The sequence below is a fragment of the Dermacentor andersoni genome, chromosome 4 (genome assembly GCF_023375885.2).
Source record: "Dermacentor andersoni chromosome 4, qqDerAnde1_hic_scaffold, whole genome shotgun sequence".
Classification (NCBI taxonomy): Eukaryota; Metazoa; Arthropoda; class Arachnida; order Ixodida; family Ixodidae; genus Dermacentor; species Dermacentor andersoni.
The window spans coordinates 95,844,236-95,916,324 of NC_092817.1; the positions used below are offsets into that span (position 1 = coordinate 95,844,236).

The 72,089-nt window shown below is 45.6% G+C and overlaps 1 protein-coding gene across 1 annotated transcript; it reads left to right on the forward strand.

Annotated features, from left to right (window-relative positions):
• The first annotated feature begins 13,856 nt into the window (after positions 1-13,856).
• Positions 13,857-27,736, forward strand: LOC126536817 (uncharacterized). Its single transcript, XM_055074181.1, has 6 exons — positions 13,857-13,929; positions 14,062-14,255; positions 16,260-16,452; positions 20,631-20,763; positions 24,259-24,535; positions 27,536-27,736. Exons 1-6 carry the CDS (start codon positions 13,857-13,859, stop codon positions 27,734-27,736), a joined length of 1,071 nt encoding a protein of 356 aa, XP_054930156.1.
• The last annotated feature ends 44,353 nt before the right edge of the window (positions 27,737-72,089 follow it).

Genomic DNA, 72,089 nt, shown 5'->3' on the forward strand with positions numbered 1-72,089 from the left:
CCAGATGACCCCATGTGATTTTCGGGAATGACTAGGAGGCGTTCGGGAATGACTAGGAGAGACAAAGCGCCGTTAGCATAGGAAGTATTTTTGTAAAGCAGGCCATTACATAGCGAGAATGGTGTGGGCTGACCTGATATGCGGGCAGTCTCCCATATGGGTATCAGTGTAGGATCGCGACGTTGTTCGCATTTAAAGGTACTGACGTCAGGAAACGCGGTAATGCTGGCAACATAATCGTCGAAGTTGTCGTCGTAAGCGTTGTATTGGGGTGAAGGAAGACGATACAAACAACCTGCGTCAGTATGACAATGAACACTCTTGTGGGCGAAATATAGGTTCTATTCTTGAAGGCGTAGGCCCCAGAAGGATCCCGCAATTCAACGAGCCAGCAAAGGAAATGATGATCCGTCACTGAAATGGCGACCGTACAGATATGGCCAAAATTTCTGGATGGCGACGACTACTGCAAGACATTCCAATTAGATGATAGTATAATTTTGCTCTCTCTCGTCAGTGTTCGACTTGCGAACGCAAGACAGCTGTCGCCCATGGTGAAATTGAACGCGGACGGCTGTAACGTCCACACCACTAGCGTCAGTGTGTTACTCAATCATGGCTTCAAGAACGAAATGGCGCAAGACTAGCGCAAGACTGGCAAGACTGGAGAAAATACTTCAGCTGACAGAAAGCGTCCACGCGCTCTGCAGTTCATGCATACTTATTGTCTTTGCGAAGCAGGCACGTGAGTGGGTGAGCAAGTCTGGCGAAGTTCTTAATTAACCGGCGGAAATCCGAACACAGGCCTAGATAACTTCGGAGGTCTTTCGCTGCTTTCGTTTGGCTAAAAACGGTCACAGCAGCAATCTTCTCAAGTTCACATCGTATTGCCGCGAGACAGAAGTAGTCTGTCGCATCAGGCCAGCATCGATGAAAAGGTAGAGGTGCCTCCTCGCCATATTGGCTGCTGCGACTCCTGTGGTGCTCGCCTTACTTGTAAATATTTGTAAATATACGTTTTTTGTGCAACATTTCTGGTGGAGGTGTGGGTACGCTGCCGGTTCATCACCATCATCCCAGCGCTGAACTCGGAAGTGGCTGCCGCGTTTTTCCCTCGGCGATGGCCACTGAAGCACCCACCGCGGCGGAACTTGCAGCGCTGCAACCGTCCCCACCGTCTGTCATGTTATCGCTCCCAAAAGTTCCAGGCACCTTTTGTGGAACAGATGACGGGGACCTTGAAGATTGAATTTCATGGTACGAGCGTGTCAGCAAACAGAACAGGTGGGACGATACCCTTCAGCTGGCAAATGTGGTATTTTATCCTAAGGGAACTGCACGCGTCTGGTACAAGACGCATGAGCAACATTTCACCAGCGGGGACCTATGCAAAGAAAAACTGAACGACTTGTTCGGCAAGCCTTTGGGTCGTCAGCTAGCCGCTAAAAAAGAACTTGGCTCTCGCGTGCAGTCATCTACTGAATCATACATTTCGTATATTCAAGATATTCTAGCGCTTTGCCGCAAAGTTGACGGCGACATGTCCGAAGCGGACAAGATCGGGCGCATACTGCAAGGTATCGCCGACGACCCATTCAACCTCTTGGTATTCAGGAACTGTGCTACCGTGAATGCCATCGTGAAAGAGTGTCGGCGATTCGAACAAGCGAAATCCCGCCGTATTGCCCAGCAATTCACCAGGCTCCCCAATACTACCGCATCGTCATCATGCGAAGAACCGCCACAGATTTTACAATCGCCTGCTTCGGACACTTTGGCACGTATCGTTCGTCGTGAAATAGAAGCAATGTGACCAGTCCCTCTCGTGCCCGATGTCTCGACTGCTAACCAGCCTATGGTTTCCTTGATTCAAGCCATGATTCGACAGGAGGTCGCTAATTCGGGACTCTCCTCTGTCTGCACCGTGCGCGTTCCACCAGCCACACCATCAGTTGCACCAGTTGCACCAGCCCTTTTATTCGCGATACTGCAGTCCCGCCGAGCGGAGGATGCCAAATGATCGCACAACATGTTTCGCGTGTTCTCGAGTTGGGTATATTGCGTGGCACTGCTGGAGCCGTCCGACATCGCCGACTGGCTGGAGCACGCAGAACCTTCGTCCTGAAGGCTATTCCCGTACAGCATCGTCGCGCTCTCTACCGACTGACACGCCCGATATCGACATTCACACCAAAGTGCATAACAGGTCACCACCACCGCGCGACCGCCAATCTCGCTCGCCGCAAGCTCGCCGTTTCCCTTCGCCTGCCAACCCCGGTCGCCATGGACCGGAAAACTAACGAGCGCAGCGCCCAGAGGTAACGCTGAATTCTTGACCCGGCTTCGAAATTCTCGTCTTACTGTCTTTATCCGCTCTAATTTACTTGAAGTCCAAGTCGACGGTGCTACTGTTACGGCCCTTATTGACACCGGTGCACAAATCACGGTCAGGAGCTCTAGTCTTCGTGAGAAGGTGAAAAAAGTCCTGCCACCTGCCGTGCAACGGGAAGGAAGAGTCGTCGCCGATGGAAGCACACCTACCGTTGTTGGAACATGCACTGCCCGCGTCACTATATCTGGCCATCGGACAAGTGCTATGTCTCTTGCGCTAAAGCAGTGCCCATACGACGTGATCTTGGGTATTGACTTTTTATCCACACATTCAGCCCTTGTCGACTGTGGCGCCGGTGTCCTTCAACTTGAACTCCTTTCTGTCCCCGAGACTATTCCTGCTCGGCCTACGCAACTGTGTACTGTTGAGTTTGTGCGACTGCCACCGCAATCGACTACTTAGGTTCTTTAGACGCCCTCTCCTTCTGTCGCTGACGGGGATTACGTTATATCCAATATTATTGACGTTGCCTTGGCACACAATGTGACCCTACCACACATGGTTGTCGAAATTGTCAACAATGAAGCTTATCTCACTGTGCTCTACTTCGGCTTATCCGCCCATGTTCTACCTTCCGGAATTTCGCTTGCAACGTTGTCATCCCTAAACGACTTTCAGATTTCCACGCTAACACCTGAAGCCCATTCACGTCCAACGAGCGCAGCAGGATCCATCAGCTTGCCCACCAGTGAATTCGATAAAATGATCGCGGCGGACCTTTCACCTGCCCACGCTGCTGAACGTTGCCGTGTGTTAGCGTCGTATTGGGATGTTTTTGACTTGGACAAGCGCCCGCTAATCCTGACAACAGTTGCCATGCATTGAATCGACAGCGGCTACGCAAACCCTATTCATCGTCGTCCGTATCGTGTTTTTGTTACTGAGTGGACGACTATACAAAAACAAGTCTACAAGATGACAGACAAAGACATTATAGAACCTTCGAGTGGCCCATGGACATCTCCAGTCATGCTCGTCATGAAAAAAGAGGGTACCTGACGTTTCTGCGTGGATTACAGAAACCTAAACAAGATCACTAAGAAGGACGTAAATCCGTTGCCTCGTATAGATGACGCCCTCGACAGCCTCCACGGAGTGAGTTATTTTTCGTCCATCGATCTGCGGTGTGGCTACCGGCAAGTTGCCGTAGATCCTATGGACCGCGAGAAGACCGCATTTGTAACACCTGACGGGCTGTACCAACTTAAGGTTATGGCCTTCGGTCTGTGCAGTGCGACAGCCCCATTTGAGCGCATGATGGTTTCGCTCCTTCGAGGCTTCAAATGGTCGACCTGCGTATGCTACCTGGATGACGTTATTGTTTTTTCAACGATATTTTCCAGCCATATTCAGCTCCTGTCGGCCATTCTCCAAGAGTTCCACAGCGTCAGTATTCAGCTCAACTCATCAAAGTGCCACTTTGGTCGCCGCGAAAAAGCAGTGCTCGGACACCTTGGTAATGGCCTAGGAATCCGACCTGACCTTGAAAAATTTCGCGCCATGCAGCATTTCCCCGTACCTTCCTCTACCAAAGACGTTCGCTCCCTCATTGGCTTATGTTCTTACTTCCGTCGCTTTGTCAAAGATTTCGCTGACATAGCCCGCCAACTCACTGCACTTCTCAAGAAAGATACACCTTCCTGATGAGACCGTAGCGAAGCCCATGCATTCTCAGCGCTTATACGCCTTCTCACGACTTCTTTGTTGGCACACTTCGATCGTTCTGCTCCTACGGAAGTTCGGACGGACGCCAGTGGATACGGAATCGGAGCCGTCCTTGCCCAGCACCAGCATGGTCGTGACTGCGTCATAGCATACGCTAGCCGCCTGCTATCTGCCCCAGAGCGCAATTATTCAATTACCGAGCGTGAATGTCTTGCCCTTGTTCGGGCCGTATCCAAATTTCAGCCGTACCTCCTTAGGCCGGCCCTTTACGGTAGGGACTGACCACCATGCGCTCTGCTGGGTTTCATTGCTGAAAGATCCAACAGACAGACCTGGACGCTGGGCTTTGCGGTTACAAGAGTACTCGTTTTCCGTCGTGCACAAGTCTGGCCAATTACATCAGGACGCGGTCTGCCTGTACTGATATCTCGTTGATCCTCCCGACACCAACCCTGACACCTATGCTTGTGTTCTCTCTATCTCGAACTTTCTTCATGTCGGCGATGAACAACGGCGTGATCCGGCGTTATGTTCCATCATCGACCGTCTCAGCTCCGGGGCTTCTGACGAGTCGCTCCGGATGTTTGCCTTACATAGTGGAACTTCATACCGCCACAATGTATACGCCGAAGGCCCTGAGCACTTGCTGGTGGTGCTCAGGGTCTTCGTTCCACTGTGCTCTAGCACACGCGTTCCACTGTGCTCCAGCAGCTTCCCGACGAAACCACAGCAGGTCAGCTTGGTGTAACGCGTACTTATGATCGTGTGCGGCGTCGTTTCTTTTGGCCTGGGCTTTATCGCTCCGTGCAGAAGTATGTTGGTCGCTGGGAGCTTTGTCAACGACGCAAGAGGCCACCGACGCTTCCTGCCGGCCTTCTTCAGCCTATTGATGTCCCAGTAGAGCCGTTCTTGCGCGTCGGCCTCGATCTGATCGGACCTTTCCCTACATCAGCACCAGGGAAGAAATGGGTCGCCGTCGAGACAGACTATGACACGCGCTACCCTATTACACGTGCGCTTCCAACCAGCTGTGTTACCGATATTGCCGACTTCCTTCTTCGCGATGTGATTCTGCATCACGGAGCTCCTCGTCAGCTGCTCACCGATCGCGGTCCTTACTTCTTGTCCCGCGTCATCGATGACCTCCTCCGCTCATGTTCCACAAAACACAAGGCCCCCACCGCCTATCACCCTCAGACAAACGGTCTCACTGAACGACTGAATCTCACCATAACCGACATGCTCTTCATGTACGTTGGCACCGACCACCGCGACTAGGATGTTACATTACCCTTTGTTAAATTCGCCTATAATACATCACGCCACGATACTTCAGGTTGTTTCCCCGTTTTATCTTCTTTTTGGCCGTGAACCGACATTCTCCATGGCTACATTACTCCCATCCGCTCCACAACAACCACCGGTGTACGAACAAGATGCCATCGCAAGGGCGTACGCTGCACGTCATATCGCGCGTGACCGCCCTATGATGCCGCAGGCATCACAGAAGTTGCGTTACGACTGTCGTCATAAGGATGTATATTATGTTCCAGGATCCTTAGTGCTCCTCTGGTCGCCAACTCGACGAGTTGGTCTATCAGCGAAGCTTCTACCACGCTACCACGGTCCTTATCGCGTTCTACGCCAAGTTACCGACGTGACGTCTGAGATCGCACCAGCAAAGCCAATGCTGCCTTCTACGCCATTTCAGACTGATGTAGTTTACGTTGTTCAGCTAAAGCTGTATAAACCGTCCGTTGATGCTGCACTCTAGCCTACACGGATGGTGCGAGCATTTTCCCACGGGGGGTCATGCCGCGAGACAGAAGAAGTCTGTCGCATTAGGCCAGCATCGATGAAGAAGACGTAGAAGTGGCTCCTCGCCATATTGGCTGCTGTGAGTCTTGTGTTGCTCGCCTTACTTGTAAATATTTGTAGATGTATGTTTTCTGTGCAACAGTATGCTATCTCTGTCGACATAAAAAAAAAAAAAAAAACGAGCACGAGAGCCTGGCGCTCACCAAAATGACATTCCTTTGAGTTTAAAACCAGTCCAGCGTTTTGTATGCGGTCCAGTAGGACCCCAAATCTATGATTGGGCACCTCAGGTTAATTTTTATTAAATTATGGGGTTTTACGTGCCAAAACCACTTTCTGATTATGATACACGCCGTAGTGGTGGACTCCGCAAATTTCGACCACTTGGGGTTCTTTAACGTGCACCTAAATCTAAGTACACGGGTGTTTTCGCCCCCATCGAAATGCGGCCGCCGTGGTCGGGATTCGATCCCGCGACCTCGTGCTCAGCAGCCCAACACCATAGCCACTGAGCAACCACGGCGCGTAAAAATGTGTAGCCAGAGGCGAAACACATTTTACGAACTGTATGACTCTGCTCGGAAAACTCCCGGTGCTAATGTTGCATCTTTTCCTCTATGCAGACTGCTGTTGCAGGTGAGAAAGCTACTTCTCGGTACTTTTGTTATATTTATGCATGTGATCTGTAAGTATAATTTTCACTGGTTTTTGGAAATTTTCCATAACTTCTTGTCTATCCTTGTGGCAGCTAAAGTATCAAGCAATGTTTCTGAAATGTCGCAAAATTATGACTAACCACCAAGAATTTGTGAATTAGCGTGTCACATTTGCCTATTAGTAAATAGTTTAGGCTAAATTGGGATCTAAATAGCCTTCTTTTACACAGAATAATGAATTTAATATTCTTTAATCTGATGGTGCCAATATTATAAGGACGTACGCATCTTTTATTATGAGGTTATGAAATTATGCTGGATTATTTCATTTTCTTGGGAGCTTTCATCTGCCACAAAATTATATAATGTAGAATTCTCACTCTTATGTGTAGTTTTGTTTACAGCACACTTAAGAGAAAGCTTTATATCAGGGCTTCTTTCTAACTACGTGACAACCAAGTAATAACGTTTTGGCAACCATACCAAAAAATTTCATAAGGAGCTGCATATAAAAGATGAAATGAAAAGCTAGTAAACACAGCAAGTACATTTTAATTTGTGTCATAATTTTTTAGACATACTCTTACATACTTCAAGGGAAAAAGAAGGGTGCATCGTGTCTACAACTCCACAACAAAACCATAAAAAAACATGTGACAATTTTGTAAACTGCACTTATTCATATATCAAAAGCGGGCTAAATTTATATACTATATAGCACCCTGCAATATACAACTAGTTTGTGAGTAGGAATTTCGCAATGAGCTCATAAATGTCGCAGCGATATTATGTAGGCTGTACGCTTCAATCAATATTTTCCGCTTAAGATGCATTAACACATACACTTTAGAGAACTGCGATATTCGTTTTGGTGAAAAGTTACGGATTTGTAAACTTCGTGCATAAATTTTTCAAACCAATTTCTAGCAATTTCTCCGAAAATTTGGGTCTGAATCAAAATTCTGTTTAGTACAGTTACTATAACTTAATTACCTGCTCTCTCATATGCAATAACTTCATTGAAATTGGTTCAGTGGTTGTTTATCAAAAGTATCAGTATTTTAATAGGGAAATTGGAGTTAACTTCCGAGCTGAAGCTTCCCTTTAACTGATGCAGCATATGATACTGCCTTAGGTGTCAACTCTTATTTTGTTACGACAGCAATTATATGGCGCTCGAGGCACGTTTTCACTGTTGCCGTTGCCGTCATTGCCATCGTGCTGCGAAGGCGCGTGTATGGTCTGCGCGCTGGTTGTTAGAACGTTTTCACAGACACAAACGACAAGCCGTGCGCTTTGCTGTGAGAACAACATATAAGACAAGCATCAAATTCATGCATCTGTAATCTCCAAATTGCACACCATGTCACCCCAGAACCAAAACAAGCATTCCTTCTGTGCAACTGTCAACATACAGGGGTCTGAGAGGAACAGGTAGCAAATGTTAAACTGCTTACGCCGACGGTTTCCTTTGTTGCGTTCTCGTGTTCAATAAAGATGGGATGCTTACAACGCCGCTGACGGTGCTGCTGATCACGTCAGCGCTATGGGGCACATGGTAGGTATACATGGCAGGGAGAAAACGAAATTTTACAAGACAAGCTTTCTTGGCCTCAGTAGTTACAACGGTGTGAAAAAAAGGAGTAGCTATGCGACAGTAAGGCACAGGCAGAGGGAGTGGCTATATCCCACCACGGCGGCAGTCCCTCCGTCGGCGATCCGTACAACGCAGCACTCGGCAGGTCTGAGCTCTTCTTTTACCCGCATTCGGAGATCAGCGCTCATGACGGAGATGTGTGCATCGGTGTCGATCAAGGCAGTGACTGGTAGGGCGCCTACTTCAACGGCGAGTAGGTTTTGGCGCACCGGAAGTGCAAGAAGAGGATTTACAAGTCGGCGGTCCAATGCAGCGTCACCTCCAGCAGCTGCATTAGTCAGTCTTCCAGGGTTGAGCGTCTAGAAAGGTGTGGCGACGAAGAGCAGTGGAGTAGAGGTAAGCAGGAGCGATGATCACGTGGCGACGGCGAAGGAACGGAGCACCTAGTCTATATGCAGGAGCTTCACCGCTAGTCCATCGACGGCAGCAGAGCTCGCAGCGCTCTTTACTGCCCTTCATCACATTGGTGATGAACCGCCACACAAATGGACAATATTCTGCGATTCGAAGGCGGCCCTGCAGTCTCTACTGTCACCTTTACGACGCGGACCGCACGAACAGCTAATATTCCATATTACAGAGACGTTACACCATATAAGTGATGCAGGCCATGAAGTAACCTTCCAGTGGCTTCCAAGTCACTGCGGGATTATCGGCAATGAACGAGCGGATCACGCTGCCCGCTCAGCCCATACTGAGGAGCGCCACGTCCCAATTCCTGTTTCTAGAACTGACGCGGCACGGAAGCTCCGCCTACTTGCTCGGCAGTGCACCGCATCACAATGGAATGAGCCACATTTAAGAAATACGCGACTGTACTCACTTGATCCAACATTAAGTCTTCGAGCGCCATCACAGCTTCGCCGTAGAGACGCCACGCTTTTATATCGACTTTGGTTGGGCGTTGCCTTTACTAAAGCCTATGCCTTCCGCATAGGGATGACCGACACACCAACCTGTGACCACTGCGGCCAGGAAGAATCAATTGGCCATATTTTGTGCGCCTGCCCGCAGTACAGTCCACAGAGGGCATGCCTTAGCCACGAACTTGACCGACTGGACGACCAACCGCTATCCGAAAAAAGAATTCTAAAACATCGAAAGGACCTACCTTCACAGAAGAAGGCCGTGCAAGCGCTTTTGCGCTTCTTGCGATCTACCGGCCTGTGTGAACGACTTTAACTGGAACGCCTTTTGTGTATGTGTCTCCATGTGTGCGCGTTCCCTTTTTTTTTATTATTATTCTTTCTTTTTTTTTTCGTTTTCCTCTCTGTCATCTTTCTAACCCCTATCCCCCATCCCCAGTGTAGGGTAGCAAACCGGAGACTCATGTCTGGTTAACCTCCCTGCCTTTCGTCTTCATTCTCTCTCTCTCTTCACCGCTAGTCGGGGCATTTCGAGTGGCAAATGGCAAAGTTCGATTATCGTTACAGCGGTAGCAAAAGCTGAAGCGAGGGAACGAGAAGTGACGATAACGACAATAACGGGCAATGTGTCCCATGCCTCTTCAGTGAAAGCCGATTGGCTTATCGACCGGCGTTCCCCATTGGGCTGAATTTGGAAAGCGCCGAAATGCCGCTGGTGATCCAGGAGGCGGGGATAATCCAAGGGCGACATACGGAAAACATTGCTAGGAGGCCGGCATTTGCGAATTCGTAGACGACAGCTTGAATCAAGGAGGTGGTCGGTCGGGAATTCTCAGAAGGGCGCTACTTTAACACAAGTACTGCTTATCATTTAGAAGCGCTATTTAGAAGCCAGTCCTCATGTGGATAAGTTCACGTAGCCTTCGGAAGAATGTTTGATCATAAAGGGGGGTACGCTCAGAAATAGCCATTCGCGTCTTGCGCCAAGCTAGACGCCTCCGGAATAGCCCGGTTGAACAACCGCGCTTTCCGTCGTAGGGGACTTTCGTGCAGATCTTACTACGTTCGTCATTGGCCTGAGGCTGTTCTTCCGCACTTGCACTCCTTTATCTAGCGGCTCTTCGCGGCTGCGAAGTGCAACGTTGCCTGTCTCGCAATGGCTAAGCTTAGCAGCAGTACCTACACTGGCCGTACAGGCGCCACTCGCAACAAGTGGGTCCTGAGCTTTCACATGCTCGAAAACCTCCTTGCTTTTCCATGCGTTGGTGTCTTATTTCACTCCTTCCACCTCTTTGTCTACTGCGGTTGAGGAAACTTGGGAAGAACGCACGGCCACTCAAGCATTGATTGTGGCTCGCTACTGCACGCGGATGGCGCCTCTGGTTCGCTGCTAGTCGCTACGGCAGTCGGTGGTTAGCGGGTAACTTTCTCCACCTCATCAGCTAAGGAGCTATGCCTCTACATGTGCAAGTCTCTGCATCGTGACCAACGTCGTATTTTGCATTCACGTCGTACATGGCCAGTGCCGCAGAAACTCAAGTCCTGCGTTGGGCGTCACATCCCACCTTTGTCTGGTGAGGCAGGTCATCTACTTTCATGCCACCCATGAGCTTGAGGATCACCAATGGCGCTGCTGAGTCCGTTTTGATCACACCTTGCCCTCTCCAACGCTCGCTCGTGACCACACCAATATTGATCCACACATCCTCGCAGAGCACACCATGTCGAAGCCAGTCAAGTTTAAGCCGAACCGGATGGCCTTGTTGGTCGATAGCTAAATACTGGTAAGGGGAGTTCGAAGACAGAACAAAAGAAAGAGGCAGAAGCACAGCACAAGCGCTAGCATTTAAGTATTTTAAGAAAAACTGCCTGAGCAGCTGCTGCCAGGTGCCCTTCTCATTTACAATGCTCTTAAAAGGCATATCAAATATATGTGTTTAACGCTAAAAATAGGGAAACTAACGAAAACTTAGATTTACATTACAATGTTGTTGGTCGATTATCATAAATTTCTATTCCTTCAATTTCAGCTCTTCCATAGTAGCCACCGGATCCGTTGCCCCCGCGCTGTTCAAAGTCGCGACCCAGACATACTTGCAAAGGGGCGGCTTGCGCGAGCATTTAATAACGAAAATAATTATTTTAATAGTGTTTTAAACGTTCTCTAGAATGATGAACCTTCGTGCCTAGACTACAGAAACCAGGAGCCCCCAACTTTACCCACCTGGTCTTAGCTCGGCAGACGCTTCGTAGACCAGTGGTGCGACATATCAATCAAAAAAGCGAATAAAAATTAGGTCAGAAACCTCCCCATTGACGAATTGTGAAACAGTGCGTAGCAAACCTTGCAATCATTACTTATATAGCCTGTGCTCTACCCTTGAAACCAAGACTGCCCGATTAATCCCAAGGCATTATATACCCCATTATGAGAAAATGCGTCGGCGTTGTCGGGGTGACCAAAAGATGGCACCAAAAATGGCCGACGGCAGCCATGCCTTTTATCACCGCCTGCCATGCTATGTATCTTAAAAAATCTGAGTCTTAAATAATAGATGTCAGAAACAATAGCAGAGCTCACACCTGAAAATGACGCAATTTTATTGGCGTGGCCATGCAATACCTCCGGAATGGGCCCAAAAAAAGAGGCTTGAAACATACGCCACACGGCAAAGGGGTAGTAAAGTTGCTAAGAAAGAAGCTGGCTTTAATTATTAAACATCAATGAAATTGCCCAAAGGCAGGATACAAAGAGAGGACCTCTAGAACAACAGCTCGTTGTTAGTCAGCTTACGTTTACTTCAATTCATACTGCCACTACAGCTGCGAGTCTTACACCCCTGTCACACTGGACGTTTAAATGTCATTCGAATGGAATAGCATTAGCATCGAATTGCATTATTCGGTCGCTACACAGCAATATTTAATGCCCTTAGGATCGAATAACTTTCGCAATCGAATGAGTTCGAGAAACTCATTCGGCTTCGCGCTCGGACGGAATGCATACTCTCCACCCCAGAGACAAGGCAATATATCACATTGAGCACTCGTAAGTTCAGAAGCACTCATGTAAAGAGATAATTAATTTGCATGGTTTAAGCAATCTGTGATTTTAGCAAGAGAAAAGCTGTATGCAGGTTGTCACAAAATGTTTTTACTCTCCACCTCTGTGACGTCTGGCGGTCGTCGCTTTATTAGTTGGTCATACTGTAAACAATCGGGTGCCTCTATGCACGTGTTTCCGGCTTCTCAAATGGCATTTGCATGTATCTGACGATCGAGCCTCTTACTCTGATTATTACGCTTTGCTCGCGATGCAAGCACGCATCCACAAACCGCTTTCCCTACTGCAACTGAGCGTGGTCGTTCAGCGTTGCCACGTCAGTCATATTGTTTGTCTGCAATTTATCAGCTATGGCTACTAAAGCTGGCTAAGCCTTGTTTTAGCCTATAGTGGCAAGACATTCTGGTTAAGCCTTGTTTTGGCTTCTAGTGATCAGACATTCCGGAATTCGAAATTTTATATGCGTGTTATTTCTGTATAGCCATGCCCCATATTTATATTAAAAGAAAGATAGTTTGGCTTTTCAGCTACTCTACACATGCCTCGTTCTATTTTTCTCCCCACTTTCATTCAATAATGGCCATTGATACCGTGACCAAATGACATTAATTTTTCCTGTGTAGCACCCCCACGGGTCGAATGGAATTCGTTGCATCGAATGTCATTCGAATCTAGTGACATTAAAAAGTGCAATGTGGCAAGGGTGTGGCACTTCGTGTAATATTCTATCGTGGTGCTATCGCATCTATAGCTTCGCCTTTTGGAGAAACTGCTATGTTCTTTTTTTTGTTATGACCCGTTCTTGCAATCCGTCTCATGCAAATAAGCTTCCAAAGATTCCACCTAGGTGAGCGCGCGCCAGCTTGATTGAGTCTGTCCGGGAAATCTGCGACACTACAGGACCTCACACGTACATCACCCTGCAAACACAAGGTACCGTTAACAAGACTTCCTGTGGGCAGATGTAGAATGACCTGGTAGCAACAGTTTTCGCTTGTAGCATGGGGCGCATTAACGAGGTAGCCTACACTCCCGTGTCCGCCAGCAACATAAGGAGGTGTCTGGAGGCGCAGATGTGATGCGAGTCAGAGAACAGCAGTTACTATGTCGAGACCGCAAGAAGGCCCAGGTCTAAAAATGATGTGCGGGGAGAAGCCCCTGCCTTGAAGAAAGCGCGGCAGAAGCAAAAGAGGTGCGCAATTGCCTCGGCCTCTGCGCACGCTGAGCAGGACGGGTATTGACCCAAGCCCTTTCTGTAGTTATGGGATGCCGTCCAGGAGCCAGCCAATCCGTAGGCGCAGCAAGATAGAGATCACTCCTTCCATGTGAGGCCGCGATCAGGGAGGGGATGTGGGTGGGGTCGATTGCTGTTGACGCCGAGATACGTGTGGACAGCAGCAAGCTGCTGCTACAACATGTGCCTCGCATAGTCGAAAGCCGTTGCAGTGGGGCTGACGGGTGCTGTGGTGTGGTGTGCTGCTTTTACCAAGGCCTCTGTCTCGTCGTGACCCTGGGCGCCGACGTGAGAGGGGAGCCACTAAAGGGACCGCTCCAAGCAACTGAAAACAAGAGCGCAAAGCTTTTCTGACAGCAGTGCGACGTCAAGACTGCTGGTCTCCGGATATTGAAGAGCTTGGAGCTGGAGGTAGGGGAGGGGGGGTCGTGGGTCGCGGCGCCCTACACCAGAGCGCACAACGGTCGGGATTCTGCAGGATGCTGTGGCAGATCAAAAGTTGATATGGACTCAGCCATCCGTGTGGATGTGCCGGCGTTCATCCAGCCGGTCCTGCAGCGGGGACCCAGAACGCCTGGTAAGAGATGCGGGATGGCGACCAGAATTTCGGGAAGCCCTATAGCGTGGTGCTCACCTCCACTGGCTGATGATGTGGAGTAGGTGGCGGAATGGCTAGCCTGAGAGGATGACCGACAACCTTCTCGTATAGCTGGCACAGGCTGCTCATATACAAGTGCTGTCGGCTCTCCAACCTTCAGAGAAGAGCCGCGCTACCTGGGGCCCACGGTGGAGCCGGTCAACGTGATGGTGGCCACGCTGCAGCAGCAACAACGACAGCGGCAATTCGCCTCGGTGAAAGTGGCACCGGTGTGTGAGCTCCTTGGCAGCCCAAGCATCATCTGGGTGGGTTTCCGGTGCTGCCGCTCTAGGTGGTCCAGGCGAATTCGTGGTTGGGTCAACAAGGGAGCGCATGAAGTAGCCTCGGCGTAACCACGGTGCCGTATAGGCGGAGACACCACTTTGCCGCGCATCCTGTGCCACAGAAAAACCCATGACCAAACGTCTTTTAGACTTTGAGCAGTTGGCCTATGCGTGCATTTACCGCTGGCCCGGCAAATTCACTAATACACTAAATATGACTGCTATTAATAGACTGCTAAACTACCGATAGTTTAAGTAGTCTCAGGTCCGATAGCTGCTGGGCCGGTTGTGTGTTCATCCGGATGGTGGCCGCCACTGCGCTCGCTCGCTCGCTTAAAGTACCCGCAGGAAGTCCTCGCTGCAATTGAGAGAGAGAATCCTCCGGAAGGTTTCCTGATGAATAAATATGCAATGTCCTGACCCGGGGTTGCGAGCCGACAAGGGCTTCAGTTGTATGGGAAGGTTGTCGGATCCCCAGTCAGAAGCCGCGACCCAGTTGTAGGAATATAATTTTCAGTGATGCTCAGTTTGATTGCCGAGCTCACCTTGTGGGCAACACGGCCCACGCAATTTCCCTCCCCTGTGCTTATTATGACAAGGCCGGCCTGAAGTGTAGCAGTTACCAGAGCGTTGCCACAGCTGTTGCAGCTGCGACTGCCCCAGGCCGTAGGATGCGCGCTGAAGCCGGTCACCCCTAGTTCGCATGGTGTCTACAGTGTTTTCGAATATCGCCGGGAGGCTGCCTGGCCGACGATGCGAATCGCGTGCTATATTACATAGCAAAATAAAGTTGGCGTTGCACATAGTTCGTTTCCCAGCACTCTGGAGTCGGCAGTCGAGCCCTAATGGTGAGCATATCCTTTCAACGCGTCGCGTGCGTCTGGTTGATTGTGGCATATTCGCTGCCAATGTCACCAGGTCGTTTTATCAAGAACTCCGTGTCGGTGGCGTAGCCAATGGGGTGGCACATACCCTGCTTCCCGCTTCCTGTACCCAGTCATGTGGCTCAAAAAAAAAAAAAAACAATTTCTGGCTCCCTCAATGCTCTATGGTAATGGCTTTTCCAGTCGAGATATGTTACAGTCTTTTATTTTGTAAAGCTTGATGCCCTGGTGCGAGATAAACAATGATTAGAAAATCACAACGCGAAAATTTTAGGAGCAGGAAAGCTAGCAAGACACGTTTACGTGGAGCTTCGTTGGTTACCTGGATTGCAATGAATGCTTGCTGCGGCACACCGCATTGCAAGCGGAGATACCTGTCATTGTTGTCATCTGAGTGACACCGAAACAGAGTTCAAGGCTAGACAAACAATAATAACACGTTGCACGTATGTTACGTATCGACAATGTTCAGACTTTACTCGCCTCCAATTTAGATGGTGGGCGGAGCTCTGTGAGCACCTCTAGCTCCGTCGCCGTTCGATACTGCGGCTACATCTAACCTCAAAACTTAGTAACGATCTGCTAAAACGTTTCGCGACCAAAAATAATTCTTGAGACATCTCAAGAAAGCGCGAAAACTTGCCACTCGTCGTCACCAGAACGTTCATTGTGTGCCCTCAAGCACGATACCACTTACCAGCATGGCGCCAGACAATACATGACGCAGTGGTCGCAAAATGGCGGCACCCTCGATAAAACAATTTATACAATACCTTTATTTCGGTCAGAGATCGTCAAGCAGCATATACAACTTTGTATTGAAAGGACAAAAAATATTTTATAGTGATTGCTTCTGTCCAGAGTAAATTAAAGCTAGTCAACGTTGGTACCATAAGGACACCCCACAGGTGTTATGTGTTCAAGAGTACGCAAACTAGCCCAAAAAAGAGCTTCACTACAGTTAAACGCAACACATAAATGACAAGCAATCGTTTTTGACAGAAAGCACCATATAGAATTGTCTGTTCTGCTATCGCATAGAATTATGACATTCGAGACAGTAAACTTATTGAACATTCCCACGCAACCTATAACAAAAAAGAACATTTGTTACCTTTTGGTGGACTTTGGTGGGAGCAACTTTGGTGGACGGTGCTGGGTTATCGCTCTGGACAACGTTCTTCTACACATCCTCCGACGAAGCCGGCGCTTGCTCGGACTACCACCTGAAGACACGGACATGAACGAACCTCAAGCAGCTGACGGCAGCCAAGACACAAGCATGCAAGATGACAGTGAGCGCCCAAGGCAAGTCATCTGCTTGATCCCTCGGAAAGAACCACGCACCTTTTGACGCAAGGCTGATGAAGATGTCGACGACTGGCTCAAAAAAAAAAAAAAGCGGTCACAATGGGTGGAACGCAACGGCGCGACTTGCTAATGTCGTTTTCTTTCTCACCTGAACCGCACTTCTCTGGTTCAGTAACAACGAAAGCACGATGACAACGTGGGAAAGGTTCACTGCGGAAATCAAGAGTTGCTTCGGAGACTGACTTTCAAGAAGAAAAAAGGTTGACCATGCGCTTTTGCGTAGAGCACAGTTGCCCGTAGAAAGATGCACAACCCATATTGAAGAAATATTGAAACTGTGCAGAATTGTGAGAACCGGCATGTCGGATGAAGATAAGGTTGGACATCTTCTGAAGGGCATCACTGAAGGAGTCTACAATTTAGTTATATGAACAGAAGACCTGCGTACTCCGTCTTAATTAAGACGTCACTGCCGTGCTTTTGAGGCACTGAAGACACGTCGTGTATTGCCAAAGTTTGGTGGACTCGACAACGTGACCACGGTCGCAAGCGTGGACGTCTCCTCATCCAACGACACTGCCTTGCTAGTACAACTCGTTAAAGGAGAATTTGCGCACTTTCAACCACAAGGTGGAGGAAGAGACGCAGTACGGGAGTACCCCCAATGCACCCTTGACGCACACTGTTCTGAAGAGCCGCCGGTGCTTTGCCAACTGCAAACTAACAGCGAAATTCGGCCTTTGCATGGTAAACGCGCCCGCGTCGACTCGGCGGAGTTCCGGCATCCTTCACGTATCTTCGAACGTCGTCAGACCGCACCACCCCAACGGCTTGCACCCGGCACCTCCACCAAAGTTTTTACGGATGAGATGGATTTATTTACAAAGTGATCGAGGGGGATAGAGACGAGATCGCAGGCAGTCGGGCTTTTTCTTCAACGCGCGCAGTTCTTCTATCTCCTCTTCTTCCGCTCCGCCGCGCAACGTAACAATACATAAAAATTTGGCAGAAGCCCTCTCAGTATAACTGCCGACAGTGATGCGTGAACAATGAACCCATTACCGGCATAACGTACTGCCCCCGTCGAAACGAGTTGTGTATGAGGCGTGTACTGCCGTGGGATTCCTCTTTCGCGCTCCCTAGGAACACTAGACACCATAAGCCGCCGCGAAACCTGCACATGGCGTCTGATATGAATGGCGCGCCGCTGCGCGCAAATGCTGATAAACGCGTCATGCGGCAACCGGACTCTTCTCTAACACTTCTTTCTCGACACGCTGTGCCATCTAGTGGCACTCCCCGAAAAGTCCGCGCGTGGCCTCACAGATAAGAAGCGTGGCGCGTTCGTACCTGCGAACGCTTAGGATTCTTCCCTCGTTTGCCGCACATCCAGCGGCACATAAACAGTAACCCAATTTGGCGAGAGGTTCATTGAAGAGCGACACATACCTAGTGCACCCATGGCGCAGCTCGCTAAAGCGTTGACGTAAAACACGTTCAATGAAAAGCGCCACACACCCAGTGCATTTGCGGTACCGCCTGCTAAAGTGTTGTGCTGCTGTCCTTGAGGAACCCTTGTGACGCTGGTTGGCTTCCACCCAGCACCGGATAAATTTAAAGGATCTTTTTGTCATTGTACAGTGGCACATTCCTAGTGGCACATAGGCCTACCTAGTAACCCAACCGGCGTCAATGACGCTCATTGAAGAGCGCCAAACACCTGCTCGCACGTACCCATTGACGCAAGTAGGCATCAAGAAGGCTCAATGAAGACCACCACAGACCGAGTGAAACATGGCCGGTGCTCCAAGTCGGCGTCAAAGAGTTTCATCGAACAGCGGTATCTGCCCTGCCCAGCGTCTACAGTAACCTAGGTCCGCTTGAAAGAGGTTCGTTGAATAGAGGCACATACGTACACATTACCACATACTCAGTGACCCAATTAATGTTGCTCTGACAGTTGGCTTCGAACCCTATTCCGTCAACACAGCTTCCCCATGCACGCTGCATTTGATCAAGGACTACCCAGTGACACAGATAGGAGGGAAGATGATAAAATACAAACAAATATAGATAGATAAATAGTTGGCTCCCGGGAAGGGCGTGAATGGCCCTAAGAATGTTCATGCATTAATACCGTAATCAGCAGAAAATTATTTCCTTTTTTTTCTGAGATTATCATTGGTTACATGTCAACAATTATTGCAACGAGTCTTTAAATCCTTTTGTTTTTCATTCTGCAATAGAACAACGTGCTTATAACAAAGAATCAAGACTAAATATCTTGATACGTCCTTACGCAGCTGTTATATAACCGCAAAAAAAGCAGTAAAAGGGGAGTGTCAAAAGCTCAAATGAGTTTGCTAGTAAAGCCCGCACTGCGAGTATTTTCAACCATAGAACGTACTTCGCATAAAATTTTACATTTCTCACGTTTGCCAGAATACCGCCATTATAAAGTTTTGGTTTGCGCGTCTCGAAAGCAGTTTAACAGAGTGCTCGTAAAGCATAGTTTAGAAGAAGCATACAAGTTTCACAGAAATCGGCATGGTGTTGAAATTTCATTAGATGGAATGTTTTCCGCTCAAAAATTGCACAAAAGCACAAATGAGACACACAGGTCGGGATAACGTAGAACTATTTTAATCTATTTTTATTCCAAATACGCCATTACCCCTCCGTTATTGGTCACAATGAGTTGGAGTTCCACCCATATGGGCTGCCATTGTAACTTATCAGTGAAGGCTGATGGTGGATTTGGAATAAAAACAAATAAGTTCTACCTTATTCAGGCCAGAGTCTCGCCCACAGAAAGCTACATAGCAAATATACGTGTTTGCATAAGGAACTTGGACGAGCTTTCTTTGTAGCTGTGTGCTACTTTTTGGTAGCTGACAGTCGTTTTCATGGAAGCATGTAAGATGAGATACAATAAGGAGCGATGCGATTGTCAGCAGACACTACGAGCTAATATTTTCCGAACAATTAGCATAGACCCAAATCTGTAACGCCATTCTGTGGCAGTTATTTTTTGCAGGAGCTGATGGAATTAGCGAACACCGAGGAGGCTCGCCCAGCATGTTCTTATCGCATGCGGGGCGCCCAGACCCCTGGGGCCATGTCGACAGATGGGGCCTGGTGTCTAGATTAAGTGCGCTTGCTCTAAACGAAGGTTCGAGATTAAAATATTCAGGTCTACATAGATGAAAGCAATTGGCCTTCATTTGTGTTTCTCGACACTTTTGGATGAACGGTATGTATAAGCCCGCTGCTACACAGAAACATTCCGTACAATTTCTACCTAATAACACTCGGCATATCAAAGTATAGTAACTTGAATATAGTACTGCATGGGAAAAAGTACCTTCACCGGCATCCTGTTCTAACGATGAGGTGTCAAAAACGAGACGTTCTAAATTCGGCATATCTTTATAACTGTTTTGAGAGTCTTATTGTAATCACTTAAAAATTATGCATTATATCAATTACCAAGCGTGAACATACAAGAGCTAGATGAAAAGGAATACAAGATAGGCCAACAGATTGAATAATCAAAATCCATTATCTGCAAGTAACGCGTCGAAAACCAGAATACAATGTGAGTGTGGAGGAACGCCTAGGTTTTGTGGTATGACTGACATGCATTACGTGTTTTCTGCATTGGTGTCTACTCTTCATTTGTTGCTATCTTTTGACAAACATGGATATTGCTGTTTCCTCTAAAAGAAAATCACTAACAGAATCCCATTTTTCTGCAAATCCTTCACGCCTCTTCTTGCACATGTTCTCGACGACGACTGTAATTTTTGTTGAATAATGATTATGAAATGTGTTCTAAAGAATTAGGCTTAAAAGTCATAACCATAATATTTATGCATAAATATGCAGATTTTATTTATGCATATCAGGGAACCTATATTTTTTGGACCTTCTACTTATGCTAAATCCTGTCGCTTTAGAGATGAGCGTAGATAAATTATTCTTCAAAATATACGAGCCTGGCTTTCGTTCAAGACGTGCCGTATTGGTATCACAACTATATATCAAAACTTAAGGATGTTCGTGAGCCAGTTGCGGCGAAATTCACTACGCTCGTCAAGCGCGCGTTATTACAGAAGTGGTACATCCACCATTTCATGCTGTAATATTTTTTATATGCCAGGTACCCAGATGGTGAACTTAACAGAAGAAGCAAAGCAATATGTTGAGAAGCAAAATACATCAGGAAAAATTGATAGCTGGGGGTTAAGCGGTTATTACGAATACTGGATACAACAAGAGCAGGAGAGAAAAGGGTACGTATAGCTTTTCTTTGCGTAATATTGTGCTAAATACCTACACTTACTGGCGCGATCGAACATCTAAGCCTGTTATCTCCAGATATCTAACTTAAAGAGACCCTTGATAAACCTTTGCCATTGTGAAAAATTACTTAACAAATACCCATCAGGAAGAATTCTCAATCCCCAGATTGCGTCACGCCGCTACCGCCAGAAAGTTTCTGGCGGGCGGCCCCAACCTCGCAGCTTATGTCGTGTTGTCCACTGCTTCCCATGTTATGTTTCTGCTTGCTTTGCGTTTATGTGTGTGCGGAAAACACAAACGTAGGGATACAGATGCTCTGTAAAGTAAAATATAAGCGCAGGTAATTATTAATAATTCTCACAGTAACATTATTACTTCTGCTAAGAAACCATAGAAACTGCAAAGTCACAACCCGCTTCATTTTATCGCCATCAGCTTGTTTTATATCTATGCAAGACTAAGGCGGTTTTCAGATGTTTCCAATTACCCCTGTTTTACGTAAGCTGACACCATCGTATGCCTGCAAACTTTTTATTTCTTCCTACCATATACTTTGTGGACCAGCACCAATTCTGTAACTCTACTAGACCACTTGTCATATGGGCCGTGAAGCCTATCGCTTATACGGGACGACGACGCTTCCTTTCCGTGTGCCACCGTCAAAGATGCAGACGCATTGTGAAGCCGATGCGTGAAGCCGTGGCCGCTCACTTCACCGTGGTCAGCTGGAACGGTTCTTTCGCTCGAAGCACGGCCGAAGAGCGCTGGAATATGGTAGCGCATGAGCGCAGCCAGGTGGTTTTATTTCATATTTCGTGGGCTTTCTTCAAACACCGGAAAAGACCACCATGCAGCTTGTACGTTGCTACAAAAAATTGGATTGGTCCTTTCCGAATGCCCTCTACAACGTAATGAAACGCGCTTGGCCTTAAAGTGAATATTAAAGCAAGACACAATCAACTAATGAACTAATTGCAATATAAAATATACCCTAAAGAGCACCACATGAAGGCAAACCATATGTAGTTGGTGTCAGTCAGTTGCGCTAAACCACTTTTTCTTAATCATTGGTCCAAGTTCACACATATATATATATATATATATATATATATATGGGTGTCCGTGTCTGCGCGTTACGATTGAATAACGATATGGCGGGAGTTCCACAAGTCACATTATCATATCATGGGAAGCCGTTCACTGTTGTATAGGGTCATTCTGCACTCCACTGGTGAAGAATGCAAACAATACTCGATGTCACCTTTCAAGGAGTCGTTAAAGTTGTCAATACACAAGGTGAACTATAAACACCAAGAGGGCATAACTAACGTTCTAGAGCTGCAGTAGTTCAGCTTCTCTCGCCCAGCAAACAACAGGAATATAACAGCAAGCGCACCGAAGGAACATAGTCGCTAGAAGATGACATACTCATCGTGAAAAAGAACGGACTTAAGAATATATACCTGCGTTATGGACTGCGTCCAACTACTCTCAAGAACGCTCATCAACATTTTGGGCATAACGGCGTAAAGAAGATATGACTCCTGACACCACAATGTTATTGGACTGATATAGTAAACGATGTTTCCAACTACACTCAACATTGTGACACATGCAAGGTCACACCCGACCATAATGCTAATCAACGTCATTTTCTATCTGGACGGAACCCTGTGCATTTGGTTCAAAACACATGACGAGGAACTCAATAGTGGGGAGCTGTTCGAACAGAATTGGTCTGACCTTTTAGCAATCTGTACGGTCGACAGCAAGCCGCCAGAAAGCAGCTCGCTACCCGCGTCCAGCTGCTACTGAGTCACACATCTCCTAAATCCAAGATGTCCTCGCCCTTTATCACCAAATCGATTGTTGATGACAGAGTCTGTCAAGTAAAACATATCCTCAGTGGCATTGCGGATGACGCTTTCAATCTCCTGATCTTCAACATCTCCACTGTCGCCCCTTTCATAAAGGAATGCCGCCGTTTCTAGCTATCGAAGAACTGCCATGTCGCTTATCAGTTTTCACGCCTCCAGAGTACCACCGCGACATCATCCTGCATCGACCAAGACCGCCCACGAGCCACATGCTACTACGTGACTCGTGTTGTGCTGAATAGGGCAAAGTATTCAACAAATTCGCTGATTGACTTCATTTAATTTTTTTATTTGACCTTGGGTATGGGCTCATTCTTCGATACTCTATGGAATGCTTATGTGCCATTGTGACAGACGAAGTAAAGAATCTATAAATGTATTTAATTATGGATTATACTTATTTCGGGATACATCTGCCACCACTATAGTTCCCTCAGCAAGCATCTTACATCGCCTTCGTACTCTCGACATCGAAGACGTCTCATGTCTCATACTGCGCATACGTCTTATTTGGTGTTTGCATTTTGCATACCTTATCAACGGTGTACTGCACCAATGCTTATAAAAAAATTCGTCAGCGCTTCCACTCTGTGAAGGACGAGCTGCGAAGCTCAATCGACGCATCTGTGTATATATAGGTATATTATTATTATTATTATTATTATTATTATTATTATTATTATTATTATTATTATTATTATTATTGAAAGACACACACAACGAATAATCTTTTGACTGTGGAGTGATTTTTATTCTCTTATGAAGTAGTGAAGTGTGCAAGTATACCGCCGCATGGCAGACGGGAATTCTACAATATTTACAACTTCACTATGAACTACCCAATTCAGAAAAGTAGATGAAACTCCTAGTAATGCTAGAGTTGTCATCGCACCTAATTGTCATTTAATTTTTTTCGGTAGAGTTTTCGTAAAACAAGAGTTACAGCCGTTTTCTGTAACCGTACTCGCTCCGGAGACGGCTATGTATTGACATCAGACAGCAATTCTGTAAAGTTTACCACTTCACCTTGAACTAACTATTTATGACTAGTATTTGAAACTCAGGGTAACGATAGCGTCGTTTTAGAGGCCAATTTCAGTATATTTCTTTCCAAGATACCTACATTAGATTGAGAGCTACAGAGCACTCGCGAGAAACTGGAGCCGGAAATTTTTTTGTGTCGATGCGACGCATAGACGGACGGACATCGACCACCGCCGGAGGGTAGCTATATACAGCTTCGCTTTAAATTGCACGAGAATACAGTTGTGACTTTGTCTGTGCGTAATCGGAAGCATTGTATGATGTTACCTGTTGCATAAGTTGAAACTACACAAAATTTATGTATCTTTAATCGTTAGTTAGAATTTCATTAACTACTTGAATAAAGCTTCGCTTCACATAGCTTCGACATGCGTTTTGGATCAGCGTTTTCTTTACGTTCCAGCCAGCTAGCGGTACATACTGGAATACGTACCACTACCGGGATATATCGCTGACGTGAAGTCACGCGACTTAATGAATCATCCTGTTTTACCGGAGAAATCTAATGTCAGTTTATATTATATGTAATTCGGCAACTAACATTTGTGCGTCATATATTCGCAGGCACTATATCTTCGCAACGACGGAGAGCCTGAAATGTGTTCCGGAGGCCAATGCGGAAGGGCTGCAATTTGGCAAAGATATTCGCAGCTGCACGGAAGAGTTCAGCTTGTTTATTACGGAAGGCATGACGTCTCCATTCCGCGCAATAACAGAAGTTAACTTTCCCCTAATGGGAAAAGCATGGGCGGGAGTAAAAAAACCTGTACGAGTAGACTTAAACAACCAAACTCAAATATTCGAAACGATCCGCGAAGTACCATACAGACGATCTGAGATGGTGAGTGAGCGGAGGCTATTATTCAATATCTCTTACTGTACCAATAAGTAATGTCGCAAGAAACCAAGTAAGAGTGATCGTAACATCATGCCGTAGTGTAATAATCAATGCACACTATTTAACCTCTGTCATATGGACACACCGCGGGAGATCTGGAAATATAATGTGCCATATGACAGAAAAGAAGTGAACATGAGTACTACAAGAGTTCAATGTTGCATGTCAATTAGAATTGTCCTAAATATTTAGAAAAATTCGCTGACTGAAGACGGCATTATGCACGGCAGTTGAAATGCGGCGTAAAGCCAAGGTGAGATTGAACACCGAAATCCCGCAATCGGCGACATCATAGCTTGTAGAAGCTATGCAAGCGGCTCCTTTTGGTCACACAATACAGGTTTCAGCTGAGCCGGCGCTTCTATGTAACGTCTTGGGTGGCATATAAATGGGTGCCCCCCCCACTCCCCCAATCTCAGGAAATGCCCAATTCTGGGCGGTTCTTCGTCAAAGAAGACTATATGCGAGCTGGCTCGAATTCATTGTCTGCCTTCATGCGCATGCTAGCCTGCTCCTCGCTTTCCCTTTCCTGTGAAGTGTACATAGGTGTTCAAATCCAATAATAGCAATAATAATTCTAAAGAGGGTACTTCGTCAGCGGCTACACGAGAAAGTGCCACAACCGTTCTGAACAGTCAATGACTACAGGATCGAAAACGTGCATCTGTGAAAGTACGCATAACATTTTTGTTACGGGTAAGGCATACCATATTTTCAAAAAGCTGATTTCCTCAGAACAACGAAGCAGGAACAAAGAACCTGTTTTCCGCGTACAGAAAGTTCCTATCTGCGAATAACGAAAATGTGTGATTGTATCTTCTAATCTCTTGGATAACGTAAACTATACGTGCGATTGGCACTCCTTATCTGCACGATAAATACGCTCTGTAAGAAAAATTTAAGCAGTTGATTTAGGGAACAAATTGCCGTAACGGAACTGAGTACAGTAAGCGTGCAAGGAATGTGCCCCGTGTTCATTATTTAGTAACAACGCCGAGACTACGATAAGCTTTCAAGTTTATCCGAACTTGCTGTGAAATGCGTTAGCGTTGTATTAACTTTCATCGAGGGTAACGTTGTGCACTGCGGGACAGATCATTTCGAATATTGTTGCATTTTGTGAGATCTTGTGACGACGAATCCGCCGAACTGTGTGAAGTGTTAAGAAACCTGCTAAATAGAACGTATGTAACCCCGGAGCAGCTTTCACCTCGAAGCTCCAATTTTACCAGAGCCAAATAACAAGCGTTTGATTAACTTTAGTAAAATAAAACTGTAGCAGTGATTAACCGAAAATATTTCGTGTATTAAGTGGAAAGTTGCCGTAACTAGCGCGGCGTAGCTGCGGTAACTTCAAAAAATATTTAGAGCATTTTCGACTGGTTGTTTCAGAGCACGCCATTTGCTCTACAAAGAGAAAATATAATGAACCACAATATTCAAGGCTTATATGCAGTATATGTGTTATTTAAAATTAATTACGAGGCTACAATATAAATATTCTAATCGGGTTCAACCAGTAAGAAAGCTTAATCACTGTCTTTAATGGTCTTTGTAGCACTTCTCCACCGATCATACTAGTCAAATGCGACCCATTCACGTGTGAAGATGCCTTGTACACAAGTCGTGCACACATTGGAGCAATGATCTGATGTATAATACCTTTGCATCAATGTAACTATTCTTCTACAACTTTTAGTGATTGCGCTTCAAAGCAAATGCGGGGCTCTGCAGTACAGGCTGATTTGCTTTTCATTGACATTTGATACAGTGTAAGCCCCCTTAACAGCTTCACTATAAGAAGTTTCAGTTACGCCCAAAGGCCAATACGTTTAAAGCGATGGCACAGCGATGGCCTTGTCGATCTCCTAGGACCGCGTTTTACATACGCGCGGCGCCACACGTTCACGCGACGCGGCACGCAGAAAAACTGCTTCTCCGCATCAGAAACTGCGCCCTGCTAGATTCCAGGCGACCCATAACGCAGACGTGATGAGCAATGCAAGCAGCAGCGTTTCGGGCATCGTACCTTCATGGCGTACGAGGTGGCACCAATGAAAAAGTATCGACGTCCATAATCGCCAAATAAAAGGATTAGCTGGGTTTAACGTGAAGCTTACTGTCTCTTCCACTCGAACCACATTCGAGGCCACAACGGTGTAGGTTCGATTTACTTCGCCAAAATACTTTGGTGGCACCGCTGCAGATTCAACTGAGCGGAGCGTGGCAGTGCATCCACTTGGCTGCGTCCTTTTTCCAGCCAAAAGCGCTGCGCATCGCTCGCTTCCCTGCAGGCTTAACACTATGCTCGCGGGAAATGCATACTTCGTCTATACCGTTGCAGCACGACGGTGGGAATGCGACTCGAGTTCCTGCGTAATTGCTTTCAAAATCAAAAATACAATTTTCTTCATAGCATGTCACAATCAGAAGGTCGCAAAACCTGTTAAATGCTCACATTGTGCTATCCGTAATTTTTCAATGTTTTGCAATTACTCACTGTTCATTAATGATTGTTACCTAAGACACAAAGCAAATCATTGTATAATATCAACTACTCTATTTTTTATAAAGCGTTCGCTTAACATTAGTTGAATCTTCACTGAAACTTAGCCGAGCATTATCACAACAAAAAATTCGCTTAGTTTGTTCTCATCAGATGAGTTGAGAAACGGGTGCAAAGAACTATAAAAATCCGCTCTTGTCCTAAATTGACGCGTACAAAGCTCTCAAATCTATTCTATTTTGCCTTGGTGATGACCACCTTCTCACCTTTTGCTATTCTTTGTAGTGCCAATTTGTTTTCTTTGTTATTTTCTTCTCACTGATTTCGCTTCCGTGTGAACGTTATTTGATTTATGTAATAGAGGATTGAAAATTTGTAACCATGGAATCTGGAGGCTTGTTCAGATTAGTGTAACTAATTAAGCTCTTCTCTTTCAGAGATCGTGCACATTCAAAGTTAATGTGACTTTACAAGGACAGTTTGCCTATCACATGAAGAGGGACAAAGTAGAAGACGGCGAATACGTGCCTGTCGTTGTAGGAGTACTCGCAAACAAAACGAAAAAACTGTACAATGAAGGCGACCGGCTGGTGTACACCATTATAGGATCCTATAATGAGAAAGTATGCGTTCAGTGAAATAAAACAAATAAACGGTTTGCCGTTAGTACTACAAATGAGAGTGGTTTTCTTCTATTTCACACAGTCATCAGAACGCTTCATTGGATATTCATATGCCCGAAAAAAAAAATATATATAGCACGCTATTACTTCACGACACATGACCATATGAATACGTGATTTCATCGCGCAGGCTTGCGAACAAAGGAACTGGCCCAGAAAAGAAGTATTTGTTTAGTTGGATTGCAGGCATAGATTGAATGCTCTTTCACACGTAGCGACCTAGCGAAAAAAATCTCTGCTGCAACGTAGATCTCCCAGCGGATTTTTTTAACAGCTGTCACATAAATCGGCGACTGCACGAGTTTCGTATCAGCAACGCCGAAGGTTGGCCTCCGGTATTGCACTATTTACGCCTGTATGTGTCGGTCAGTATCTAGAAGGATGTATTTGCGAATATATATCGTGTGTGCGAGTTATTTGAAGACAAGGCTTGTAATCACCATATGTATTAAAATCTCATTGTCGCCTATCTAGCACATTTAATTCAGGGTATCAGCTCCCAGTCTGACACAGAATGTAAATCAAAGCGTAGTCTTAGCTGCCTTACACGCCGGTCAGAGCGACTTGCTGATTATAACTTTTTTGTATTAATGCGTTATCTTATCCTACCTCGATCGTTGCTAAGTTTCGCGCTATTGGCGTCGTCAGCAGTAAGAGAGGTGAACGAGAGAGGTGAGAGTTGCACAGAAGATGCTTCCACTAATGAGATATAAGTTTTCAGTGACGTGACGCAATGGTTAGTTCTCTGTAACACCACCAGGTGTTGCCCCTCACGCACCACGAGCCGCGGAACCCACCAATAGTATATACCATCGTCGTCACGCCGTCCTCGTCAGGCCATTGTAGTCCTTAATGTATCGTCGTCTAACATACGTTGTCAGGCCGCCGTCCTAATCATTGCATCGTTATTTGTCATTCGATTCTCGTTGTACCGTCGTAGTCGCGCCATCGTCGACATACAGTCGTCGTCGTACACTTGTCATCCCATTGTCCTCATAGCGCAGTCCTCACGCTGTCACCGTCATATTGTCGTCATCATTTCAAAATGGTGTTCCCATCGTTGTCATGCTGTCGCAAGTCACACCGCTTAGAAAGCCGGCGAGCGCTCGAGCATCGGGAAGCAGCATAAGAGTTTAAACGGCAATGCCATAAAACAACGTTTACACAAAAATGCCTTGAAGGACGCAGCACCTTCCGAACCCCAAAAGATTTGGCGAGCTCGAGATCGGCAGCGAAATCCCCTAGCTCGCACCACAGATAACGCTTAAACATTGCCTTACAAACTCTAATCATCGTGTTAGTTTTGCAGCGAAGCTGCATATAATTAGGATCCCAGGATTTCTTCATCTGCATATAAAAAACCTCAACCAATCACAGCGGGAGGCGCGCGCCTCATGCTTAGCAGGGTTCCTTGCAACGCCACCAGAAGGAGCTCGCCTCCGCGCATCCGCGGCAGCGGCGGCGCCTGCCGTGAGCGAAAAAAAAAAGGACCTGGAAGCTCGCCTTCACGCATAGAATTCGTGTTTCTCAGTAAAGATTACGGTTTCATAAGCTGCAGTTGTCGCAAGCGGCAACTGTAGAATACAAAGCAGGGACTGACGTAACTACGCTTTCGCACATAAAAGAAGAACCCTCCTAGCAACTGGGGTGCGACTTTCTAGAAATAACTTTTTTTATGCCAATGCCTTTCGCGCGACGTCAGCGCTTTTAGAAATGTTGGTTGCGTATGCAGGACGTTTTTTGGATAGTCCAATCAAAAGCTCCCTTTGTTGGCCGGATGTTTCTTTCGGGTTCTCTTTTTCCGGGGCTGTATAACAAATTTATTTTGGAAACCGCTTCTTAATAAAAGCGGACTTCTATTCTGCGTAAAGCAAATTAATTTTGTTACCTTACAACGCAAAAGCTGCTGCAGCCTAAAGAAATGCAAACGCAAGGGTTCCTATTTTTGAAGCCATAGCCATTTGTTGGATCTGCATCCAATCCATGCAGTTGAACGCAGGCAAAATGGCGGCCTCTGTTGAACCCAAACAGCTCACAGCCCCTAGCGTGTCCGTACCCAGGCTGACTGTCCCGAGCGTGTGCATAACGCAGTGCTACTAACGGCGACCCACAACAGTATACTTAATGCGCCTGAGAAGAATTGCAGGCGCTGCTTGCAGGAGCCGTGAGATAAAAGAGTGAGGTGAGTAAATATTGCTTATCTAGTGCTTGTATTGTCGGGTGGTTTTCGCTGCATGTATTGTATGACGTATGATAATTTCATTTTTAGGAAGGACCATAAAGAATTATTCATAACACCCGAGGACAAACTTTGGAACATAATGCATCGAGAACTGTCAACGCACTCAGCCCCTTTCAATAGGGCACCGCCACGACAGAGCAATAGCTTCGTCAAAGTGATTGCAGCAATGGTAATACGAGTACATCCTCGGTCAGGCGCCCCTGCACTGACGGTTATGCTCCGAGAAAGCAGTTGCTACAAGGGTAAATATGGGCAGCGATTTCAACTTTTTTTACGTTATCGGTTTAAAAAGGTAAAAATACTAAGATCGAAGTGAGCACTTTATGTAGGCGCTTAGCTTAGACAAAATATTTGCCGCTAAATTTCTTACTGTGTTGTGGGCCGGCTGATATTCCCAAGTTTAAAAGGAAGATAAAATGTCGGCGAAATCGAAAAAGGCTACGAGTTTTTAAGGTGCAGGCTGCTATTCTTCTGCAGTTCATCGAGGAGCTTCCATACCTAGCGAGAGCTTCTACAGAGCTCTCGCCACGTATGACAGCTGCTCGAAAACACGAGCTGTTGGAGGAGGTCGCGGGGGTGCTGAACGCATAGGGGCCAGCGGTCAAAATGACCAGCTGCAAGCGCGAACCATTGGGCCAAGATAACTCATAAAGTCAAAAAAGAAGCGGCCAGCGCCGCGAGCGAGCAGAGGTGAGCTTTCTAATAATACTGACAGTAACGTCGTTTCACGTTGTTGTTGTTGTTGTTGTAGCGTTTGCAGGGCTAAGGGAGGACAGGAGGGGTTCTTGTGACCCCCCATCGCCTTCAGTTCTTCGCCTATAGCGAGGTGCTTACATTGGATTTAAAAAATGCTGTTTGTGTGACCTGCGACCTAACAAATTATCAGCATTACACTGTATCACAAGAACGCAAAATGTTTTCAACCATTTTTTTTCTTTTTGTGCGAGCGATAGTATAGATTATGTACTCTGAGCAGCAACTAGTGCAAATAATACGCATTGCACACATTGTTTACAATGACTGAACACTATTCTGACTGCAGGACTCGAGCTCGGAGGAAGCAGCAGGGCTCAGCGCTTCCCTCACGGAGACGCCAGCGACAAGTGTTTTCGTGATGTCGGGCCCTGCTGCTGTTGCTGGGCGGAGTGGCCTTACACGTAAGGCAGTGAACTAGCTTTTGTAGTAGTTGCAGTTGCTATGCGATCTTGCTATGAAGTACTCCACTGTGCCTGTTACCAACCTTTGTGTCCAGAATGCATTACAGCTCTTATTCATGGAGTGGAAATGCAAGCCTAGAAATTACATAATGTAAGTGCCAGTATCGTTTAGCATAAGTCATAGATACTGGCTGTAAGCTATGTTGTGATAGAGATTTCTTGCACTTCTTAACAGGTTACTGTTACCAGCAACTTCCTATGGCAGCTTGCGGCCGTTTTGTGTATTATTGTTGTAGCTATGTAGCTACAATGATGTTTAAAAGAGGCCGGTGAAGATAATAAAGCTATGTGGATCGGATAACCGTAATTGAGCAATCTTTTCTCTTGTCTTGCATGAAGACCCACCACGTGATCAGGAGCCCTTTCAGCAGTCGCAGCCCGAACTAGGACTTCTAGCCCCGCATGCAGGCGCCCCGCAGACAGCCGAAGCAGCAGGAGCTGGAAGACGCCGTCTGCAGGGCGAATGCCGAGTATGCCCGACTGGGGAAGTAGTCTGAGGCGAAGGCCCAAGATGAGGTGACTTTCCGCCAGCAGCTGCTCGAGCAGAAGCGACAGGTATGTGTAAGGGCACAGATGCATTTTCTTGCGCGTGGAAATAAAGTGCGTATGCCCTCTGTAATAATTGTATCGACCAGAAACAAGCATAAAGTGTAGATGCAGTGCTGTGATGGTCATTTATTGCACACATTTACATGGTATAATAACTGACAATGTCAAGGCACTCATGTGGCTAAAAGGAAGAACTCGTGTCAAGTTCAAGGAAGCAAGTATAGCCATGTAAGGCTTCTTAATGAAAGGGGCAGGCACAATGTCAACGGGCCAAAAATGCATTTTTAGTGTTTCAATATAGTATGACAATACCCTGCAAATGCGGATGAATACAACATACCATGGACTTGTTACTGAGCTTCTGTAATTAAAATAATCAAACACCTTTTTTGCATACAGCACCACGACGCGCACATGGAGAGCCTGCGGCAACTAAGGGAGCAGGTAGTGCAAGACGTGCGGGGTTTGCGAGAAGTCCCTCAGCAGCGCCTTGAACTGGAGCGTCGGTCGCACGAGACCACCTAGCGCCTGCTTGAGCAGCTGCTGGCTGTAATTGCCTATGGCGCTAGCAAGGCCCTTAGCCCCTGTCAGCCCCCTCATAATAAGTAACGAAGCATAGGCAAGGAATTAGACATCCTATTTTTCAATTTGCTTTAGAATAATTGCCAAATAAGTCAGCCTATGGCTGGTTTGGAAAAAAATAATTGATTTTGTCACCCTTTAATGCGACCACAAACAACACAGCAGACGCAGCATGACTTCCTTCTTGATGTGATACTACAGCAATAAGAGTTTCCACACCATCAGGCTCATCTGCAAAAGTGTCACTAAGCCTAGTGGGGCGGGTATTTTGACGGTGCCACTGAAAATCAGATGCCCGATTGTTATCATGTCAATTTAAGTAAGAGGCCACACCCCGATTGTTCTGCTATTTAACCCTGCTTCATCGAATGGCGAAAATGACTTGTTCAGTGATGATGGAATTCGGACCACATCATAACGTCGAAAGCAACCTATGAACATACACAGAAAAAAAGCGATGAAAATTGCTTGCCTATGCTCCATTTCATTTGTAGTGCGTATTTTTTGTTTGTTACATTTTTATATTTTCTTGTCGCGGCATACAAAGCTTAAACGTCTCATTTTCTTTTCTTGTGCAACTGTTTTATTGCCACATGTTTTCTTTTCATTCAGTGATCTTTGACAGGCTGTGATCTATGGTATGTTTACCCCTTGTGGTGCAGTTTTTGTGCAACATTTATGCAGCAGTTTCTCTGAGTGAATATCAAAGTATGATGGCTCTTTTTTGTATGGAACTCCTTGAAAGCCTGTTCCTTTCACGTGTAGTTATGTACCTGTACATTTGGCTGTGATAAACATTGTTCTGTTGGTGCGTGATGATTTATGCCCCTGTACATTCTTTTTCCGATGCAGGTTAAACCAGCTGCATTTTCTGTGTACTTGTGCAGTGCAGAACAGCTATCTTAAACAATGCGTGCCTGTGATATTTTATGGAGCAGTTACCTGTGAATTTTTTAGATGCAAGCACAACGTAATGCGATATATATTTCAACGTGTCTGTGATATGCTGTATATGTCTCTACTACTACAGTACTCATGATTCTCCCACTTTAATGTAGAGCAGAGACTGTCGCACGTGATGTGTACATAAACAAGTTTTACTGTAAAAAAGGTGTGTATGTTGAAGGTTGAAGTAATACAGAAAGCTGCTGTTTTCCTCGAAAGATTTTATTTACATCTTGCTACTACATTTGTAGTGCTAGCTTGCACTGTAGAGATATAACTGTGGAACATTCCGCTTACTGAGTTCTGCTATTTACGATTGAGGGCATTTTACTGAAATCTATCAATTGCTCATGCGTGCACACACTTCACGGAAGTGACAGCGTTTGACATATCGGATGACCAATTGACCGGCATTTTCGTCACTAGAAAGGAACTTTGCGGTTGTGAGACAAAATGGGGAAGGACCTAAAAGTTGCACGTGTAACAGCACGTTCAATGGAGTGGAAGGTGTGACGAGCACTCTGCGTTCTGGCTTTTGTGAGCTTCTTTGCGTGAGTAGAAAGCGAGGAGACAGTCGCTTATGTCCCTCATTGCGCAAGGGCAAGAGAACTCTCAGCGATACGAGTAAGAATAAAAGTTACAGAACTTCAGGCAACATGCATGGCGCACAGGGCATCTAGGTGAAGACCGCAGCAACAAGCAAATCATGGCAGACATTTTGAATACGCACCTGTATTTAGCTTGCTTTCAATCTGTCTGTCACCACTAAAGATACTGTTTCACTTACTATATATGTAGGATTTACATAACCTTTCACTACATAACCTTTACATTTCTCAACAAATCATGAATGCTTTGCATTACGTAGACATCAACTACAATTAAAATGTTTCAGCGATTTAACAGTATTAAATGCAAAATGCAATTATTTAGCATCTGTTACACCACCACATCTTACTGACGCTACAACTGTGTGTATGCACCTTGTGATGCTGGCGCTGCTGGTGACGTCGCCTCCGCCGCCCACACTCCTCAAGTAGCGCATGTGCTGCGCACGGGTTGTGCCGAACGTTCCAATAACAGTGTCTCGAACAGCCCGTCCTCTCAAATATTGCATTCCAGACCCCGTGTTTCGGGGCAGACCGCGTGGAATGAGGTCGCCGTTACTGTCGAGCTCACTACTACTGCTGCTGCTGCTGTTGTCATCACTGTCATCGTCTCATTCTATGTCGCCCTCAGAAAGGTGAAAGTTGTGCAACACAGCATATGCCGCGACAATGTTGATCTCACGTTGCGGCTCGTAGAGGAGAGTACGGTACCGCTGCAGACAGCGGAAACTGCTCTTTAAGAGCCCGATGCACCTCTCCGCCACGGAACGCATGGCGGCATATGCTGTGTTGTACTGGGCCTCGGCTGTCATCTGTACTGTAAGATGGCCGAGAACTGGGGTCAGGAGCCACGGCTCCAAGGGGTAGCCATTATCACCTGCAGAACGATGAAAATAAGGCATCGAGTACTCCTCTCCTCTGACGAGAGGCAAGTTGGCAACTGAGGAAAGCTATAGCATCATTCAACAGAGGTAGAGTTCAGATGTTGTGAGTCCCAAGTAAAAGCATGAGTTGAGCAAGTCCGTGCCCGACACGAACTGTTAACCAATTTACAAGCGCACTACTCGGTGCCTGCCAGAAGCAGACGAAATCAACTCTTCTTGGTGCTATCAATGACACAGTAGTAGTACTAATGCGTGTTCATTTCTTCTGCTTTTGGTAGGCATTGGGCACAGTAGCAGCACTAACACGTGTTGCTTTCGTCTGCTCCTGGCAGGCGCTTGATAACATGCTTGTAACGTAAGACGTTGGACATTGCCAATGGTGGCAGTAAATGTTTTCATTTTTCATAATCCTGCCACTTACTCATGTGCTTGTAATTCAGGTAAATGCTTATGGTGGCGTGGCCACAGCGTTCTGTTCCCTATTGAAGCGTGACTGCGCTAAAAATTGTTTCGTCTCACCGAGGAGGTATTCCCCGGGATTGGCGATGCACCCCGCTTGGAACTGCCGGCGCAGCCACGTCTTCCGCCAGATGAACGAGTCGTGGTCTGACACCGTTGCATAGGGTCCATGGCCAGAATCCTCATGACCACGTCGAAGATCTGAGGAAACATGTAAACAGAGAAAGTCCCCATTGACAAGACCAAAATAATTGTCAAAAAGAATCGGCACTAAAAAACGTGAGGTGTATTTACGAACATGCATTTCAGGGGGTAGTATCCTTTGTGACACATGAAAGCAGCCTTGAGCTCACCCTTTGGTGCGATAATGGCTAAGAGCCTGCCGTTCAAACATCCGATGACGGCAGGTATAGCACCGCGCCGAAGGAAACCCTCCTTCACGGCTGCCTTTTTCTCGGCCGTCTTGGCAAAAGCGACCCACTTGTTGCGGGCCCCTGCGTTCACGACAGCCTCTGCCACGCATCATACGCACTGGTTCACATTCTAAAAATAACTCAGCTCAGCTTCTAAAAAATAACTATAATATAGACGTGTCCAGGTACATTTCATTTTCTGAGGCTCGAAAAACACGTAACAAACATGCGCACACTTTAACAGAATACACACGCAACAACGACACGTTTAAGTATTCATTCTTCCCCCTTAAAATAGCTCAATGGAACCGACTTGATCCTGCTATAACCGCCATCGAATCGTTGTCCGAATTTACTTCACAAGTAGAAGCTTCAGTGCGTAAACAAAACAATTTAGAATCGCACGTGTCATCGTCACAAATTTTTTATTGCGATGCTTTCGACTTCCCACTTTTCTTTTTCCATTTTTTTGTTGCTTGTCGTTATGTGGACATATGGTACACTCTGTTCCAAAAATAAATTTTCATTACTGTACTACTTCTAGCCCTAAGATGATTGTTGTAACTGCCATTTTCCTGCGAATTGATTGCCTAGATTTTTTTTCCATTCGTGTCTTCTCGCTGTCAAAGTGTATGTTTTATGCGTATCTCTTCACACAACTTTAAAATTTCTAGACGCGTTAAGTGTTATCTTTCAATTCGCTCCTATGTCATGTATAACTGGTTACTTACGTGTTATTAACTGCTAGTATCATGTTAATTACCTGTCATGCTAAAACTTGCATTTTTTTCCTAAACTCAGCTTTCTTCTTATATTGACATCCTTGGGCAATTGTTTTCTTTTTCTTCCTTCTTTTCAATTACCTGTTCTGCCTATATGCGTACTCATATACATGTATACTGTATCGCCCAACTGCCACGCTCTCAAATGAGAGTAGCAGTATTGTAAATAAATAAAATAAAATAAATTAGACTTTGACACAGGGATCGTCTCCTTGCTGCCTACGGACGCTTGGAAGCTCCCGATGGTGAAGAAGCGCAGCGCACACAACACCCTCCGCTCCACCAACAGTCCCGTCACTTGCTCTGCTTCTAGCTCCCTCGTCAGTTCCTCGTACAACAACCGCTCCGTTTCTTTCGAGAGGTGAAAGTGCCGTCGAAAATGATCATCCGGCATGGCAAACGCGTCGTCTGGCTCTCTGTATCCACGTCGGCGACGGCAAACAGCCACCGTCATAGCGAGGAGAGGGGCAGCCATTTCTTTATTCCTTTGGAAACGACCCTGCCTCTGGCCGTGCAAAAAATTTATACGTTATGTTCCGCATAATGAGTGCGTCAACGTCACTTTGACGTTTCTGGTTTTTTCGGGTTCCTGTTGTCGTATGATTGACAGACAAAATGGGCGCGGCCCGGTCATTTTCGACGAATCGCAGCGCGGTGACGGCGGCAAAAGGCATAAAAAAGTAATAGAATTTCTACAAAATCACACCCTTGATTTCATTTGTGTTTTGATGGCGCCGTGGAAAGGCCATGCATAGTTAGAACTCCCGAAGAGCAACGTGACCACGATGAGCGGCGACGGGAACAGCAACATCAATATGCATAACGGGGTCATGCTCAGGCTAGGCAGGACACAGCGGTTCCTGCCTAAAGCAAGCGACGCACAGTTAAGACGCCTGAAGAGCAGCGCGAATACGATGAGCGACGAAGGGAACAGCAACGTCAATATGCACAACGGCGACGGGCTCAGGCTCCAGAATCCAGTTCAAGGCTACGTCACATTGGTCAATCGGTGGTGGTAGTGGCGGTGGTGATGATGCGGATGATGATCACGATGCTGATGCGGCTGCTGCTACTGATGATGCAGCAGTCGTTGACAGGGTGTGGCAGTTTTGTCCATGGCATAAGAAGTATGAAGTTTGTGTGAAAGATGGCGCATCACGCTGTCTGCGTCGCCCCTCTGTCCTCGTTCGCCAGCACGAAATGTAAACCAAGCCTAACTAATCTAATTTGCATAATGAGTTGTATGATTGCTGCATTGAGTCATGTTCAAATGCGTGCCTTTGTGGTGAAAGCATTTATTACCTCAGATTCTCTAATTTTAAGAAATTTCGAAAGAATTTCGTGAAAAACCCGGTATATACGTTGATGTGGACACATAACACTGGTATTGGTCTATCGGAAAGGTTGATACGATAGCTTCGCTGGCCAGCCATCTTAACAGCGTAGATTGGAGCGCATCTTATTTTTGTGAAAATCATTTGTTTTCGAGGCGAGAAAAGATGTCAATGCAGAATATCGTTAGTGACAACGTGTAATAAGTGCTCTCAGTGGCCAGACATCACTCGGTCGAGTTTCTCCAGAAGGTAGAAGCCATAGTCAGTAAGAACTATGAAAAGCCAATAATGGCCATTGCTGACGTTCAGCTTCAAGTGGCAGAGTAAAGAGGCAAGTTTTCTGTGCACGATGTCATTATGCGCCAACTAGTAATGGGTCTGCTTGTTTCCGCAGGGGTGCACGACCTGAGAATGACTGGTTGTGATCTGCGGCCGCTACACCTTAATTAATGTGGTATCCTAGTGCCCAATATATTCTTGCTACAGTGCTATGTATGGGAGGCGTCACTGAAACGGACACTTACAAACTGCCATGCCATGCTAAAAACTTTGCCATTCTAAAAATTCTGCCATTGTGGAAGGTCGGCCCAACATCAACATGAAGATCGAACGTTATCAATCGACACGCACTATCTGATTCGCCGAATCAGCGCCGAATATTATCAACGTCAAATTAAATCATTAAACTCATGCTGAAAGTGGTTTTGTTAAAAATTCCTAGAAAACAGCTGTAAAAGAAACAGATGGAGTAAAAATTTTCAATTCTTGTCGGAAAAAAGTTTTGTAGTCGTTATGTACTAAATTACATCGTGCACCAAATATACTTGCACTGGCCCTTATTACCGCTTCAGGCTGAGCGACAAAGTAGTACGTGTGAGCGCGCCTCTGTTCTGCGTAATCAAATAAGACATTACAACATAAAACCTGTACGCATAATGTAGTTCATATGTATCCCTAAAGGAAACATTCGACCTAATGGAATAGTGCATGATATTGTAAGGCTTTCTTGATTTTCCTAACGCGGGCTACCCCATGCTTCAGAACTTCATATTCAATTATATGCTCCGGCCTATATGATGCCGGCGTATGGAGCGACCGTGTATAGAGCCAATGAAAGCAGAAATGCTCTGCGTTTTCAAACAACAAATCACTATATATATACTATCAGTAAAAATGACAACCATTCCGCTCTGTGAAGACGGAATGGTAGCGAAAGCTGACGACAGTTAAAGCTCTGAAACGAAAACCAAAGTGCTTTACATTTACATTCTCGTTGCTGTTCCCTCCGGTGCTCCTCTTACGCATGTTGTTGCCCGCCGTGGCTGCTCAGTGGCTATGGTGTTGGGCTGCTGAGCACGAGGTCGCGGGATCGAATCCCGGCCACGGCGGCCACATTTCGATGGGGGCGAAATGCGAAAACACCCGTGTACTCAAATTTAGGTGCACGTTAAAGAAGCCCAGGTAGCCGAAATTTCCGGAGCCCTCCACTACGACGTGCCTAATAATCAGAAAGTGGTTTTGGCACGTAATTCTTTACGCATGTTGTTCTTCGACTTCACGAAGTATACGTGTCCGCCCCATCAATAACGCAGCTGTTTTTAGTGCCGATACCTCTCCTGCGTGTATAGTCCGATAACGTTGACGTCATGCTATTGTTCATGGTGAGTGTTCTAATCTGTTCCGCATTTTGACATCTGCGCCGCCGCACTGCACCCGTATGGGTTTGTTAGAAATCGCTACGTCTGTTTCTGCTTCCGTACGCTGGAAAAACTACGGATGGTTAGTCATATATAGCTTTCGCTGTAATAAGTCGACTGATACTTATCACTAAATCGCAGAGATTTGTTAATTGGATAGCGAATAATCTTGGATGGTCTATTTTTATATAGTTATATTGCATATATATGGTCTACCCCAGTAATGAGTGACTCAGTATGAGCACCAGGTACGAACCACTGTGATACAAGGGGTACAGAAGCCTTAAATGCACATTTACATGGATTGCCTGCTCGCGACCTGACACCAACTCCATGATCAAGGCACTCATGCAGGACCTTACAAAGGCTTACAGAGCCCACTATGACAACATTCACAGGCGTCTACATATGATTGACCCAGACGGTAAATTCTGTTTGCCCCCGAAGCTTACACGGAGCAAAAAATCGTTGCTACACCGGATTCGGCTCGGTGTTGCTTTCACCCGTCGCTACGCACACCTCATCGGCCAATCGAACAGCCCTTATTGTGAACACTGCCAGATGCCCGAAACACTGCAACACGTACTGCGCGACTGCCCAGCATATATGCTGGAGCGAAGGACGTTCGACAGTTTCCTAGCCAGCGTTGGCAGTCAACCACTGTCGGAGGAAGCTATCCTCGGCCCATGGCCTGACGCTGCAATTTCAATGCGTGCAACAAAAGTATTGTTGAAGTTTCTGCAGGACACCAAGCTCGACGAGCGGCTCTAGCGAGACAACTGTCTCATGTACATAAGCGCTCACCACTTCTGTTATCATCATCATTCATCCCAATACTTTCACTCCCATTCCCTCTTCCGCAGTGCAGAGTATAAGACTAGAGCGCACTAGCTCCGGTCGACCTCTCTGTCTTTCCTATCAATAAATCCAATTCTATTCTACATACATGTCGCCAATTCCCTCTGTGCACACCCTTCTCAATGTTGTTCCGGTCGCAAACAAAACATTTTTTTCCTCTCGACATTTCTACGTCGACGTTTTACATTGTGCGTCCGCATGCACTTGCGCTTTGCACTTCGACATAGCTTGCGAACAGTGTAATGTATAAACATAATGAAAGGCATTAAACTTGGGGCCTTTGACGTGCATCTAAACGTTAAAATTGTACGGAATGACACGTTACACTGGATTAAAAACGACGCTTGTACGCCTCCCATTGAGACATACAGTATAAGGGCGCGCGAACGCTCAAAATTTACAATACGAATGAAATAGTCTTGGCTATTCGATTTTTTTTTCAATTCGGCAATTCACCGTTCGATATTGCCGAATATTTGTTTTGTTTGCATAGTGGAGCTACGAGAGTGAGAGAGAACGATGGAAGATGACCATGTAACTTCATATCAGTAATTTCCAGTCATTTATTAATAATTACAATGTTTTAGGTAGCCTAGATACGAATTTGTTACGATTTGTTATAGGGGTCAGCCTCCCCATATTTATCACCATATATATAACGATGTGCGGCGCTGTAGTATCTGACCTCTCCGTTGTTCAAAGAACACGATACTGCACGTGCATATGCATACGTGCTGTTTTCTCGTTTCTGGAGGCGGGCGTATATAAACTTTCTCGAATACAAATCCAATGAGAATAGTAAGCATAGAATATCGAATTGAATATCGAACAGTCAAACACAGACGCTTGTATTTACAGCAGGGATATTTCTTTTAGTATATATAGGTATGACGCCAGTGCTCATTACAGTGCGAAAAAAAAAGGAAAACAGCTCATTATAATAAAAGAGGATCACTTTTAAACTCAAGGTCACTACTGGTATTTAAAGAAACTGAACGAATTGCCTCCCTACAATTTTAGAGCCTGGTCTCAAAGATACTTTCTCAGATTCAGCAGCTGTTCTACAATCTGCTTTCCAAAAACGCAAATGGTTGCATAAAAAGAAACAGAAATTGCGAAAAAAAGTCTGCTGAAGGAGTTGTATGTTCCGTAGCAAAGGAGGGAGGTGGGGGGGGGGGGGGTTACACACAGGGAACGTGCACTCCCCACCGATATATATGTTACTATGCAGCTTGCCCAGCCTTCTCTTTCCTATACTTACCCTCTTCTTTCAAACTCTCTTTCCTTTTTTCTGTTATAAAACAAACTAAATAAATTGAGGGAAAAGCCTGCTCCTGCAGGATGCTATTACGGGCGTAAGCCAATTGAAAATAAATGAGGAGGAGTTGTTAATTAATATTCAAAGCGCTTCTTTAATGCAAAAAAAGAATTTGGAGCTTATACCAGTCAAGTACGTACCCCCCCCCCCCCCCTCTACCCTTTTCACAGCAAAAGAAATTTCTGGTTATGCCACACATGTAAAGGGGCCTGTCCCTTACAAATTTTTTTATAGAACGTCTATAGACAGTCTAGAGACATTATAGACTGTCTATAGACATTTATTTAGAGTAGTCTATAGATAGTCTATAGAATTATGGCCATACACATTTTATGGACTAGTCTATAAAAAGTCTGAGTCTGTAGATTGTCTATAGATTAATGAGCATTGATGTTTGTAGACAATTGTCTGCAGAATGTCTATAGACAAGTGTATAGGCTTATCGTTCTACTTTTGCAGACAGAAGTCTATAGAATGTCTATAGAAAAATGTTTATACACTATTCCTATAGACCAATCTATATACAGTCTATAGACTTATGGCCATACACTTCTATAGACTAGTCTATAAAAAGCCTGAGTCGATAGACTGTCTATAGGCTGTGTACAGATTAATGAAAATTCACGTTTGTAGACAATTAAATGTCCGCAGAAAGTTCATAGACAAAAGTGTATAGGGTTATACAGTTCTATTCTTGTAGACTTAAGTCTATAGAATGTCTATAGACAAATGTCAATAGACTATCTATAGGCATTTGTCTATAGACATTTATAGATTTCAGTCTACAAAAATAGAACTGTATCTAGTTCTGGTTCTGTAGACTGAAGTCTATAAAATGTCTATAAGGAAATGTTTGTAGACTACCTATAGACATTTGTCTAGACATTTTATAGACTTCAGTCTACAAAAACAGAACTACATCATCATCATCATCATCATCGTCATCATCATCATCATCATCATCATCATCATCATCATCATCATCATCATCATCATCATCATCATCATCATCATCAGCCTGGTTATGCCCACTGCAGGGCAAAGGCCTCTCCCATACTTCTCCAACTACCCCGGTCATGTACTAATTGTGGCCATGTTGTCCCTGCAAACTTCTTAATCTCATCCGCCCACCTAACTTTCTGCCGCCCTCTGCTACGCTTTCCTTCCCTTGGAATCCATTCCGTAACTCTTAATGACCATCGTTTATCTTCCCTCCTCATTACGTGTCCGGCCCATGCCCATTTCTTTTTCTTGATTTCAACTAAGATATCATTAACTCGCGTTTTTTCCCTCACCCAATCTGCTCTTTTCTTATCCCTTAACGTTACACCTATCATTCTTCTTTCCATAGCTCGTTGCGTCGTCCTCAATTTAAGTAGAACCCTTTTCGTAAGCCTCCAGGTTTCTGCACCGTACGTGAGTACTGGTAAGACACAGCTGTTATAAACTTTTCTCTTGAGGGATAATGGCAACCTGCTGTTCATGATCTGAGAATGCCTGCCAAACATACCCCAGCCCATTCTTATTCTTCTGATTATTTCAGTCTCATGATCCGGATCCGCAGTCACTACCTGTCCTAAGTAGATGTATTCCCTTACCACTTCCAGTGCCTCACTACCTATTGTAAACTGCTGTTCCCTTCCGAGACGGTTAAATATTACTTTAGTTTTCTGCAGATTAATTTTTAGACCCACCCTTCGGCTTTGCCTCTCCAGGTCAGTGAGCATGCATTGCAGTTGGTCCCCTGAGTTACTAAGCAAGGCAATATCATCAGCGAATCGCAAGTTACTAAGGTATTCTCCATTAACTCTTATCCCCAATTCTTCCCAATCCAGGTCTCTGAATACCTCCCGTAAACACGCTGTGAATAGCATCGGAGAGATCGTATCTCCCTGCCTGACGCCTTTGTTTATTGTGATTTCATATAATCATATACACTTTCTTCTATGACATTCTGCAGACATTTGTCGACAAACATGAATTTTCATTAATCTCTAGACAGTCTATAGACACAGACATTTTATAGACAAGTCTACAAATAGTGTATAAGGCGATAAGTTCATAGCTATATGATATCTACAAGTTAGTTTACATTATTGTTTACATATGGTAGAAAAAAATGCTGAATGTATTTATGCATGTGCACCTGTTGTTTTTTATCTGCACTTATGCATTAACGTTAGATGATTAATAATGCTCCTGAACTAGATGTACTCTCATATATGTTGCATAAACAGAAAGAAGCGAAGTGCTGAATCCTGCAGTGCAAAAAAGAAAACAAGTGCATTGGCAATGAATTAACTGTTTTTATTGCACTATATAATAGATGAATTTCCTAAAATAGATGTCTTATGCTATTATGGAAAGAGACTAAATATTTGCACTACTTTCCGTTGGCAAGCATGGTCGCCAGGCTGGCCATGACCTTTGAGTTATTAGCCGCAAAGGTGCTGCAGGTGTATGCTGCTAATAAGTAGATGCAGCAATAAGAGGAAAAAAACAAGTGTGTATTATTTGTATGTTCATTAAGCAGCTTAATATATTTGCTCAAACGATCTAAGTCCATACTTCATGCGCATTAACTATGACTAATGGCTGCTTGTCAATACAGATCAGTAGCACTATACAATGTTCTATTTTATGGTATGGTGAACAATTAAACAGTCACAACGGCTGTTCGTGCCAGCAAGAGTATGTTCCCTTTTATGACAAGCTCATTTATGATCCATTAATGTACTTATCCCAAATGGTCTCTATATTTATTGCTGAAACGTTACCCAGTTGGACTGTCTGTACATATTTAGGCTGATAGTTAAATGTGACCGTGCAGAGGGATATACTCAGAAGACGTGACTGGAGTATTCACAGTATCATGCCAAAGATTGTAATTTATTTTGCTTAATACACATTTAAATGCCTTTCTCATACTCCTAAATGAATGGGTCATTGGATATAAGTGCAACAGAAGGCAGGTGGATTGATTGTATTGATATGGTCACTTATTTTCTTACAGGTAATGAGGCCTCTTGGACATGCTAATAGTTTCCAAGTTAGGTATACCACATGAGCAGCCGAAATACCACGCGAGCACTTTGTGTCATGGCACGGCAGATATGCACCTCCTAGGAAACGAAACTGATACTGTACTTCGAATGAATTCTATCACCGCAAATTATTTAAGGTGCTTCCAAAGGTGAAAAATTTTTTCTAGGGTTTCGAGGTTTAGGGCTTTCAGTTAACGCAAAAAACAAAACAAAATAAGTAAGAAATGCCATGTCAGCATGCTTGACTTTCATTTTTTTTTTCAATAGATGAGACCAATATCCCTCAACTTTTTATGAGGTCAAACGTTTGTGGGGATGCATGACTCTCATGCATCCCCTAATATCTTGTTTTCCCACATAGCTCCCGTCTCCTGCAGTGCGGCCTCGCCGCGTGGCCTGGCGCCCGCGGCGGCCGGAGTGGTTGAAGCGCCGTGCGAGAGATGGCGCGAGTGTTGCGCTGCTAACGCCGCCTCACGGCGAGGTTACTTGTGTGCGGGGAAGACAAGGCGCTCGTTCTTCGGTTCGGGACGGCAAGCAGCGCGGAAGTGCCGCGCGTGCGCCGACCCATGCTTCTGGGAGATCGTCTCGCGTGGCCGCCTTCGAACGCGCCAGTGTTCGCGTGACCGTATACGCGAACGACCAGGCGTCGGGATCCAGCATGGGGCGAACATATTCGCTCGTTATCCGGTCGCGGTGAGTCGGACTTCTAGATTTGTCGCGCGTCCATCGGCATGTTTTGTGGATAGCAACTCGGCTAGCAGGCATTGACCTATGAAAGGTGCAATAAATGCCCTTGTGATTGTTTGCACTACTGTGTTGTCGTTCCTTTGTCCCAAGAGCTCGGGTGAGTACCCCACACGTTTTAAAAACATATTTAACAGAGAGATTCTGTGGAAACAGTGTATGACATATAAAAAGACAGCATACCTATGCGGTCACTTTAAATTTCCCCGATCTTTTTCCAAGCCTTCCCTGACTGTTCTCATGAAAACTTTTTATGAATCCATGACGCCCGCAGCTCAAGTACAATAAAAGATATTGCGGTTTAATGCTTGCCAAGTATTGCAAGTCCATAATATTTAGATAAAGCTAATAACACGTCAGTCACTTGACATACAGTATTAGATTCAACTGAATTGAATCCCTTGTTTAATACAGCTGACAAGGGCTTGGGCAAGTTCGTAATTGATGACCACACGAGTACAGCACGAAAGACAAGGACACAGAGACACACACGTAAAACAAATGCAACAACGTGAGGGAAAACTATTCAATGAGTTATTTTTACGGTTCAATAGTAGTTTTCTATATAATTTGCTCTCATCACTTATGCCTCTAATTAACTTTGTTCACCTCTGACTAAAGTCTCTATGGCAATATGAAACAGTACCATTATGATGTTTCGTTATGTTACAATATGATGAGCAGAGAAAACACAGGGAAGGCGGGAGCGGAAGTTTTCAAGGCCTTGAAGAAGACAAGTCCACTTGTTGAAACGTTGGCTCCTGCTTTCATCTTGTTCTCGTTTTGCTCATAGTATGATGAGCAGTTAGACAACCGTAATGGTCGCCGGTGCCAGCAACGGTACGTTTCGTTTCAAGAGAGGTTCATGTGACACACAGTGTACTTATAAAATTAAAGCAAATGCGAGAATCCCAAACGATTCCTATAATAATAATTGTTAAAACCGAGATACCCGGCTGGACTGTGCACATTTTTCAGTTGTTAATGCAATATGCCCGTGCCGAACGAACATGCTCAGCATAGTGACTGCCGTTTTGGACAATCACGTTAAAATTGCAATTTATTTCCGCTTAGAGCCGTCTGCAATGTCTCTTTTTTCATATCCGAGATGAATACAATCGCCACACTTTCAGTAGATTGCACATGAATGGGGACGTATTGATAAGGTTACTTATAAACTAAAACATGTTACGATCTCTTAGGCATATTGATAAGAGTAGAACAAATGCAATGTCCACTAAATTATTTGAGTAATCTGTGCATTATTTACTAAAGAAATACCACCAAATGGGTAATATGGCTTTTTTTTTTTGTGCAGCGCATATAGTATACAGTCTGTCCAAGACGACGGCACTAAATGCAACAGTAATGAAAGCCGGAACACTTATTACGCATGACAAGGGCGTCATACCATGCACGATTGGCACAATGCGAAGCTGCGCCAGCAGCTGCCTAGTGATTACCTGCACGTAAACTGCATAATGCCGAAGCATCGAAAGGCGCTTAACGCTTTTCATATAGCCCGAAAGATACCTTCTGATGCTTAACTGTTTATAAAAGAGAGAAAAAAAATCTTCCAACTACCGTCAAACACAATGCCTTCAGTTTGAAACGTGTGAAGGTGCTTCCCGGAGCAGCTAATTTATTGTTCTCTGAATTTTTCGGCTAAGTTGCGAAGCTGCGAGTGGCTGAGCTTATCGCAGGTTTCATGCTCCAGAACCATTCGTGGTTGCATATATTTAGATTGGGTGAATCTAGCTATTTCTTCAAGTCTGGTGTTTGCTTGCGGTAACTTCCCAAAATGATTTAGATTGGTTGCCAGGAACATTAAAAATACTGCTACATTTAAACTATACGAAAACGGCAGCGCAAACACTGCTGATGCATGACCCGCAAACATGGCCTTTCATCCGAGTACGCTAGCAGTTATTCAACTATACGTCTCTGTTTGAAAATTCTTCATACTAACACAATTTCGAGATATATACGTAAAGCGTGCCACGAGAATTTCACTACGCATGTGGTGCAGCATTCATCGCGGCCTTATCGAGCGCCACGAAATGAGATCTACCACACTGGCTGCCCAACACACACAATCCGCTAAGTGACAGCTCAGTATCAAGTTAAAACATGGTGTACTTTCTTTTTTACGCACATCAACTATGACGCTAAAATCAACAAGCGTGAGTGATCGCTTGCCGTAAAACATTCGGTATAGCAGAAGTGAGAACAAGAGCGCGTTATCAAATCATGAAAGCGACAAACCGATACTGTGCCCGAGTCGCCTGCGCTACATGCAGCCGGTTCGCGCTATGAAATGCGCTCACATAATCATGAGCTATTGAAGGAAAACATCTTTGCTAAAACTTACCGTTCACTACAATTGACGTGCGATGCCACAAAGAAGGCACACATACACAGACACCAACGCTCAGGCAGACACCGTACACCGCTAAAAGCGTTTACGTGCCTGGCTTACTCGTTGAGAAATTAAATTGCCCAGGACAGATGGCGCACCGCCGCGCATGCGCAGGAGCTCCGCGCGCCAGGGAGTACGCGCTTAGGGGTTTGAGCCCCTTTTCCTTGTTCTTTTTTTGTGTCTTTCTCTCTCTCTCTGCGCGCCATGCGCGCCGGAACGAATTGCTTTTATTTTTCGGACGAAGGAAATGCACTGGCAGGTTGTATTACAAACGCTGTGGGCTATCGTATGAAACTGGAACGCACGCACGGATGAATGCGCTGTTAGCAAAAACCATTACAGGGCCCTTCAGGCGCTTGCATTATCAACAGCGACGATGAGTAATACAGCGCATTTCTAGCATATCTTCCAGCGTAGCACCAAATGTGATGCCCGCACGTATGTTAGTGCTAATTTTCCGTTCCGGTGATAGGTCAAAGCAATCAGTACAGCAATGAGGTACTCATATACGTGGCCGCGCACGCATACCGCCTGCGAAATACTGGGTGGGCTCAGAGAATTTGGCACATATTTTAAGTGAATGAGAAACTTTGATGAGTTTACAGTGCCAGGATATAAGTCAACGAAAAACCGCCCGATGTTAGTGATGCAACGGATATATGAGGACAACTTGAAAAGTATCTGAGAATCGGACGACACACAACGCACACAGCACATGCGCCACATCGGTTCATCTTACACTCACAAAGTCCGCGTTGCCAGCTACAAACATTACGAGTGTCTGTGCTGTTAGCTTGACACCTGTTTGGAATCCACTTGTAGCTAAAGTTGGAGTTCATAACATATATTATCACAATTGGATCGGCGTTTTCCTTTCTTTCTTCCACTGCCGCAAAAGTCATGCTATGACAACTGTGAAGACTGTCTCGGGTTTGCCGAGAGCGACTACGTAGATCCTATCATGCGGTCAACAAATGCGGAGGTATACACTATGTGTATACTAAAGTCTGCAAATAGGCTCTACAGCAATCTCAGCAGTTTACAACTTCAGTGGCTTATATCAAACGCAGCTCCGTATTATCCACCGGTACCTGCGCTTGGTTACAGCGTACACGGGTTGAGCCCAGATTAATGATTTTTGTCTATTGTCATTCTATAGGCGGCATCTAAACCTGAAGCAATAAGAATTTTACAGTATCGGCTGTTTTATACTTCATCTCACGCCTTACCACAATAGGTATACGGGCTGTTCACACAAGTTAACATAACCTTTGTTGACTTCCCACCCTATGGCCTTCACCGGCTGTGATACAGGAAACCGTGGAAAATAATTCGAATTGCAAAGAAGTATACGGGGTGTTTCACTTAATTTGAGCCAGACTTTAACATATACAAATGCTACGTAGCTGGAGAGAACCAAGGTAATGTTGTTTGCCATCGCTTGGAGACACTCAGATTACTTTTTTTGCATTCCCCTGATTAGATAATGAGTGTTAATGTCACAATTGTTTTAATTAGATGAAAAGGATCAATGATGAAATTGGAGAACGACATTAGAAACTCCCGATAGAGCTTTCTGTTGCTCAACACGTGCTCCATAGAAGTGTCTTTCCGAGCGTGAAGAAGCCCGCGATTACACACAATGTGACTCGAGCGGCCGGTTGCGCAGGCATATATATATATATATATATATATATATATATATATATATATATATATATATATATATATATATATATATATATCTGTGTGTGCGTGTGTGTGTGTGTGTGTGTGTGTCTGTGTATGCGTGAATGTGGGCATGTGCGTCTTTGTGAAGAACTACATAGAGTGGGAATAGACAAGAAGAAACACGCACCTTATCGGCTCTCGTCTATAGACAGTCTAAAGAGATGAATGAACAAGAATAAATAGAGAAATAGAGTTCATGGGGATCCGCACTGCTGGGCAACGTATTGTTCAATTTCAGGAGGACGCTGGCCGAACCTAGGTCGCGGCGAGTTTGCTGAAAATCCGCGTAGTCCGAGCTCTCGATAGGAGCACTGTCGGTAGACGTGCCCAGCTTCGCCACAGTGAAAGCAAAGGGGACGGCGATCAGGTGCCCGCCACACGTCTGATTTCCTTGGGGCCTGTCGGTGGTCCTGGTAATACGAGGCCGCTTGGACGGGCTGTAGCATGGCCGGGCACGCGGTGCGAAGCGGGGAGGGAGGTGGGGCAGGTTGCCTCAAAGCTTGCGCATACGACATACGGGAGCTGTCAGTTCTTAGCGGTCGAGCTTCTGTGTTGAAGGGTGGTTCTCTTAGCGCTTGCTGGACTTCGTCACGGAGAACGCTGTACAAGGAGTTAAGCGTCGGCTGTGAGGGTACCGACAGCTTCTGGAGTTCTTCGCGGATTACGGAGCGAATGAGCTCTCGAAAGAAATCGACGTGGCCCCCGAGAGCTCCGAAGAAGTCCGTAGGTGAGGCAGCGTTCACTTGGCGTTCGTATGAGGGTGCCCGCTGCCGAAGCGTCTGTTCCATGGTGACGGCCTCGGAAAGAAATTCTGACACAGTCTTGGGAGGACTGCGCACGAGACCGCCGAACAGCTGCTCTTTCACTCCGCGCATCAGGTACCGCACCTTCTTTTCTTCCGACATGCTGGGGTCGGCTCGTCGAAAGAGACGCGTCATGTCCTCGACATACATTGCGACACCTTCGTTCGGCATTTGTATACGGGACTGGAGATCACGCTCAGCTCGCTCCCGGCGATCAGGGCTCGCATACGTCTCAAGAATCCGGCGTTTGAATTCTGCCCATGAATTTAGGGCATCTGCGCGGTTCTCGTACCAAACACGTGCACCATCGTTCAGGCTGAAATATACGTTTTTCAGTTTCTCTGCGTCATCCCACTTGTTGAACGCGGCAACACGTTCATAGTGGACCAGCCAATCTTCAACATCCTCATGTATGGCGCCGTGGAAGGGATTTGGCGTTCGCGGATTCAGTAGCGTACACTGAATCGGCGTTGGGCCTTCCATACCTGTTGGCGTGGTCGGAGCTGCCATTTTCTCTGCGAGGAGTCCAAACTCAGGGGCTTGTCCACGGATCCTTCTGCTGGCGCGGTGTACAGGCGTAACCACCGGTACGGGGCTGGAGCTCCTGCTGCTCGGAGGGGTGTTGTGCATAGATTAGATTACCCCGCACCTCCACCAGTTTGTCACGCGCTAACACAGGAGTAAGTGACAGTACGAGCAGCCAGAGACGAAAAATGCCAAGCACTAAGCGACGGTTCTCCAGCTGGCGCGGGATCCTTGACCTCGTCGTCTTCTTCGCCGTTTTGCTGGGCACGCAATGCTGAATGGTCGCTGGCTCATAACACCAGGTGGCACTATGCGACAAATGTAACGCGCCAAGCGTCTCAAGCGCGGGCTTCTACTAGGGAAATTCTAAAGGGTGTCTGTCTGTCTGTCTGTCTGTCTGTCTGTCCGTGTGTCTGTCTGTCTGTCTGTCTGTCTGTCTGTCTGTCTGTCTGTCTGTCTGTCTGTCTGTCTGTCTGTCTGTCTGTCTGTCTGTCTGTCTGTCTGTCTGTCTGTCTGTCTGTCTGTCTGTCTGTCTGTCTGTCTGTCTGTCTGTCTGTCTGTCTGTCTGTCTGTCTGTCTGTCTGTCTGTCTGTCTGTCTGTCTGTCTGTCTGTCTGTCTGTCTGTCTGTCTGTCTGTCTGTCTGTCTGTCTGTCTGTCTGTCTGTCTGTCTGTCTGTCTGTCTGTCTGTCTGTCTGTCTGTCTGTCTGTCTGTCTGTCTGTCTGTCTGTCTGTCTGTCTGTCTGTCTGTCTGTCTGTCTGTCTGTCTGTCTGTCTGTCTGTCTGTCTGTCTGTCTGTCTGTCTGTCTGTCTGTCTGTCTGTCTGTCTGTCTGTCTGTCTGTCTGTCTGTCTGTCTGTCTGTCTGTCTGTCTGTCTGTCTGTCTGTCTGTCTGTCTGTCTGTCTGTCTGTCTGTCTGTCTGTCTGTCTGTCTAACCATGTCAATGCCAACTTGTGTGAATAGGTAGTCAATGGCCTAAAGCGTAGATGATCGGGCTGCTGTCCTGAGGGATTCGAGTTTGAAATCAACCGTCGGGACAACTTCTGTCACTGGATATGTGACACTAGCTATATGGTGCCTGCGGACGCAAGTAGCAACGGAAGCTTGATATGGAAGAAGGCGACTTTCGACAGGAATGCAATTAGAAATAAATACACGAGATCATTTCCCATAATAAGCCCGTAAATACCACGAAGAAAAAGTTTGACAGCATATTAGCTTCCAATGCTACATGCTTTTCACATTTATTTCACATTATTTTCACGTTTATTCCGAGTGACTATCCTAGTCCTATTAACCGAGATTTCCCGATTTTCCGTTCATACTTGAGGCAGAATTATTAGCAATCGTTTTAGCTCTTGGAATACTTCTAACAAATTTTTCGACGGTTGTTATAGTGATCGATTCCCTGTTAGTGTACACAGTACTTATCTCGTCGTCGTACAATACAATACAGCTGCAGATCGCAAGAACTTAAAAGGAAGCTTTAGCTCGGGTGCTCCTATTAAAATACACGTGAATGGAGAATTCTTTTCCTCTGCAACCACTGCACTAAACTTGGCGAGGTTTCTTGCATTTAAAAGAAAAAAAAGCTTAGAATCTAGTGAATGTTGGTTTCAAATTGTTGATTTAGGTCTTTAATGTTTTTATTAAAAACGTTTCATTTTCAGAAAACGAAACTATCAATTTTGCAACTGTGCAACTCAGCAATGACAAATGATATCACAATTCCGTGAATCGCATCTAATAGTGCATCTAAAGCGGGCAAAATTGGTATGTTGCACATGAACCTCAAAAAGACTTAGTAATATGGAAATACAGCTTCTGCAGAACCCTTGTACACGACGGAACAAATTCATGTAAGATACAAATTGACATATCGAATTTGTCCTAATTCAATGATATAGTGGATGCCTTTTACAGTATCGCGATATTTGTTCTTGATGCAGAGCTATTAATTTGTAAACTTTGTGCTTCTAATTATTTTAAACTTTTGAATTTTATGAAAATGTTTTTAATAAAATTCACACAATAAATTGAAAGTTCGCTTCCAACAGTCATTAGCATTTAACTTTCCCTCTTAAATGCGGCAAATTTCACTAAAATGAGACCACGGGTTATCTCAGAAAAACATTTTTGTGTGTTACATGTATTTGAATAGGCCGCGTCGAAGTTGGGCCCGAGTTAAAGCTTCCTCTTAAGAGCATATCTGCGTATTCGAATCACCTAACATTTGAAGTTACGTCTTTTGCGCTTGATCTGAGGACCAGGTGACTGTGGTTTGTGTTTATTTAGAATGGCTGACACACTTGCGTCTACTTCACTACATGGACCAGTCGTGTATGTTCTGCCGACTTCGGCTTATATCAGCGCTGCTGGCTTTCGAAAATTCTATCTATTAGAAGACGCTGCAAAAGCGAAAACTCAAAAAACAGAATTAAACAATTTTTTCCTGTGCTACAATCAATCGCATCTTACGTAAATTGGAAATGTCCCTTACAAGATTACGCTGCCGTATTCTACTATTAATTTTATCTATACAGGTCTGGTCTAGCACTGTCTGCTTTGCACCATATCTCCAAAGAACATGAAAGGATTCAACTTTTTTTGGAGACAAAGTCTTCTTGGCGGACTTCACAGGGATTTAGGGTACGTGGGATCCGGTTGCCTATGTAACCGACTTGTCACAAAAAAGGGCCATTTCGCGGCTGTAGAACGTCGTAGTTTTTGAGAAAGGTACAAAATAATAGATATCGATGAGACAGAATGCGAAAAATAGAGAAATTAAAGAATATGAATGAGAATAAAAATGAAAATACAGAAAATGCAAATACGAGCTCTTTAATATCGGCGGCAAGAGCTGCCACTCTAAGAGCACATGCTAGATGGAGCCACAATATTCGACCTCAGGAAACAGGCTTTGCTAAGGGATTTTCAGGATGACACTAACTTCGAAATATTCATTTTAAAGTGTGTGACGAAATACATGGGCGTTCCAGTTATCATGTATTGGTATGTATAGTGTAGCGCCACGAAAGCAAGGATTTACAGAAGAAGGAACGGAAGAAAGGCAAAAGCCTTAAAGGGACACTAAAGTCAAATGCTAAGTCGACGTGTACATGGACTGTTTAAACACCATTCCAGAAACCTCGCAATGCCTGTTTCATGGCAAGAAAAGACTTAGTTTACGGGGAAATTGCATCTGAAGAGTCCGAATACCGTTTTCGAAATTCAAATCTTCCGCCATCCGAACGGGGGAGTGGTGCCATTGCATATACTCTTTGCTGCCGTCGGTGAGTAAAACGGCGCCCGACTGATGGCGGTACTGAGCCAAGACAGAACGACAGCGCGGTGTATTCGCTACTGCAGCTGCTATATCGTCCAGTGGCGCAGGCCGTCCTGGTAACCCGCGAAATCACATGAAAGTTGAATTCTCTGCTACTTGCAGTTTGTATGAGTTTCGCGAGCCAGCAAAACAAGCAGAGCACGACGCGACAACGAAACTACTGAAACGCAAAAGCGTGGGTGGTGCAGAGTCAAGCGAAAACGAAACGTGGTGACGGGTAATTTCGATGAGTTCTTTGTTCTGAAAGTGAAATGGAACTGGACAAGTAGCATTTTATTTCGCGTTATAATACAATGCAAGGATCTTTTTGGAACGAGTGGATGAGTATTAGCGACAAAATTTAACTGACGAGTGCTTTCGTCATCGGGCAAGTGCTTGAAATTACCGGACGAGTGTCTAATCATGTCCTGCCTTTACCTCAGTTTCTCGAGTATTAAGGCTCTGTTCGCGGTAATATTGACGCCTTAGAGATTCTCGAACACTAATTTATCTCTTTAGCTTGTCCTAATATTTGCCCTTTAGTGTCCCTTTAATAGTTTGCGTATGTGTTCCGTTTCTTCTTCTGTTCTCGTTTTTGCTGCGCGACACTACATGCCATTCCATGATGATGATGACGTTCGCCACTTTGAGTAGTCCAGGTGATGGACTGCAATTACGCCATCTAACAAGGGCGATTTAAAAAAAAAATATCTGAAGGGTGTAAAGAAAACGCCTAATATTAAATTTAAAACTGTAGATGAAAACGTAGTTCGCACAAACTGATGAGTTCTACATAACAGTATATGCAACGATAAAATCAATATTTCGTGTAATTTTATTAAACATCCAAGGTTACTGCGGAGGTTGCGAAAATAAGTATTACGTCGACAGTGCGAAGGCAGAACTTAACTCTGGATTAGATATTTCTCCGTAACATCGTTGTACGGGTAAGTTAATAGCCGGGTTTCTCAGTAAGTGCTGTCGCACAAGTACTCTGGGGGGATGAGTATGTTAGATGCTGTGCTGGAGCTAGCGGAAAGGACAGCCCTCCTCTTCAGCTGCAAGGGGATTGGTTAACGGCTCTTTTACGGAGTCACGCAATGAAGCAACAAACACTGTCTAAATGTCCTCGTTGTACCAAATGTACGCCTTCAATGTAATCCTTCCTTCAGTAAGACGAATAGCATTTTAAAGAGTTCAACTATTCGCTTACATTGATGGTTTCTGCAAAAGCTTTATTTCGAAATATTTGATTGCCGTACTACTGGTGCACCCTCGGTATTGTTTGTTTCTTTTGTGTGTCATCGTGACAACTTTGCCTTGTGGTCAGTTTAATTAAGTTTCAACACGTTGCGTAAAACAATCATATTTCCTTTTTCCACCTTTCAGCAGAGCTAAAGATATTGAAGTAATTAGGCTCAATTTAGCACGCCCACAGCCACTCACGCATACTGTTTAGTCAGCGAATGGAACCTACGTTTATAAATATATATATATATATATATATATAACAAGTAACACACTTTAAAGTTTTCCATCAAGGCAGGAAAATTACGTCGGAAACAAGGATTTATGGATGGTTCGTTCAGGCACTGATCCTTATTCTTTTCGATGAAAAAAACCTTCTAATGCTCATGTGCCGTTAGTGTTGCGCTTCTTCCGATAACTTGCGTGTCAGAAAATGGTGTTTCACACACACACGATGCAACATGCGCAACAAGATGCACATACTTGTCCTCTTTTTCGACGGCCGTACCACAGCCTTGCTGTGTTAACATCGCTGTCCGCAGGTGACAAGAAAGATTAAAGCCTTTGGCAGCGACACACCACGCCTTTGCTGCTGTACTCCAGCAGTGCCTTGAAGAGGCGCTTCAGTATGCTCAGAAACATCAACCAGCTGCTTGGCAAGCGCAGAATTCCAGTCACAGCCATCATCGGCAGCCAACAACTATAAAAGGCGGGGACCTCGTGCTCTTAGTCACACCTCGAATGCTGCTGCCAAGGGTGTCTCAGCCAAGTTGGTACCGCGGTGACGTGGGCCTCATCGCGTAGTCAAGCGGTTAGACGACAATGACTTTGTGTTGAGTAATCCTACTACGGGACATCGTCGAACTATTGCTCACGCAGACCAGTTGGTGCTCTACCATGAACCACTGTTTCTCTTTTCTTGTGCTGCTTCACGCTTTTGAATGAGTAGAGTGCGAGGAAAGAGTGGCGGCGTAAGCGAACGAGAGTTCCAGGTGCGGCAAGCCAAGGTGCAGTACTCGGAGGCCGCGCGCGCCGTCGGCTGTATACAGTTGCCATGGGAAGGACCAGGTGACGCGAGTGCGGCACCAACAGTTAGGCGACAGAGGAAGAAAAACGCGGGTGGTGCAAAGGTGTGTGTTGGGTGTGGTGCGCGTCGATGGACAGCATGTGGACAGCTACGGGGAACAGTCGCGGAGTGCGATAATAAAGGGAATGTTTGCGACGAACATCTCACATCGCTTGTCGTTTTTCATAACGAGGCTACTTGCTTTCCAGGCTCAATCAGTCATATTCAAGTTCCTGTCAGAGGATTATGATGGTGATTCCTTGAGTAATGACATAAGCGCACTGGGAGGGATAGTCGATGGACCAAGTGGTATTGCTGTACAAATGTGTAAACAAATATATGAAAGAAATTATTAATAAATTTAATATAATATTGTGTAATGCAGAAGTGAGCCATGCATATAATAGAAGTAGCAATAATAAACGGAGTGAAAATACTGAAGTAATGAGAAGGGTGCAGCTGACACAATCATAACAGCGATTATTATTATTATTATTATTATTATTATTATTATTATTATTATTATTATTTATGATAGCTTTTTGAGGCAGGTCTTAGGCTACGTTCACGCTTGGGAAACCGCAAGCGGACGGAAAAGCCAAAGTGGCCGGAAAATCTTTTCCGCGCATGTACAAAATGTTCACATTTGTTTCGCCACTGCAGCGGAAACCACTGCCGCTTTCGCCCACATCCATCTAGTTTGCGTAAGTTTATCCGCGTGGTGGTGCTGTTCATTACATTATTTCAAGACATACGCTCATTCATTGACCCATCAGTTACTACAAGCTATCGTTCCGCGCAACTCCGCGTATCGTTTTTAACTTTTGTCTAGCATGGAAAATAAAGAAGACGTAGTTTCGATAGTTTTAGCTAATTGCTTTTCCTAAAAATAGACAATCAACAACGGAAAATATTAAATTTTACGACCGGATGTTCACATGCTAGTGCAGCTTCCGGTGAAGCGGAGAGCGGTTCCGCTTCGCCGTAGCGAAAAAATCGGCCCGAGACGGATTTTTTCGTCGCCATGTTTTCCGCCCGTTTTCCCGCCTAGGCGGGCGGATTTTGTCAAGTTTTTTCCGCTTCCGCCTGCTCCGAGACCAAGTGTGAACGTAGCCTTAACGCCCGTCAGGCAAATGGGGCAAGTTGACGTTGTGTACTGCGACCTAAACAAAGCCTTTAACATAAGCAGTAATCGCCTTCTGCTCGGCAAGCTTGCGCACCATGGTGTAGAAGCTGCTATTGTAGCTTTACTACGTGGCTATGTCCTCGGTAGGTCCTGCTTCGTGAACGTCAATGTCAATGTTCTTTTGTGTATACGATATGCAATGGTGTGCCCTAAGGCTCCGGGTTAGGTCCGCTTCCCTTTTTAATTTTCATCAATGACGTTTCCTCATGTGAAGCAACCCAGAAGTATTACTTTCTTCGTTACACTGATGACATCTAAATAGTTAAGAAGATACACACTATTCAAGAGAGCCACGCTGTGCAGTCTGACCTATTCTCATTAGCTTAATGGTGCCAATTAAACGGGCTCACTCTTAATTCATGTAAAACCACCATCATGTAAAACCGAGGCAGCATCCACTCTTACTGAGTGGATGCTGCCGTGTCGACCAAGGGGTGTTGAAATAAGTGACCTCGCTGTGCTTTTGCAAAGTATTTTAACCTTATTCGCCCACTATAAGCGCGTAGCATCACGGGTCCTGCACTTTCTCGGTTCCGTCTGTAGACTTACAAGGCATTTCCGTACCCCACTTCCCTCCATCAAAATGTGTACGTCCCGATGCCTTCATTTACTTGAATACGCCTCAGCACTGTGGAATGGCGCAATCAATCCAAATAGCATACTAATTGAGTGTGTACAGAAGAAAGTTCATGAGTATATTGAAACATCGTTTTCCGGCCTTGCGCAGCAACAACTTTTCAAGTTCTGAATAATTATCCGACACATATGTCACTTAGCTGCAGACGCAGTCGTACCAATTTTCTCTTTCTATACAAGTTCATTCGTGGACTTATTACAAGTTCATATCTACTAGCTTTTGTTTCAATGCGGGTTCCCGAGAAGACTATCAGGTAAGATAGGAACTTCCGAGTTTCTGCCTCTCTAGGCAGATACTCACCTTTCCACAAACTACAATAAACAACTGTCATGTTATCAATATTGATAGCTATCATAAGGTGTTTTCTTTCTCTTGCGAGCTTCGCACTTTCTCACGAGGCTTTTTTCTAGCTGTACCCATCGATTGTCGTCTCATCGTTTCTCCATCCTCCCGTAAACGTCCTCCGTCTCTCAACTGCGTCGTTTTGCAAAGTTGTTGCTCATTATGTAGCTGTTTATTCAAGTTTCTTTTTTTGTTGAAAGCATATTTAGCGCCAGCAAACAAGGACCGAAGGGAGAGGGAGGAAGGGAGCGCATTGTGGTGTCGTCTCCCTTCCGTCCTTGTTTGCTGGCGCTAAATATGCTTTCAGTTTACCAACACGCCCAACAAATGGCAATTTCTTTTTTTGTTCTTCTTATGGCATTTTATCTCACAACTTTCGCTTGTTGTTTTACATTTTCTTGTTTTTGTTTCTCAGTGCACCTGCACTCAGACCTCAGTTTTGTCCCTGTGCACGTTAAATAAATAAAACAAATAAAATCGTTGACTGGGTAATATTTTTTTTTTATTTTGCTGAACTAACTATTTACAGCTCTGTAAACGTTCCTGTGGTTGTATCTTAGCACTAATGCTCCAAATGAAAGTGAAACTGTACTGCATGAAGTGAACCCAAAATTTCGAAGTGGTATCTTCAAAGGTCGTTTTTGTTGAGTGCAAGAGGTGTGGATAGTATTTATTGAAATTGTCAGTTGATTGCACTTTGGTTGGTTGGTTGCTCCTAGATATGGCTCAGCCTTACTACAGGAGATAAAGTTCATGTGTTTGGCTGTAGCAGCCCCTCGCCCCCTTCAAAAAGATAGAAAAGAAAGAACTTGAAGCTTCCCCTACACTTGATTCACGGGCGAAAGGCTATATCTCACTGCAAGGTGTGAGCAAAACTTTTTTCTCTTGCCCTTGTAGTACTGCTATATCGGGCACATTGCAGCTGTGAATGTTGTCAATAATTAATTAAAGGTAACTGTGCCCTTTTCATTGCGACGTCGTTGGCAGGGACATTGTAGATGATTTAGACGTTGTGTTGCTACAACTATCAGTATCATTGACGCCATTTTTGAAAACACCCTTGCCAGCCGATTCCGTTAACTTATTGATAAGCATCTCGATTAGGTGTCCACACCAACATGGGTTTTATCCAAATTATTCTACTTCGTCAGCCGTACGGCACAACAGGACAGCAGGAACACAACAGGAAAACACAACAGGAAATTTTCAGCCTGTCGCATTTTTGGACGTTGTTTCTGACGTTCTATTTTCTGTAGTTCTGTCGTCGGTAGTTCTGTTGTCTGTAGTTCTGTTGTCTAACGTTCTGTTGTCTGTACTGTGACATCGTGTAGTCGAAAGTTCTGTAGTTCCTGATGAATATTTAATTAAAAATTGACAGAGACCTCTTTAAGGATATGTAAATTTATTAGCACAAAAAAAGAAAAATATAAACAGTAAAGAAAACGTTCCTCAACCGGGATTCCAAGTTGGGAGCTGAGGTTCCCGAGCCCAGCATTTTACCCCTGCACCACGCCGCACATGCCTGTCAGCGTACATTTTGGCTAAGTCAACAGTAAAAATCGCTGTCTGCGTAGCTGTTTACATTTGTATTTTAAAAGCCAAGATGCGCTTTCCCTCCACCGCGTCAACTGACCCATCTCTAGAAAAGCCAAAGTGTTGTTACCATCGACAGGTACATCGTGAAGTGCGAGAACATCGATTTTGCTCTACGATATCCATATTGAATAAGAAATTCAGAAATAGACCACGGTGACCAGGGACACTGTTAGGGTTGTTACTGCTAATTTTGACAGTTGTCTCTCGCTCTTTACACTTTTGAGCGCGCATATAATTCGCGTGTTCAATACAAAATAGCTACATAAACACTTGTGGATGAGTCTTCATTCTGACAGCATACTGGCTTCTCACGGCAGCACTGTACCATATTAATGAGACCCGAGCGAGACAGCTTTGCCCGCAACTTTATGGAACAACCCAAAACTTCTTTTCGGCTTCGCATAAGCTTGTGAAAAATTTCTGGGAAATTAACTAATGTGTCAGTGTAACCGCACATGTAAGTCCACAGGCGTGTGTGCCACATCTTACGAAATAAAACAAAATGGATACGCAGCCATTCCCGCAGATGGTATGATTTTGATCAGCGGCCGATTTTGAGGAGGCCGGTACGGCGTTTCTGGTGCCGCGTCGTCACGACACAATCATAACAATTGTCCACGTCGACCTTAATACCGGTGTCGGTGCTATCAGCATTGCCGGCTTCAGAGAAGGGCGATTGAATACCGCACAAGAGAAAAGTACAGCGTACACCACCGATGGGAAACTGACATACAATTTTAAAAGCCGGCGACGGAAAGCGCTTTTGTTGCGACTTCAGAAATCTTAGCCGTCGCGACCGAATGTATTTGTTGCGACGTCAGAATTGCTGTCGTAACGACATAGTCGCTGTCACGATAGAAAGCTGTTGTTCCGACTTCAGAACTCTTGTCGCGACAGAACGTTTCTGTTGCGACTTCAGAACTCCTCTTCGCTACAGAATGCTTCTGTTGCGACATCAGAATTTCTGTCGTAACATCAGAAATGTCTGTCAATTACAGAAACGTCAGGAACTTCTGTCGTAGAAAAGAAATTTCTGTAGTTGCGACAGGAATTCTTGTTGTCTTTTTCAATTGGGCACTACAGAAGCTTGTCGCGTCGCATTTCAGTGCACTTCTGTAGTCATCATTGGGTACATGTTGCTACAATAGGTTTCCGTCGTACAACAACAGTTCTCTGTAGTACAACAGAAGTTTGTCGCATTACTTCAGGAACCCTTCTGGTATAACAATTGTGGGTCTGTTGCAATGAAAGGTTTCTGTCGTACAACATTTTTCTGTAGTACAACAGAAGTTGGTCGCATTATTTCAGGAACACTTCTGTTGTGACAATTGGGGGCCTGTTGCCACAATAGGTTTCTGTAGTATTTCAACAGCTCTCTGTAGCACCACAGAAGTTTGTCGGGTTACTTCAGGAACATTTCTGTTGGGACAATAGGGTGCCAGTTCAAGTGGCTGAGGAGTTCTATAGAGATTTATACAGTACCAGTGGCGCCCACGACGATAATTGAAGAGATAATAGTCCATAGGAATTCGAAATATCACAGGTAACGCCGGAAGAAGTAAAGAAAGAAAGCCTTGGGAGCTATGCAAAGGGGGAAGGCAGCTGCGGAGGATCAGGTAACAGCAGATTTGTTGAAGGATGGTGGGCAGATTGTTCTAGAGAAACTGGCCACCCTGTATACGCAATGTCTCATGACCTCGAGCGTACCAGAATCTTGGAAGAACGCTAACATAATCCTAATCTATAAGAAAGGGGACGCGAAAGACTTGAAAAATAATAGACCGATCAGCTTACTGTCAGTTGCCTACAAACTATTTACTAAGGTAATCGCAAATAGAATCAGGAACACCTTAGACTTCAGTCAAGCAAAGTACCAGGCAGGATTCCGTAAAGGCTACTCAACAATAGACCATGTTCACACTATCAATCAGGTGATAGAGAAATGTGCGGAATATAACCAACCCTTATATATAGCTTTCATTGATTACGAGAAAGCGTTTGGTTCTGTCGAAACCTCAGCAGTCTGGAGGCATTACGGAATCAGGGTGTAGACGAGCCGTATGTAAAAATACTGAAAGACATCTATAGCGGCTCCACAGCCACTATATTTCTCCATAAAGAAAGCAACAAAATCCCAATAAAGAAAGGCGTCAGGCAGGGAGATACGATCTCTCCAATGCTATTCACAGCGTGTTTACAGGAGTTATTCAGAGACCTGGATTGGGAAGAATTGGGGATAAAAGGTAATGGAGAATACCTTAGTAACTTGCGATTCGCTGATGATACTGCCTTGCTTAGTAACTCAGGGGACCAATTGCAATGCATGCTCATTGACCTGGAGAGTCAAAGCAGAAGAGTGGGTCTAAAAATTAATCTGCAGAAAACTAAAGTAATGTTTAACAGTATCGGAAGAGAACAGCAATTTACAATAGGTAGCGACGCGCTGGAAGTGGTAAGGGAATACATCTACTTAGGGCAGGTAGTGACGGCGGATCCGGATCATGAGACGGAAACAATCAGAAGAATAAGAATGGGCTGGGGTGCGTTTGGCCGGCATTCTCAGATCATGAACAGTAGGTTGCCATTAGCCCTCGAGAGAGAGAAGAGAGAAGAGAGAAAACAAGGGTAGGAAAGGCAGGGAGGTCAACCAGAACAGCATCCGGTTTGCTACCCTACACTGGGGGTGGGGGACAGGGGAATAGAAAGAGGAAGAAAGGGAGAGAGGAAGCACTGAGTACGTGTGGGAGCGACACCATACACAAGGACACTATAAACGGTCTGTTAAGCCCGTGCACTTCAAGTACCGCACTAGTGCACGAATCACTTTTCGAGCCAGTGACGGGTGTGGCCACGGTCCGAGTATCTTTGACTCGGTGAAAGATCTCGAGTCCAGTTTGCGTAAAGTTGCCCGCAGAGAGAGGCGTTGGACATCGTAGCGAGGGCAGGTACACAATAGGTGCTCGATGGTCTCCTCGCACCCACAGGAGTCGCACATCGGGCTCTCGGCCATTCCCATACGGTAGGAGTATGCGTTCGTGAACGCCACTCCCAGCCACAAGCGACACAAAAAGGTTGCTTCGCCGCGGGGAAGGCTAGATGGCAGTTGTAGCCGTAGCGTGGGGTCCAGTTTACGTAATCTGCAATTGAAGCCACTTGAAATCCAGAGATCTTGGGACTTCTTACGCGCAAGTTGGCGAAGTTCTCTGGCAGCGTCTGACCTCGCCAAAGGTGTTGGACGCGTCTTGGTATCTTTGTGGGCACACCGGGCAGCCTTGTCAGCTAGGTTGTTGCCGACAATGCCACAGTGAGCAGGAATCCACTGAAATATAATGTGGTGTCCACTTTCCAGAGCATGGTGGTGCAGTTCCCTGATTTCAGATGTCATTTGCTCGTAAGTTCTGTGATGTAATGCGGACTTGATGCTGTGAAGGGCTGCCTTAGAGTCACAAAATACGACCCATTTCTCTGTAGGCTCTTCGGTGATGTACATCATAGCGGCATGGAGAGCTGCAAGTTCTGCCGATGTAGATGTAGTCGTGTGCGACAATTTGAATTTAACTGTAACGTTCTTGGCTGGAACGACGAATGCGGCAGTTGAGCTGGTAGGTGAGGTGGAACCATCGGTATATATATGTATGCGGTCATGATACGTCTGGTGCAGTAATATGAGCGTTATTTCAGAGCCGGCGATGGATGATTGGACTTTTTTGTAATTCCAGGAATAGCAAAATTCACTTGAGGCTGTCGCAGGCACCACAGGGGAGAGGAAGGCTTCGCCGCCGGTGTAAATGATGCTGGTATGTACTCATGATGAGCGCTAATAACTCGTGAAAAGGTCGCTTGAGGTCTCTCGGCTGGTAGGGAGGCCAAATGATGGTCGGGGATCCTTGACAGATGGCGAATGTGCGCTCTGAGAGAGTCGACAGCTACATGTGTCTGGATTGTATGGTCTCCTGCGATGGCGATTGTCGCTGCTGTTGAGGTGCACCTAGACAGCCCTAAACACGTGCGTAGGGCTTGACCTTGTATGCTCTCCAAGGCGCGAAAGTTCGTCTTGCATGCATTTGACAATACTGGTAGGCTGTAACGAAGGAGTCCGAGAAACAAAGCCTTGTACAGCTGCAACATAGAATGGACTGGTGTACCCCAGTTTTTCCCGCATAGAAATTGGAAGACCTGAGCAATGGCGACTAGCTTCTTCTTCAGATAGACGCAGTGAGGGCTCCACCAGAGGTTGCGGTCAATGATGACGCCCAGAAAGCGATGCGTCTTAACATAGAGTACAGCTTGACCATTGATGGTAACTGGATACGATGACATTTGTTTCCGCGTAAAACCAAGTAATGCGCACTTTTCAGTAGACACACTGAGGCCTTGCTCTCGGAGATAAGAAGCCGTCATGGTTGCCGCCCGCTGAAGCCTGGCTCTTAGCTGAGGGCGAGTCACCGCAGAGGCCCAGATGCAAATGTCGTCGGCGTATATTGAGACATGTACTGTCTGCGGTAGGTAATCCGCTAGTCCTACCAGGACGAGGTTGAACAAAATAGGGCTCAACACTCCACCCTGCGGCACACCACGGCAGATGGAATGGTCTGAAGTTGGGCCGTCTTCGGTCTGTAAGAAAAAACGCCTCTCAGTCAAATAGTCCCGAATCCATTGATACATCCGGCCACCAACTCCAACAGCCTCAAGTGAGTTTAGTATGGCCTCATGGGCGACGTTGTCGTATGCTCCTTTTATATCCAGAAAAAGTGCCGCAGATAGGCGCTTGAGGCTTTTTTGATTTTGGACCCATGTTACGATGTCAATGACGTTGTCGATGGACGTGCGACCTCGACGAAAACCTGTCATGGCGTCCGGATAGATGTTGAATCGTTCTAGGTACCATTCCAATCGAGCAAGAATCATTCTTTCCATCACTTTGCCGACGCAGCTCGAAAGCGCAATCGGACGATATGATGAGATCTCAAGCGGAGACTTTCCAGGTTTCAGAATGGGGATCAAGCGGCTCGATTTCCATTGTTTAGGAACGGCGCCGTTCTGCCAAGATTCATTGTAGTAGTTGAGCAGCTCATCACGTGCGTCATGTCCAAGGTGGCATAGGGCAGCATACGTGATGCCATCAGGTCCTGGTGACGAAGAACGCCGGCAGGTCGCCAACGCAGCATCGAGCTCTTCGAGTGAAAATAGCACGTTCATTTCTGGTACACGTGCCTCAGGGATGTCATTCAATGCTGCGTCAGTAATGATGGCCACGGACCCAGCAACCCGTGCACAGAACTCTTCAGCCACTTGAAGTTCCGAGCGGAGTTGGTAGAGGGCCAGAGCAGCGAAGGGCTTCCTTTGATGCGGAGATGAGCGAAGACCCCTAACCGTTCTCCATATGTGCGAGAGCGATTTGCGGGGATCAAGCGACTGACAGAATGCTTTCCATCTCTTATCTTCCAATTTATCCACGCGACGCTGGACTTTCTTTTGTATGCGTCGTGAAGCCCTCAGATCCAAGACGGACTTCGTGCGCCGATACCTCCTCTCCGCTTGTCGGCGAGGAGGTATCCATGTCCAGTTCCATGTCCAAGTCTGTTCGCCTTGTTGACCTTGGAAGCGAGCAGATGGATGTTTTCAATGCCTCTGCGATTGCTTCTTCGATAGTGTGTGAGAGGCCTTCCCGACATGTGTCATCCATATCCTTCTGAAATTTTGACCAATCAACTGTACGCAAGGCAGTAGAGGAGCGTTGCTCAACTCCTCTAATCTTTATGTATGTTGGAATATGGTCGCTTCCATGTGTTTCTATGTCTGTAAACCATTGGACGCTCGAGGCAAAGCGCCGTGACACCAAAGTTAAATCCAAGCAGCTACTGTAGGTCGTGCCTCGCAGAAATGTAGGGCTGCCGTCATTCACGCAGCACAAATCATGGTCGGCAGCAAAGGAGGCAAGACTCCTGCCTTTGGAGTCAATTTTAGTGCTTCCCCATAGCTGGTGATGCGCGTTGAAATCACCTGTGATAACCCAGGGGCCATTGTTCATTAGTAATACTTTCTTTAGTCGTTCACCGTCAAAGTGACCCGCTGGGGATATGTAGGCTCCAATTAGTGTAAATGACACATTCTTCTTTTGGACATTTACGCAGACATATTGGTTGTCGTCATGAGGCTCTATCGCATTAGCGACATATGTTAAGTCCGTGCGGATGTAGATGATCACTTTCGAGCTCGCACCGCATGTGGACGAGACGAAAGATTCATAACCGGACAGTCTGAGTGGAGTTGATGTATTTGGTTCGCAAATGACCAGTATGGGGAAGCGATGTGTGAAAATGAATTGGCGAAAGTCTGATATACGGGTCCTTAGACCCCTGGCATTCCATTGAAAGATCGACGCACTTTTAAGTTCAGTGCGGAAGGGGACTATTGATCGAGCCATGATGCTTAAACGATGCTAGCAAGCACTGGATTTAGTGCATCCAGTATTTGCAGAGCGCTTCGAGCTGCTGGTGTTTGCAGCTTGTTCAGTATAATGCGCATTGTATTAATTAGCGATTGCAGCATATCAGCCACCTGCCTGTCGTGGTCGCACAAATCGCCGACAGTAGACGTCGGGGGTTGTCCAGCGAAAGCTTGCTGTGTGTCTGTTGGTGAATGTTGTCGTTTCGGTAGAGCCGGCCAAGATTCGGCAGTTGTGGTCTTCTCAGTGGACTTGCTCTTCGCGGTCCTGTCCACATTGTCTGTCCTGGGCGGTGGAGGAGGAGGTGGTGTTGTAGGAAGTGGCATGCGCCTTCCTTGAGGAGCCTTCCTTGAGGAGCGCCGGCGACGTGAACGTCGCTTCCTGATTTTTTCGGCGGCTTCGCGATGAGATGAATGATCTCTCGCCATCTCTTTCAAGATGGCCATTTCCTTCTTAATATGTGGGCATTTCTTCGATGAAGCTTCATGTGATCCTCCGCAGTTGGAACACTTCACTACAGTCGCGCGACATTTATCTGCAGCGTGGGGCTCTCCGCAGCGGGGGCATGCTGCCTGATTTTCGCAGACGCTGCTCACGTGTCCCAGTTTCATGCATTTGCGGCACTGAAGAGGTTTCGCAATGAAAGGCCGCACTGCATGTCTGAAGTGTCCCACCTTAACATGCGAGGGTATATATTTACCCTTGAATGCTATTTTCACGCAGCGTGAACTGCCTAGCCGCTTAACATCAACGATGACCTCATCATTGGCTGGCTTGATAAGAATCGCCAAGTCGTTATTAAGGATGGCAACGTCTACGTCGTAGATAACACCGGTGACTACGTCAGATCCCAGAGGGATGTAAGAGCGCACCTGAATGCCATCGAGGTCCGTTACGCCGCGTAGAGTGGTCAAAGCAGTCGCATGCTGGACATCAACCGCCAGAAGATTTTTTCGGGTGTTCACTCGAATGTCCGATATTTCGTTTGGCACCAGGCTTCCAGTGGGCACATTTGTGCAGGGGCACAAATATGATGGTATTGGCGTCCGGCCTCTGCGGCTGTCTCACTGTTTGCGTGCTTGACGATGAGGACGTCCTGGTGTTCCTTCTCTTCGCTCTGCGGCTCTGCACAAGCTGGAAGTCGTCATCGGAAGTGTCCTCACTGCTGAGAGAGTAGACATGGGTGTCCTCGCTGTCGGTGTCGCTCTGCTGACCGATCCGCTTCCTGGAGGCGGCCGCTGCTGACGCCGCCGTCGCCGGCAGACGTGCGGGGTCGTCCACTTCCATTACGACCGAGCAGGGAGCGAGGACCAGCGGATGAACTTAGGTTTTCCCAGAAATAAGGCGGAGCTAGAAAGAACAGCGCTGTATCAAAAGACACTTCGTCGTCGTCGGGAGAAAAGTATATAACAGCTGTGTCTTACCAGTACTCACCTACGGGGCAGAAACCTGGAGGCTTACGAAAAGGGCTCTACTTAAATTGAGGACGACGCAACGAGCTATGGAAAGAAGAATGATGGGTGTAACGTTAAGGGATAAGAAAAGAGCAGATTGGGTGAGGGAACAAACGCGAGTTAATGATATCTTAGTTGAAATCAAGAAAAAGAAATGGGCATGGGCAGGACATGTAATGAGGAGGGAAGATAACCGATGGTCATTGAGGGTTACGGACTGGATTCCAAGGGAAGGGAAGCGCAGCAGGGGGCGGCAGAAAGTTAGGTGGGCGGATGAGATTAAGAAGTTTGCAGGCGCGACATGGCCACAATTAGTTCATGACCGGGGTTGTTGGAGAAGTATGGGAGAGGCCTTTGCCCTGAAGTGGGCGTAACCAGGCTGATGATGATGGTGATGATGAATAGGGTGCCTGTTGTGATGACAAATTTTTCTGTAGCCCTACAAAAATCTGCTGTACAGCTTCAGCTTTCTGTTGTAACAACACACAGACGACAGAGTGTACTTCTGTAGTCACAACAAGAAATGTCTGTTGTACATCAGAAAAGTCTGTCGCTCCATCAGGAATCTGTAGTTACTGCAGAAAAATCCTGTCGTACAACAGAAATTTCTGTAGTACTGAAGGCAACCTCTGTTGTCATGTTCAACTGGGCGTGTTAAATTTACCTCAAATAATTAATGCTGCTTTGCAAATTAACATGCTGGTTGGACTGACTTTCTTGGACCTCAAAAATACCTTCGACATGGTTGACCACACTATGCCTTTTAAGAAACTAAAGCATTATGGCTTTCGTGGAACGGCGTTTATTCTTCTTACCAGTTGCCTTCACGACGGCGTTGAAGTAGTCAGTATGAACAATATTGCATCATCACCTTAGAATGTGAGCAATGTGGCCCCGTGAGGGTCCGTACTTGGGCCAACGTTTCCTTTCCATTTTAATAATATACCGCTAACATTAAAATCAAGTCGTTGTGTATGCCGATGACACTTGCACTGTGGTTACAGCTGACAACGTTTGTGATTTCGGAACTAAAGCAAACGAAGTGTTGAAGAAGCTTTATCAATGGTTTTTAATAATCGAACTTATAAGTAGCTGTAAAAAGACTGAATACGTTGTACTTCGCGCACGTAGCAAGTCCCTGGCGCGTAAATGTCGTCAGGGATTAATAAACGATATCCTGTTGGATGAAGTTAGTTCATATAAGCACCTCGGGGTGTTAGAGATGACAACTTGCACTGGCAAGAGCAATTAAGCGCCGTCTGCACAAAGCTGACGTGGGGACGCTGCGCACTCTCACATGCACGACATCATGTTGACATGAAAGTGCTGCGTACTTTATCATTTGAATTCATTCGTAGCAATCTAACACTTTGTAACAAATCTTGGATGTCGACTTGCAAAACCTATATTGAACCTATCCGCCAACTACAGAAACAATCGTTGAGAATGATTACTCATTCACGATTTAATGAATTTAGCCAAGCGCTGTTTAATATAATGAATATGTTGCCTTATGATATGATACGGTACGTGAACACCAAAGGGTTACATGTGCCTTTAGTGGTGTCAAGAATAACCTGCCGCTGCAAGAATGCAAAAATGCAAGAATAACCGGCCGTTTCAGATGCCCGTATTTGAATCATCCTCTCGTGGGACCAGACAGCAAACCTTCGTAAATTTTATTGTTCCTCCTAGTTGGAACGCTTACTTACGGCCAGCATTTGATTAAGTTTAGTGGGTCCAATGTTTGGACCCACTAATCTAGAGGAGAAATAAGGCAGGCGAACAATTTTTGTTCAGTGGTTAAGAAATACCTACTTGGTTTAAATAGAAATCGCTCATGTTATTGATAATGTTGTCTCTACACTTATAGATTGTCATTTTAGACATATGGTAGCACACTCTATAATTAATTCTGATGGTAACTTATTTATAAGACTTTCTTACTGCATCTTGCAAATATTTTGCAAGCGTCGCAAAATTGCAAATATATTCGCGGTAATTTGATGTTTGATATTTTTAGTGGTTCTGTTTACATTTGTTGGTTAAACGCGTACCTATTAATTATATCAGACGTGTTACCATTTTGTTGCATTTCATTATATGTTCGACCAGCTTTAACATTATGTTAAAATAATACGCGTACGTATGTGATCTACTTATTCTTGTATTGTAATTATGCTGTAAACACATTGTATAACCCTAGTACCAGTATTCGCCTCACTTACTGTTTTGTTGGACACGCTACTAGCCTTCCGCTATGGGTCCAACCAGTTTTGGAAACTCTGCATATTTTACGACTGCATCACAAATTGAACTGAATTGAAATACGAAAGAACAACCCTCCTTGCCCCTTCTAAAATTAATTATTAAATTGAAATACCCGACGCTACGATCAGGGTTTCTCGGCTGTTCATGAATCGGAACAGCTACAGTCGCGACTTGCGCACTGTGGATACACCGTTGAGACAGTACCAGATATTTGTGCGAATACAAATACTCAATAATACCACACGAGAAAGGCCGAAATCCTGTAACCGAAATTGTAGAGCAAACTTATGTACGCTGCACATCGACGCTAGCGGCAAACGTGTCGTGGCGGCCCAGCCGCCTCTTGAGATGTAGAAGGTCGGCTGCGTGACAGGTGTCCAAAGTAAAAGGCTATACGACAAAGGTGACGTCATTTCTACGGGTGTGCTGCACGACCAACGTCTGAATTGCCGGCCGCAAAGCTGCAAGGCGTCTGTGCGAGCTGCTCGCAGGCCTGGTCATTTGCAGTTTGTTGCCGCCACCTGGACTCAATTGTCATTACCACTCATTGCCAATTTGAAACGTTTACCGCGAATGAGAGCTGCGACAGAAGCGCGGCTGTGGTGCACGGCTGCTGACGGCGAACGGGATAGGTCATGCTCGTCGGCATGGAGTCTATGGCGCCGCCAATATAAGCGCACTACTTTTTCCTTAGTGTGAAATTATCGTGAGGAGAGGGTAAAGGTGCCAACAACGGCAAGAAAACCAGACAGCTGGTGAGCGTCGCTGGTTCGTTCTGAAGAGCATTCAGCTACAGCTTCGAAGCAAAACGGGAAAGGCCTAGCTAGCGATCAGTGGTGGTTAGGATGCTGTGACACCAGCGCGTATATAGCAATGCCGGACGAACATTACACAATTATGTGGTTTTAGGTGCCACAGGATCTGATTACGAGGCACGCCGTTGTGGGGAACTGCGGGTTAATTTTGATTACCTGGGGTTCTTTAACGTGCACCCAATTCACTGTACACTGGGGTTTTCGCATTTCAGCCCCATCGAAATGTGGCTGCTACACCTCTGGCAGGAATACTCTTCCTTTGTTCTCCGGTATTTACAAGGTAGCCAACAGTAGGTTAGATTATAAAAGCTAAAGCAAACGTCAGAAATTCATTGACTCTTTTCCCAGAAAAAAATAAAGGACTGAAACTGCAAAGAAGGTTCTCAGGTTTTCCCGCTAGAGAAAAAAAAAATCCTGTATTTATTGCTTTTTTTGTGGGAAAGAGAATGCGCAAAAAATAAAATGAAGCCACTGTAAGGTACCTTTCAAGACTGTCGGCAGAGTAAATACTCTTAACTCTCATTTGCCATGACACCAATACTGTGGCCCAAAACGTGGACTGAGAGGTCACGCTTTGCGCATCTCTTCGCTCTACATGTTTCGCCTACTGCGCGCACATCACTGAGAACTTGTACGCATAGTCATCGTTAAATATTCCTGGCTACCGCATGAGTGAGGCATGGATCGAGTGACGCACAGTCGTCGCCTGTCTCGTGAATCCACTTTTCCAACTGTATATTTAGCTCATGCACAAAAGAAACTTTCCGT

What these genes read in the sequence shown, in the direction of transcription:
- LOC126536817 (XM_055074181.1), top strand. Translation starts at nt 13,857, where the DNA reads ATGGACTCAGCCATCCGTGTGGATGTGCCGGCGTTCATCCAGCCGGTC. An exon ending in CACAAGCATGCAAGATGACA is followed by an intron (nt 16,453 to 20,630) that starts GTGAGCGCCCAA and finishes TTTATATGCCAG; the next exon opens with GTACCCAGATGGTGAACTTA. An exon ending in CAAGAGCAGGAGAGAAAAGG is followed by an intron (nt 20,764 to 24,258) that starts GTACGTATAGCT and finishes ATATATTCGCAG; the next exon opens with GCACTATATCTTCGCAACGA.